Raw genomic sequence first — 72089 nt, forward strand, 5'->3', positions numbered from 1 at the left:
GCTATAAATAAAGGAGTTAAATTAAAAACAATATTAATTAGAGAAGCTAATATCTCGTATATAAATAGAATGATATGGTATAATTGATAATGTAATTATTGAATTTAAAAATTCTATAATTATTAAAGATTCTATAATTAAATGTAATTGTGTTTTAATTTTATTTGAAGAAGATGATGTCATCAATCTAATCTAATGGTGGAAAACATATGATTGAAATGCAATTAAGGGTCCTGATTGCTTCATTGGTGAATTAAAGTGTGACAACCGTCAATTTTTGGTCAAGTCAAAGTCAACTAAAGTCAACAAGTCAAACTGGTCAACTCAATTTACCGTGAGTATTAGAGTTTACGTTATGTAATTTCTAAACAACTCTCTATTCTAATGAGAAATCATAAATTGAAAAGTGCGTACGTCTAGATCTCCTTAACCTAAAACTGTGGTACGTGGCGAGCCAAACCGATAAAACAATGTTGCATACTCATCGGGAGTATGCAAGATCCTTAAACAAGGCTTAACGAGGCTTACGAACCCTACATTGCGAAGCCGAACACTAAAAAAGGTCACCAATGAAACCTCTCTCAATCGTGTTCACTCCATCTCTTCTTATCAGAAATCTCTCCCAAATCTCTCTAAGTATGTGAAATCTCTCCCAAATCTCTCTTTGTATGAGAAATCTCTCCAAGAATGTCAAATCTCTCCCAAATTTCTCTAAGTATGTGAAATCTCTCCCAAATCTCTCTTTGTATGAGAAATCTCTCCAAGAATGTCAAATCTCTCCCAAATCTCTCTAAGTATGTGAAATCTCTCCCAAATCTCTCTTTGTATGAGAAATCTCTCCAAGAATGTCAAATCTCTCTGAAATCTCTCTAAGTATGTGAAATCGCTCCCAAATCTCTCTCTGAATGAGAAATCTCTCCAAGAATGTCAAATCTCTCCCAAATCTCTCTAAGTATGTGAAATCTCTCCCAAATCTCTCCTTGTATGAGAAATCTCTCCAAAAATGTCAAATCTCTCCCAAATCTCTCTAAGTATGTGAAATCTCTCCCAAATCTCTCTCTGAATGAGAAATCTCTCCAAGAATATCAAATCTCTCCCAAATCTCTCTAAGAATGTGAAATCTCTCCCAAATATCTCTTTGTACGTGAAATCTCCCCAAGTATGTCAAATCTCTCCCAAATCTCTCTGAGTATGTGGAATCTCTCTCAAATCTCTCTCGAAATCTCTCCCAACTCTCTATAATCACTCGGGGCATCCCGACCCTCGAATTTGGCGAGAACAGCCCAAAAACGGAAGTCTACGCGAAAAACGGGCATGAGGAACCGAAACCCTTCTTAGGACCCGAAAGTCCTCTTAGGAACCGAAAGTCCCCTTAGGAACCGAACCCTCCTGATGAAGAAGGCTGCTGAACCGAACCGAACCTCACTCTAAGAACCGAACCCTTCTGAGCCGAAGGCTGCTCAACCGAACCCGAACGTTCGGCACCTTTCGGTTCTGACCATTTCCTCTTCTGATGACTAACCGAACCCTCCCTTCTGGTGGCTTGCCGAACCTTCCCTTCTGAGGACCGAGGACCGAGCCCTCGCTTCTGACTTCGGACCGAGCTCCCCGCCCCTTCGTTTCCCTCTGTTCGTTTCCGGCTACAATCCTCAACATGGACCGAGCCTCGGCCTAGGGACCGAACCTCGGCCTAGGACCGAGAGGTCTCGCTGGGAACTCATTTTCTCCCGGTTTTCGCGTAGTTTTGCGTTTAAGGCCCGTTTTTAATTATTTTAACGCGGGTTTTTCACCCAAAATCATATTTTAACATAATAAACCCTAAATATTCACAATTTAATCATATTTTCATAAAAATCTTTATTTAAATAATAAAAGCAAGTGGGTAAAGTACAAAGAGGTGGAGTGTTGAATTTGCTTTACCTTATGACACAAGCAACCACTCCCACACCCACTCTATGACCAGCCACACCTCCCCACCTTACCTAGGTCACATCAATGTCATTTCCACTCAATCATCACTCTTTCCCACGTTTTTGAGAGCTGAATATTCATCCTATCTCCTCACTTCTCTCATTTGCTCTCATTTCACAAGAAGATCAAACTCTTTTCTCTCTCACTTTCTCTCTCTAGAAATTCTAGATTTCCAGGGCTGATCTTGAGTTTTTCCTCCACATTTGGTAAGCATAATCCATTCTCTTTATGATTATCTCAATTATTTCCACTCAAATCATGGATATCTTACACAAACTCCATTATATTTGTGTTAGAGCTTCGAATCTTCAAGGGATTCTTCAAGTGTTCTTGGGTTGAACACTTCTCTTCTTCAACACTTATCTACTGAAATCACTCAAGGTGAGTTCATACCCCTACATTTTCATTTTTTCTCAAGTTTTTAGGGGGGGAATACAAGTTAAAACACCAAGAACATAACTAAACTTTTCTAACAGCCTTCATCAGAAAAGTTCAACTTCATTCACGGACTGTTTTGGACAACTTAAACATTTTAGTTTTCAAAACTGTTTTAGGTGCATGTAGTTCCACTTCTTAGCTTTAAAATGACTACTTGCACATCTCCATACGATTTTTCTAAAATTTATGGTGATTTTTACAAAACTGCCTATCATTTCAAACATCAATCCGGACCAGTCTGTGATTATGGACTTTTTCACACAAGTAAGAGGTCATTAAAAATTATAATAAAAATTATGAACAAACTAGACTCATTCTTCAAACTCTCAGAAGTTACAGAACTTGATTTGGACCTTTTATGATTTTTCTACAAATTTACCAATAACAGTTACAGAAAATGTTATTAACAGAAAAACACTATAAATTTCATTTCACCTTGTAACATGTTGAGCAAGGTATACATCATTATGTGATTATGTGTTGTTGCAATATATGACAATTTTGTATTCTTATATAGACATACATCAGAAAACAAATGGATTTATACCTCCACAAGTATGGTAAATATATAAATGATATTACAAGGCTATATCCATTAAAATATAAACATTGGTAAATTATGACAAGTAAGGCTTATGCTCACTACCCACACAAATAATTAATAAACTATAATAGGTATAGTTTAGGGTTATTTTACATAACAAACACATGATTAAAGGTTTTACACATACAAAAGAGTTATTACCACTATGGATAATTATGATAAACTATAATAAGTATAGTTAAGCCATTATACCCCCACAAACGAACACGCTAGTTATAATCGGTATAGTTATGGCATATATATATTACAAACAAAGTGATAAACTATAATAGGTATAGTTTATGTTTCATCTACCCTATGAACTTAATTACAAGAAAGGAATTCACCATCACCACCACTTTTGGTAAACTATAATATGCATAGTTCATGTTCACGAGTCACTATCACTATTTGATGAACTATGATATGTATAGGTTATATTCACCATCACCACCACTTTTGGTAAACTATAATATGCATAGTTCATGTTCACTAGTCACTATCACTATCCGATGAACTATGATATGTATAGTTTATGTTCACAGTCACTACTACTATTTCATACACTACACTAGGGTTTGGCTTCGGTTTTTGGATTTAAGTCCACATTAAATTTTCGCATTGTTAGACTTCAACTATAATCGTTGAGCGTATATGCTTGAGTCATACAAGAATTTAGTCTGGATTGGCTTAGAATTGGTGGTGCCCGCCTCATCTCCTGTTCCTCGTTGGGTTGTGGACCTAGGGCAGACCCGCTATATTCAACGTTTTATCTAACTTAAATCTTCTATAACTTATATACGCTGGACGATTATAGGGGAAATCTACGGGTCAATCTAGGGTTCATTAATACATCATATAGGAATATGCTGTTTACACTTAACTAAGAAAATATTGGATTTTCTGGAAATCAACTCTATCGATTTTATAAGGAAAACGGTTTCTACTCCAAACAAAACTCTTATGAACTCACCAACTTAATTGTTGACACTCTTTCAAAACTACTTGTATTCTCAGGAAATCAGTGAAACAGGAAAACTTCAGCGCTTTGAGGATGGGACGTTAAACCGTCAACAATTTATTTTTGTCATCATAATGTAATTGATTTTGAAACATGTAAACATATACTTTGGTGTAACCTTTTCAATTATATTTATGATGGTTGTATTTACTTTGAGCACTATTATACACGTTGTTGTGATACTGTACATGAAGTCCTCCACCCCCTGACGTTTCCGCCATCCTTGGTTTGGGGGTGTGACATAAAGGTTCTCTTTTAATAATATTTAGAGATATGTTTCATTATTTCTATGTTTTCCGTATCCTAAATTGGTAGATTAATTATAGGATTTTTCCATCAATTTAAATTTCCAAAACTTCAATAATATAGGATTAATTATAGGAGTTTTCCGTATCCTAAATTGGTGAATTAAAGGTTCTCTTTTAATAATATAGGATTTTACGACTCTATATAAAGGGATTTGCAAGTTGAAAGATAGGCAAATATATATATATATATATATATATATATATATATATATATATATATACACACACACACACACATACACACACACACATATATATATATATATATATATATATATATATATATATATATAACAATTCAGACCAGGTTATACAAACTACTGCATATACATATCGTGCATATACAATCAAAACACTCATTTATCTTTTACTCAAACATTTAGAAGTTGATTTCTTCATAAATCAGTTATCAGAGTAAAATCCCAAAATCACAAAGTTGCGGAATAACATGGGTGTATGCGTTGCGATCAAGCCGGGCTCTTCCTTTTTAAACAGGAAGTACCTAAAACCATAAACAATAAACCGTAAGCACAAAGCTTAATGAGTTCCCCACAATATCACATACCATACATACAATAGAGAATGGTATGTGCCAACCATAATCTTGCCATTATGCAACGTGTCGTATCATGGTCTTCCCTTGCCAGGATGGGGGCCAATACCCAGTGTCTTACAAACAAGTGCCAAGATCCACCTCCTAGTCTTCCATTCAAGCGTCACAAAGACAACAAACATGCAATCTACAACTAACAACCTACTTAACTGCCAGGGTCTGAACCCTGGTCTTGCATACAAATTTTGCCAAGAGCCACTTCCGGGTCTTTCCTACAATGCCAAGGACCACTCCTTTGTCTTCCAACAATACATAAGCCAATGGGCCGACATTGGTGCCTTCGACCCATAGTACAGTGAGGAGACTCATCTTAGACAACTAAAACCCACATATAATTCTTTGGCTGCAAATCTGCTAAAATCTCTATGCTATCAATCACAAAACAACACCTAATTAATAATTGGATCCCGACTCACAATAAGTGTCAAATTTAGGGTAAAAGACCTTTTTACCCTTTCCCAACTTGGCGCAAGGCCAATGCCCAATCCAATTGTCTAAAAAGCCCAAAATCTAAAATAATCACCCAAAGCACATATATGGCCCAATTTTCCAAATTGGGCCCAATCCCTTTCATGGTTCTTCACCCAAGAAAGTTAAATAAAATCTCAACAGCCCAACAAAATAATTTTGATGGCCCAACAAGGACAAAGACAACCAAGGACCATGGCTCAAAATTGAGAGCCCAATTAGACCGAAGCCCAAACTGCTGAGTATGCGGGGTGTACTCAGCTTGTACGCTCAACATACATACTTGAGGATTTGTATGTGCATCGTACCTGCTTGTACGCCAAGCATACTCCACCAATTTGTCCAACTTCCATTTTTTAGCTCTAAATCAATTAAGACTTCAACCCAAACTAATATCTGACTTCCTTAAGGTGATTTATCACGTAAAGTTGATAATGTTATGTGCATGCATGGCTTAATGGGGATTTAGAGCTCAAAAGAGCTTAATAAATGACTTAACACATGCATGAGACCAAAACCACCATAAAGTTTGCACCTTTATGCTCAAGAAACCCTTAATGTGTCCAGATCTACAAGGATAAGCTCCAAATGCCTTTTAGCTCACAAAACTAACCAAAAAGGGACGAAAATCACTATAAACAAGCTAAAGAGTAGATCTATGAAATGAGATGGCAAGCTTTGAACTTTATACCTCAAAAGCCATGAAATGAAGGTGCTAAAGTTGGATCTCAAGGCTCTCCACCAAAGAATGAGTTTTGAAGATTCTTCTTCTACCACTTCAAGATGCACAACACCCACCAAAAACTTCTCAAGAGCTCAAAAGCACCACACAAAGGCTAGGAACAAATTAGGGTTTTCAAGGGTATGGAGGCTGGTTAAACAAGGCCAAAAGATGCTAATTTATGGTTTATATAGGGTACAAACTCTAAAACTAGGATTTCTAAACTGCTCATGTATGCTAAGTGTACTCAACGTACGCCATCGTATGTGGATGAGCTCCGCGACCAACCTGAACTAACAACAACGTCATTCATATATTTAAAAAACATATATTTGTAAAGATTTCAAATATATTGTTGTATTTCGCGCAACGCGCGGGGATTCGCCTAATATACACACACACACACACTAATCAATTGATAATATTAGTACCATTAACTATCATAAGCTGGAAAAAATCTTGAGTGGTATTGTTAAGTAGGTGAAACTGAAGAGTCATGTCGGTTTCAAATTATTATGATGCAAGAATATGACATATCTTGAAGCACATTCATTTGAATGACCTCGTTTTAAGATTTACTAGACGTAATTTCGCGCGTTGCTCAGGTTTACAACTATAAAGTTAAAATAATCGTTGTAAAATTGTTTAAATATGTTCAAAATTACTTTTTGAAACATATTTTTTGGTCATTATATATATATATATATATATATATATATATATATATATATATATATATATATATATATAATCCTCGTTTACAAAAAACAAAAAATACTATACATTTGTATAGTAAACCTAATTTAGAAAACAATAAAAAAAATATTAATTTATTGGTTTTTTTTCTGAGTATTTAATATAATCCAAACTCAGTTTAAGCTTTGTTTTTATAATAATTATTATACATTATAATTTTTTAGAACATCAAATTTACTTGAAGTATTTGAAAAATATTGTTTTTACCAAATAAATTGTACAAATTGTCCCGGTGGTTTGCTAACTTTTTTCTTTGTTTGTCGTCTAGTTGGTTTCAAAGTTTTCGTTTTGATATTTTGGCATATTTTGGTTTCTGTATTTTAGTTACCAAAACATTCATTATTTATTTACTTTTTTATTAATAGTTGTTGTCATCATATAAAGAAAAATGAGGCTTTAATAAATAAAAAAAAATACAACCTAATTCTTTTCTTTTGTCTCTAAATATACAACCACACATCAATATCTACTTGTTTCTCGCATTACATAACAAACAATATTAAAAGATATTAGCAATTATTCATTACTATTTGAATTTGTTAGTTAACAATTACAATTCATAGATAAGACTAACAATTTATAATATATAGAATTAATAATAACTTATGCAAACTCATGAAGAAATTATGGAACATAACAGTTATAAATAAAAATATCAACTACAAAATTTTTGGACAAACATATATTACATTAATTGAATTTGCACTTTCATAATAGAAGAACATATGAATAACAAGAAAAATATCAATAAATGTGATAGCTTATACAAATTAATATCTTTGAAAATTATGATTACCTCTTTCTCGTTTTTATAAAAAAACATGTATCTCAAAATGGAGGTTTATATGTTTTTAGTCATCTTTCTCTCCATATTATTTTACAAACTCATTCATTGGTATTCGTAGTTGTTAGTTAACAACTACAATTCGTAAATAAGACTAATATATATATATATATATATATATATATATATATATATATATATATATATATATATATATATATATATATATATATATAACTTATGCAAACTCATGAAGGAATTATAGAACATAATGGTTATAAATAAAAATCTGGACTATACAAATTTGGACCAACATATATTACATTTATTAAACTTATAATTCTTTAATGGAAGACCATATGAATAATAAGAAAAAATATCAATAAATGTGTTAGCTTATACAAATTAACATCTTTGGAAACCAAAATTACCTCTTTCTCTTCCATAAGAAATCGTGCATCCCAAAATTTGTATATTTTTAGTTATTTTTCTCTCCATATTATTCTACAAACTCTAGCAATATAATCCACATATATGAACTATATATAATAAGTACAATTAAATACTATAAATGAAAAAACTCTTGATTTGTAATAACTAATTAATTGAAAATTAATATATAAGTTAAAAAATCTTTAATAATAGTGATTAATTAGCTAAAAGTTAAAAAAGTTGTTTGTGTTTCCAATAATATGATTCAAGAAAAATGACTATTTTGAACCACATTGGCCACTTTTATAAAATGTATAAGATGGGTAAAGACCTATTAGATACTGATATAAGATTATAACTTAATTTTTGGATATGCAGATCTTTAACATGATTAGACTATCTCCAACTCATTTCTATTTTTTCTCCATAAATGAAATAAAAAATGAAGTAAATAGTGTTTCATATCCAACCCTACTTTATTTTCTAATTTATTTTTTACCCCAAAAAGTATATTCCTAGAATATTTCACTTTTATAACTTATATATATATTGTCAAATACACTTTTTACTAATTAAACTCTATATTTATAATTAATTAATATAAATTAGTATTTAACATGATATTATAGATATTAAATATTGCATTTAATTTATAATTAATAGAAAATAAACTAGAAATGTATAAAATAAAAATAAGAGAGACTAAAATTGGCAATCAAACTTCACTTTCATTTTTGGAGATATGAATAGTATTCCTCAATATATGGGGGAATACTATTCATATATAGGTGAATATTATTCATATCTCCAAAAATGGAGGTGAAAATGAGATAGGACTGGAGAAGAATATGAGAAAAAATGGAGTTTGAAGGTAGGTTGGAGATGCCCTTAATGACATCGTATACGTCAGAAAAATCCACATTTATTAAACTCTAGTTACGATATGAATTTAAATCCATTAAATAGCCATATGTAATTTATAATTAAATATATAATCATACTTAATAAAATATTATCCAAAAGGCTTTTAGTCTGGTGGTGTCAGGTGGTGCTTTTCCGTGTTGAGGTTGAGAATTAAAATCCTGTCGTAGACATATATAAAATTAAGTATTAATTTAGGAGCAAATTATATATTTATATTTGTCGGTTCAAAAAACAACTTAATAAAATATTAATGGTATATAATTGTCAATTACTTATGTTTTTTAAATGGGAGATGAAATGTACACAATAATTTTTCTCCATATATAATAATTGATGTTTTAAAATATTGTATTGTACAACTCTATAATCCATACATTGTTGTGTATCGTAAAAAACTGTTATATATAAATCAATTTCTTTTTAAATACGTATGACAACCCACGAACCCTTCAACATAGCTAATATATCAATACGTCTATTTTTTGCTACCTTGTAAATACACTTTTGTTTAATATTAAGAAAACATTGATCTGCTTTTACATTTAAATTGTACGGCTTTGTGGACCAGGATGACGACGTCGACATAATGGTGATGAAAACGATGATCAAATTTTGCCACATAAATACATTGATAAGTTAATATGCAATAACATGTGAAATATATTGTCATGTTTGTTTACATATTAATGTGGGTTGGCTAATGTAGGTGATAATCAGTCCACTAGCCTACAAGTCGTGTGGCATACAACCTCAACAAAAACAAGTATAACATAAAATATCAGGATTAAATATACCCGTTCTAGTTGCTATTGATTACACCTATTAGAATTTTTATTAATGATACCGGTTATAGTTTGCTTCATCTTACTTTGTCTACAAACAATCATGACGACGTATCGTGTTATATTTCTTTTTCGAACAACGAAGATAAGTGTATTAACACAAAACCAAGCAAAGTGGCTTAGCCGCGGGAAACAATACGATGGTGAGCATAGGGCTGTTCACTATTCGGATAAAACCGAATTATCCAATTGAACAATTTGGATTAAACTATTTGGTTCAGATATTTAGATTTTTGGATTGGTTTTCAACAAAACCGAATTATTCGGATTGGTTTTGTTAATAAAATAAGAACCGAATAGTCCAAAAAAACCGAATAAACATTTATTATTTATCTATTTATAATATATTAATATATATCTATAATTATTTATTAATTTTGTAATTTATTTTTTCAAATAGGTTCAAAACGTTTCACCCGATATAAAAACATTAATATGCATTTTCTCTCGAAAGTTTTGTATATATAAAATATTTAACTATAATATATCTTCTTATTAGCTGTTTATAAATTTCAAATCACAACTATATTATTTGTTTTTGCTTCTTGTGTAAAGTTGGTAATATTATAATTACATGTCGTTTTAAAAAGTTTCGGTTTTTGAAAACCGAATTATAAAAACGATCCAATCGAATTTTAATTGGATCGGATCGGATCGGATTTGAATTTAGTTTAGACAATTCGGATCCATGTTTTGAAAACCGAAATCAATTTAGATATACTTGATTGGATCGGATCAAACCGATCCATCCAAACGAACACCCCTAGATAAGCACATAGAAAATGTGATGAAAACATATATGGAGATATATGACAATGGCAAACGGGCCAAAAGTGGCCTATTTTAATCCATACGGAATTTAAAAGGCTTTATTATATCCTCGGAATTCGGAAAGCTCTTTTCGTGGCAGGAAAACATCTGTTTATCCCTCCCAATTTCAGCATATTTATTAATTCTAGTTTTAATTTTATTTTGTTTATATCAATTTATAACTCGTAAAAACTACGGTTACAAAATTAATTAAACTATTATAGTAAAAATTCAAAATTATTAAATAATTATTTTAAATAAATTATTAATTAAGAAATATTCTTTAGTTTAAATAAATACTAGTATGTGATCTTATAATTTATATTAATTTTATTTTAATATTTTTAATTTAATTTATTAAAGTGGAAAATTTAAATTTGAAATTTAAAATGAAGAATTAATAAGTTAGACAAATAATATAACATTAATTAGGATATACATAGTATGTTGATACGTGTCAAACAACAAATTAAACCTATTATTTTATTATAATAGAGATATATGTTTAATTTTCGTTTTTTTCCATCCTTTTTATTAAGTTAATTTGAAAAAATCCAGTCAATTTTTATTTTTAGAAACTTAGCAATATTTGCCAACTTTATCTCCCTCTGTATAGATTTGTAAGTTATAATATAAGCAATTAAATTTGTTTCTTATCACCATTCAGACCATTTTATACAAAATAGAACATGTATATATTGGCAAAACAGCTAATACTTCAATAAATACGATGACTCTGTAGAATGTATTGAAAGTTTGAAACAAATCATTCATAGTTTTAAAAACTGAACATATTATTGAATTATTAACAAAACATACCTTAATATGTAGGTTATTTGTGTCATCTTCTTGATGCGAAAATACAACAAACTAGAATTAGTTTGAGATATTCTTTCTCAACAAATATTCTTAGAAGTATAAAAATGTTTGATTAAGATTGTATAGAAAATATTTGCTTGTGTTATTGGTATGTTGGGGATTATCTACAATTTATACGAAGAGGTTTAGGCGGTCCATATTAAACACTAGTTATGACATTAATTTAATCCCACTAAATTATATAATCTCCGTTTAATAAACTATATATTTTTGATGAGTCGAAGCAACTTTTTTAAGGAGGTTATTGGTGTTGTCACAAGAGTTGAACGTCTGTTAAAGGATCTTATGTAACTATTTTTAGGTGGTTGTACGTGTTGTTGGAGGAGTTGATGCAACTTATATTCAGGTGGTTGTTAGGATTGTTGAAGTACCTTATGTTTTTTTTTCAAGTGGTTGTCGGGGTTGGAGAGTTTTGACTGTTATAATTTCGGCTAAAGAAGATGTTACATCTCCTATTTGTGAGGGAAAAAAGGTTGTTGTCCCTACTATAGAAATTGAGATAAAGGTGTTGGTAACCTAGGGGAAACACATTCACACTCCTCAAGTTTTACTTCTACCCTAACCCTCTCAAATGGATTAATCTCAGGTTCAATGGCCTAAATTTAAAGGCAAGAAACTTATACTTAAAACAAGGTTTCTTTTAACAATGGAACTAGCAATAAGCTTCCGGGTTGGTCCACTCTTCTTCCTCTCGGCTCACACGTAAAAGTATATTCATGATTGAGGATTTTTAGTGAATCATTGGTATATGTAGAGATATTGGATACTAGATGAAGGGTTGTGAATGATACATGAAACTACTAATTAATGGAATATGAGGGATGAAAGTTCTTAAGTGAATTATCTAGCAATCAATATTAAAGGAGGTGAAAATGTGGATAAAGGTAAGGACGTGTTCGAAAAAATTAGCTGGTAATGGGTAGCTTGTAGCTTGTAATGTTTTGTTAAACGCTACATGAAGTAGAATTTGAATTTAGAGCGTTTTGTTTAAACTAAACGCTAAAAGCTTGTAGTGATAAATAAGGCTTTCTGTTCAAAATGGAGCGTTTTGTCAAATGATAGAAGCTGGAAGCTCTCAAACCATCCGTGTCGAACACACCATAAATGGATAAGGAGGTTGTATCAACATAACACAATCAATTTCTTAAGAATTTGAGAAATAAAGACGTCTAGTACTGAGCTTTCCACGATTAGAATTTATTGGGGCAATCTATTTTTCGATTATGTTTTCTTGAATGCTAGAGGTAACTCGACGATAGCCTTTTTTTTGTGGGATCCATCAAAGTGTGTAAAAAATGGATAGTTTGTTATGAAAATTTTGTTGTTGTTGAAGGGGAAATGGAGAAATGAAGGGCTCACAATCTAGGTGTGCTGATTAATACTTTGTATGCTCCACCATCATTAGATACATTAAGGACTTTGTGGTCCAATTTAGTAGCCTTATTCCATTGGCATAATGGTGAAGTTGTCATCTGTGGGGATGTGAAGTTTGTGATACTTGTGAAATAAAGGCCTATTTGTTTGCAAATTCATGAATAGCATTTCAATCTAATTATTTTCTATGTCAATCTTGTCAATGTTCCCTTACAAGGATAATTGTTTATTTGTAAAAGCTAATGGTTTCTAAAATGAGCAAGCTAAACCATTTCTATCTCCGATGGAATTGTTAACACTTGTCCTAATAATACAATGATTATGATGGAAAAAAGTGGTTGAACCATCACTCGTTTCTCCTTAAAGAGTTAGATTTTTATTAAGACCATATTTCATTTCGTTTGTTTTATTCTTGGTTTTCTATTCACATGTGGGTTAAAAAAGTGGTAAGGGCTTCCTGCCATTGACATGGGAAAGTTTTGTAAAGCCAGATGTTTAATTATTTGAAGAAGCTTCAAACTCTTCAAAGTAACGTAAGGGTTTGGTATGGTAAATTTAAAAAGGGATAATGTCATAAAAAACCTTAAGTTTGACAGAAAATGTCGGTTTTACCCTTCGGTAGATTTTTGGTTCGTTTATACCGCAAACTTGTCATTTTTTTGTCGGTTTTGCCCTTGTTACCTGCAATAGCAGGTTTCCAGGTTATTCTGACTTATTTTTTGCGAAAAAACCCTTAAGTTTACAAATATTTTGCAAAAATACCCTTAAGATTATAAACATATAAAATATAAATATATATTCAAAATTTTATAAAACTATATAGTTTTCTACTGAAACATATTTTAAGCTTTATGTACGGTAACTTTTATATTTGTTCAATATAAAGTTTTTATATTTAAATTTTAAAAAAGTTACCTAGTTTTATCAAAATGTAAATATTTATTAATTAATACTTCAACTTTTCAAAGCAACATTAAAAAACGTCTGTTAGCTAATAATAATATGACATTAGTTATATTAAATTAATTTTTTTAAAAAAAATAAAAATATTTTATATGTTTAAAAGATTTGTATTTCAGAAATAATAAACTATCATATTTTTTTATAAAAATAAATATATTTATATAACAAATTAGACAAATATATTTATATTTTATATGTTTAAAATGTTTATATTTATTTTTGATGTTTAAAATGTTTATGGTATTTTTATAAAAAAAGTGATAATATTATTATGTATTTAAACATATAAAAAAATATGATATGTTAGTATTTCTGAAATACAAACCTTTTAAACATATAAAATATTTTTATTTACCTTTAAAAAAAATTAATTGAATACTTGATACCATATTATTCATATTAACTATTTTAGCATAATTAATTATTAACTAACAAATGTTTTTTAATTTTGTTTTGAAAAGTTGAAGTATTAATTAAGAAATATATTTAAATTTTGTTAAAACTAGGTAACTTTTTTTAAAATTTAAATATAAAAAGTTTATATCAAACAAATATAAAATAATTCATAATTAAGAAATATATTCAAAAAAAATTTATAATCTTAAGGGTTTTTTTGCAAAATATTTATAAACTTAAGGGTTTTTTCGCAAAAAAATAATTCATAATAACCTGGAAACCTGCTATTGCAGGTAACAAGGGCAAAACCAACAAAAAAATGACAAATTTGCGGTATAAACGAACCAAAAATCTGCCGAAGAGTAAAACCGACATTTTTTTGCCAAACTTAAGGCTTTTCATCTTCAAAAAAATGGATCAAATATATTGATAACCAGATGGATAAAGGTTTGTTGATGTGTTGTTTATATAAAAAATATTTATCGAAGTTGTAAATTTATTGAACCGGATTATTCTTAACTGCACTACAATACACAATACGCAGTGTACCTAACCATGTAGTAATATAGATGTGAAAATACCAAATATGAAATGGATATGATTTATTTCAGATAACAAATCAAATAATTAGTTAGAAACATAAAAGTAAAGGGGTGTTTAAAATAAGTTAAACATGATTTACTAACACTACAAGAAAAACGTGATTTTGCTAGGGAAGGTCACTATGGAACGTATTTTCGTTGTTAATCTGCAATGGAACGTGCTATGGAATGTCGTTCCATAGCAAGGTTGCTACCGCATTGTCTACATAATTTTTTTTTCCGGTAGTGAGAATGGGACTTGCTAAGGAAAATGCTATCGACTCCATATCCATTGGTATTATGTTATTGATATTTTATGGAACAAAAATTCGTAGCAATTTTCCAACGAAGTTGTTACGAAATCACTTTCCGTTGTACTACTGCTATGGAATTAATTATTGTGGTTACTATGCAACGAACTTTGTGACGGAAACCAATTCCATAGTTGATTTGCTATGGAAGTACCATTCGTAGGTATTTGCTAGGGAATTCTGCTATGGAATTTGATTTCGTTTGCTTGTTTTGCTATGCAACAAAAAGCCTAGCTAATTTGTGGCGGCATTTCTTACGAAATTATATTCCATAGCAACGTTGATAAGGAGTATATAACAACGTAAATTTCAAAACAATTTTTCACTTATTAATAATGTAATTTCATTCATAAAGACTCTCAATTCTCAATGTCTCATATAAAAAATCCATAAAATCACATCCCAAGATCAAATGTATGAAACTCCAATAGTCTGTACTGATCATGCCGGCGCCTTCCCGCGATCCTCACTGGTACCTGAAACACATAACACAAACACTGTAAGCACGAGGCTTAGTGAGTTCCCAAAAATACCACATACAACACATACGCCACTCGAGGCTATAGTACGACCCTCCGGTCGATGTGTCTCAGCGGGATCCTCCAGTCCCGTAGCTTGTTGGAGCCTCTGGTCCGGTCATAGCTTGTTGGACCCTTCGGTCCGGTCTGTATCGTTGCACCCTTTGGTCCGGTCTATATCGTTGCACCCTCCGGTCCGGTTTATAAAACATATGGCATACATACAACAAAATGCACATAATATCATACATACATAATACACAAGACCCTTCGGTCTACACATAAATACCACTCTAGGTAATGTATAGTGAGAATACTCACCTCGGGTATCTCGGATAATCTCGCACACAAACATACTGATCTAGCCCCCGCCTAATCACATAAACAACATTCTCAAAAATTAATGGCTCTTAAAGGCTAGGTTAAATCCACTCCTACAATCCCATAGAAGGGTAAAAGACCATTTTACCCCTCCCTGACCTAAAAGTCCAATGGTTGACCAAAACCCTAAAAGTCAACGAAATTCAACAGGAGGCAGTACGCGGCGCGTACCTTCTCTGTATGCGGGGCGTATGCCGACGAACGATAATCGGGGTTTCAACTCCTTACGATGCGCGTACTGAGAGTTACGCCCAACGTAAGTCTCAGTTTTATCCTTTCCTTGGATTTTGGTCTTAAACGGTTAAGACACCCATTCAACTTTCAGATCTGACTTTCCCTAAGCCTCTTATTCCATAAAGTCAGAACCTTTAAGCCTTTGCATGGCTGTAAAGGTCCCTAAACACTCTAACACCTTTCCTCCTTCCTCAAAAGGTCTAGATCTCATGCATGGCTCAATATTCACGTCCAAGATTGTATTTTTATGAACATACAACTCTTATAATCCTGAAATATGGTAGATCTAGGCCAATGGAGACCATTTGCTCATAAAGTCTCCACCTTGGGACCAAAAACCCTAGAAATTGGTCCAAAAAGCACACACCACAATGACAAGGAAAGTTTTGAGCGTTTTTACCTCAGAAAGAAGCTCCAACCTCTGAAAAACTCGAATCTACTCTTGTCCACCAACTTCTAGCTCCCAAAATGGCCTCCTTTTCTCTTTCACCACCTTGAAATGGAACTTTGAGGCTTAGAACTCAACACACAAGCTAGAAACGAAGGATGGCTCTCTATTAGGGTTTCACTCTCTGAAATGGTGGCTGAGGATAAGGCCTTAGCATTCCTTTTATAGTGCACAAGACATAAATTAGGGTTTACATCTGGGCCCGCTATGCCTAGCGTAACCCTGGGTACGCCCAGAGTACCCAGGCGAGTCCGCGTCCAACTTAAGCGTGCGAGTACGCACCGCGTACTCTTCAGTACGCCCAACGTACTCACTTGCCTTAACATTTAATTTTAGGGGCTTAACTTGACAACTTGGGAAAATGAGAAGGGTTTAAGAGACACACCTGAATTCAGGATGTTATAGAGTAGTTCAATTTCATAGATATTTAGCTATGAAAATTTGTTCCGGCAATAAAACTCGTGGAATCATCAAGTTCATTAATGTGGTAGCCCATGACCCATATGTCATCCAAGGGTATTATCATGACACTATAAGCAACCCATAATATAAACACTAAAGTAACATACACTAAATTAACATATATGTTAAAATTTGATAATTATAACACAACCATTTAATTTTACTAACATAATATAAAGTCTAATATGTATATATATTATAACTTGACCAAGTTAGGAATAGTAAGGTTTTTTTGACTTTCATTTTGCCACACGAATTTTCAAAATTTTACATTTTAGTCCCTTAATAACAACACGACATATTTACTAATCAAGTAAAAAAATCAACTAACTACTTATCAAGTAAATTACTATATATTCATATATCAAGTAACAACATCAAGTAACTACTTACCAAGTAAATTACTATTTATTAATATATCAACAAACTACTCATAAATGATCCCAAACTCCATAGAAAACCTAATTTAACAAGCATCCCACAAACAAATTTCATACCTAAACACCCATTTTTATCCTGCAATAAAAGCGTTTGAAACCCTAATCACAGACCTATGCATTACACAAGTTCTATGGAATCCATGGAAGTGTACATGTTTTCTCACGTCCCTATCTAAGTGGAAATGAACCTTAGAACAGGTTGCTCTAAGATTCCAAGTACCTTTTGTTTTTCGGTAAGCATTGTTCAACATGTCCAAAGCTTCCTGCTTCCTCTATCTACCTTCTGCCATCAGCATCATTCCCAGGACAAATGTTGAATCCAGATGTCCTAATGCAGACGCTTCTTCAAGCATCATTTTCCCTTCATGATCAGCTTCCAAGAAAAATAAATTACTCTAAAAAAACATTAAACACATAATTTCTAGTTAAAGTAATGCAAAACAAGAAACAAATTAATACTATGCATATATATAACAACGTACCAATCCATCCATGAACAAAATATTTGGGTTTCTCATATCTTTGCATTTGTTGACAACTGCATATTTCTCTTCAGTCCAACGACGAAATCGTAAACCCTCTACCTCCATATGTTTGTATATTTCTTCCGTTTTTACTGCCTCATTCAAGATTCTACAGCTGCAAAACAAAACAAAAATGTTGGCCCCTAACTGTAAGCACAAAAGAAATAAACACATGTAATAGAAGGAACGAAGACAAAACTTACACAATCTTCATCTTGAAAGTGTCGACTGCTGAAAAATTTCCCACCTCCACTATTATCTTCTCAATTACATACAATGGCATGTCAGTTAGCGATTTGCTTTGCTTTCTCGATTGAATCTTCGAACAAGTAGTTGCTTCCATAATATTATTGGCCGACTTAGTTAGCGATTATGTAAAATCGATTTTAGGGTATTTTGACTGTTGGAATTTTGAAATTGTGGTTGATTGCAAGCGACTGAAATAAGACTAAAGAATTGAAACAACGTGATTCGTTGGAAAATATTATGGCGCCTACAAGATGTTGACTATAAAAGGACCAAATTTCCCTCATACATACAATGGCTCATATGTGATTAGTAAGGGTAGTTTTGTCAAAAATCAGAATTTAAAAAAAATCAATATATTTTAAAACTCAACCGGCACAACCATGATTCATATGGAATCCATGGGTGTTACCATGACCCATATGTCATCCATGGGTGTTATCATGACCCGTATGTCATCCATGGGTGTTATCATGACCCATATGGAATCCATGGGTGTTACCACGACCCATATGTCATCTATGGGTGTTACCACGACCCATATGTCATCCATGGGTGTTACCACGAGCCATATGTCATCCATGGGTGTTATCATGACCCGTATGTCATCCATGGGTGTTATCATGTGTCACACCCCGGCCGTCGGCGGAAACACCGGGTAGTGTAACGTCATTTTTCGTATCACAGTTATATAACATACATTGAACAATACTTAAAGAAATACATACCTTTATTGATGATTTGAAAGTTACATTATTGTTTTTTCTAGTATTTATTACATAATATCCAACTATGACATACTTATTAAAGAACAGAAAGATACTAGTAAAACTTCTCCTATTCGAATACATACCTGTTTTTCAAGTTCCTGAAAACACATGCATTTTAAAATACGTCAACATAAAGTTGGTGAGTCCACAGGTTTTGACTCCATAAAATAATACATTTTTACACATTCAAAAGTATAGTTTTGAAAGTATCATTTTGACTCTCCAACATTAGGTATAATTGTATACTTATCAATTAAGTGTTATACCTAAACATTTCTTAATCTTAAGGTATAAGTAGGGGAAAACTTATACTTAACATTAATACTTGTATACGACAAGGTATAATGTTTCTAACAATTTGCTACCATGAGCCTGTAACCGCTGCTATGACATAATACCTCTGATAGAACAATACACTCATGATTTACCATGAGAACAAATACACTCATGATTTAACATGAGAAACAACACCGTACGCTTCATCGACGCCGGAATAATAACAAATAAAAGGATAGTTCATCACTTGTTTTTGGTTGACTGTAGCTAACAGTCACAAGTGGGGTGGTCAGCCCGTAATTATACACGACTTCCTCGCTCACACGGGATTAACGGTTACAGTTCAGAGGATTTCCGATAAGATCCCCAATCTTAGTTGATGAATACAATTACTCATGTAGACTTTGATGGCTTCCTATAATTCTAACAACAAAAGCATCTTCAAGTCTAAAACCTTAAGTTACTATACTTTGCTTTTAAACATTACTCCTAACTTCATAATATTTAGGCAGTATAACAGCTATATCTTGAAGTTAAAAACTAGGTTTTCTCTTGACCTAAAACCAATAATAACAACATATAACGTTTCTAGTTTTATCTCGACATAAAAATAACAATAACAACATATCCAGTTTTATCTTGACATAAAACTAATAATAACAACATATAACATATCTAGTTTTATCTTGACATAAAACTATTAATTGCAACATACTATATAACTTAACATATAAAACTTCCGAATATAACTTCAGAACTATATCGCACACAAAATATATATATAGAATCCTAAGTATAACTCAAGATCTACATTAATATACTACTATAACAATAACATGTTTACAACGTTACGATAGTTGTATATTTTCAGATACGAAATAACTATATCCCGATTATTATAACTATCTATGTTGATACTAATATACTATCATATAGACATAATAATAACATATATACAATGACTAGCATGCGTTTTCCCCCGAAACATTAGAAAGTGGGGCCGTGAAACTCACCTTAGTAACGTGATTCTATGTAATCTAAGCAGAAACGGTCAGCGTACGAGGTCGTCGGGGCTCGGGATGCAAGAGGGCTTCAGCAAATGAGAGAGGAGAAAGGAGATCAGGTGTAAGAATGGCTGGGGTCGATCTTGCTATTTATAGTAAGATTTTATGACACTCACATCGTGAGTGTCATAAGACTCACGTCGTGAGTCTGCCTGATTCACTCCGTAGACTTGCCATTTGCGTACCTAGCTTCGGAAGGTGGCCATGTGACTCCTCACGTCGTGAGTGTCATAAAGTTCACGTCATGAATTTTGGATCCTATCCTCTCGCAGCTTCTAGATTCCGAATTATGACAGAATGACTACTCACGTCGTGAGTGTCATAAAACTCACGTCGTGAATTAGCTAGTTTAGGGTTTTTAAAAACTAAATCTTCGGAAGGCCATAACTTTTGCATACGAACTCCGTTTTTGACGTTCTTTATATGCACGCGTAGGTATTTAGTAGTACTACAACTCTATTTTAGACTTAAATAGCTAATTATAAGTCTATTTTAAATTTCTCTTATTATAGAGATTTATAGTGTTCGGTTATCATAACTTCTTCATGCGAAGTCAGATTCAGACGTTCTCTATATTTTTGGAATCGTATGGACGTATACTTTGAGTTGTATCATAAAGAATGTTCATATTTGTATTAGACTTTATCATGAACTACATAACATTCTTACCACATTACTAGGTTAACATAATCATATTACATGATTGGCATAATCACATGTGATTGTCTATTGACCTATTTTGACTAGTGTTACATTCTCCCCCCGTTAGAACAATTTCGTCCCAAAATTTATCTTGTGGTTAGGGTTTTGTCAAGCAGTTGGGGGTATTCTTCTTTCATCTGATCTTCACGTTCCCAAGTAAATTTAGGTCCTCGCAAAGAGTTCCATCGACCTTTCACTATGGGAATACGACTTTGCTTTAATCTTTTGACTTCTCGATTCATGATCTTGACAGGTTCTTCTACAAAGTTGAGTTTGGTATTGACTTGTATCTCGTAGAGAGGTACCACAAGAGTGTCATCGGATATACATATTTTGAGATTTGATACATGAAAAACATCGTGTACATTACTTAGCTCTTGAGGCAACTTGAGTTGGTATGCGACATAATCAATTCTAGCTAGAATTTCAAAAGGTCTTATATACCGTGGGTTTAGTTTGCCTCGCTTACCGAATCGAATTACACCTTTCCAAGGAGAGACCTTCAACATTACTTTATCTCCAACTTGGAATTCTAAAGGCTTACGTCTTACGTCAGCATAACTCTTTTGACGATCACGTGCAGCCTTTAATCGATCCTTAATTTGCACAATCTTTTCAGTTGTCTCATGGATTATTTCTGGTCCAGTATGTAAGATATCGCTTGTATGCTCTCTGGCCATCTGCGTATCTCCAACTTCTGCCCAACATACTGGGGAACGACATTTTCGTCCATAAAGAGCCTCAAGCGGTGGAACCTTGATGCTGGTGTGATGACTATTGCTGTAGGAAAACTCAATTAATGGTAAATGAGTATCCCACACATTTCCAAAGTCTATTACACAGGCTCAGAGCATATCTTCTAAAGTCTGAATGGTTCTCTCACTCTGACCATTAGTCTGTGGATGGTAAGTTGTACTCATGTCTAGACGTGTTCCTAAGGATTTTTGTAGAGATTGCCAAAATCGTGAAGTGAATCTACTATCTCAGTCAGAAATAATAGAACTTGGAACTCCATGCAATCTAACAATTTCCTTAAGATAAACTCTAGTCAACTTCTCCATCTTGTCATTCTCCTTAATTGGTAAGAAATGGGCAGACTTAGTCAACCTATCGACTATTACCCAAATAGTGTCGAACCCGCTAGGAGTTTTGGGTAACTTAGTGATGAAGTCCATTAAAATCTGCTCCCATTTCCATTCAGGTATTTCCGATTGTTGAAGTAAACCTGAAGGCTTTTGATGTTCTGCCTTTACTGTAGAAAAAGTCAAACATTTGCTCACATAAGTAGCAATTTATGCCTTCATGTTTGGCCACCAATAATGTACTTTTATGTCTAAGTACATTCTGTCAGAGCCTAGATGTATGGAATATCTGGACTTGTGGGCCTCTTCTAAGACCAAGTCCCTGACTCCACCGAACTTAGGCGTCCAAATTCGGTTCATAAAGTGTCGCATTCCATCATCTTTTTGTATAAGTTGCTTTTTCCATTCCTTGCAAGGCTTCGTTCTTGATGTTATCTTCTTTTAGAGCCTCAAGTTGAGCTTCTCTAATTTGTGCGGAAAGGTTAGAATGGATAGTTATGGTTAATGCTCATACCCGTCGGGGTTTAATATATTCTTTCCGGCTCAAGGCATCTGCTACCACGTTTGCCTTTCCGGGATGATAACGAATCTCACATTCGTAATCATTCAACAATTCGACCCATCTTCGCTGTCTCATATTAAGATCTTTTTGGTCGAAAATGTGCTCGAGACTCTTGTGGTCGGTAACAATAGTAAAATTAGTACCGTATAGGTAATGTCTCCAGATTTTTAGTGCAAAAACTACAACTCCCAATTCAAGATCATGGGTAGTGTAATTATTCTCATGCACCTTAATTTGTCGTGATGCGTAGGCGATAACTTTTCCTCTTTGCATCAACACACATCCCAATCCTTGATTTGATGTGTCGCAGTATACAACGAAATCTTATGTCCCCCCTGGAAGGGATATGATTGGTGCACTACACAACATTTGCTTTAGTTTCTGAAAAGCAACTTCTTGTTTGTCTTCCCAGTTGAACTTCGTATCCTTCTGGGTTAGTGTTGTAAGCGGCTTGGCTATTTTGGAGAAATTCTCTATGAATCTATGGTAATAGCCAGCAAGTCCTAGGAATTGACGCACCTCTGTTGGCGTCTTTGGTGCTTCCCAATTCCTGATTGCTTCAACTTTGGATGGGTCAACATGAATTCCTTCATTGCTAACTACATGACCTAAAAATTGTACTTCTCTAATCCAAAACTCACATTTGGAGAATTTAGCGTACAACTTTTCGTTTCTTAGTAGTTCTAAGATTATTTGCAGGTGTTGACCATGTTTTTCCTTGGTTCGTGAATATATCAATATATCATCGATAAATACGATCACAAATTTATCCAAGTATGGTTTGCAAACGCGATTCATGAGATCCATGAATACTGCTGGGGCGTTGGTTAATCCAAAAGACATAACTAAGAACTCATAATGACCATAACGAGTTCTAAATGCTGTTTTTGGAATGCCGTCCTCTTGTACCCTAAGTTGATGGTATCCTGATCTAAGATCTATCTTTGAGTAGTAGCTAGATCCTTGCAGTTGATCGAATAAATCATCAATTCTTGGAAGCGGATAACGATTTTTGATTGTTAGCTTGTTCAACTCCCGATAATCAATACACATTCGAAAGGATCCGTCCTTCTTCTTGACAAACAAGATTGGTTCTCCCCAAGGTGAAAAACTTGGTTTGATAGCCTTTGTCAAGAAGTTCTTGTAGTTGGCTAGATAATTCTTGCATTTCGGATGGAGGCAACCGATAAGGAGATTTCGCTACTGGTGCTACTCCTGGAATTAAGTCGATTCGAAACTCAACTTGTCGGATGGGAGGTATTCCAGGTAGATCTTCAGGAAACACATCAGGGAAATCACATACTTGAGGTATGTCCTTGATTTCGTTTATCTTTCTTCTCTTATCTACAATGTGGGCTAAGAATGCGCTAGATTTCTTATGTAGATATTTCTGGGTCTTTGTATAAGAAATGACTTTGAGGTTCTTCCCAAATTTATCACCATAGATAATCAGGGCTTCGCCGTTTGGTAAGGGTAGTCGTATGGCTTTCTCGTGACATAAAATTTTGGCGTGGTGTGAAGATAACCAATCCATGCCAATTATGACATCAAAACTACCGATAGGCATTGGCATGAGGTTGACGTGAAAAAAGTAGTTATTAAGAGTTAACAGACAATTTTGTAGGATTTTATATGTTTTCTCAAATTTCCCATTAGCGATTTCTACTTCGTAGATTTCTTTTAATTTGCTAGACTTATGACTTAACAATTTTCTAAATGTCGGAGTTATAAAACTTCGATATGCTCTAGAGTCGACGAGTATGCTAGCGTATAAATTATTTATGAGAAACGTACCAGATACAACTGAAGGGTCCTAGATAGCATCTCCGCTTTTGATGACAAACACCCTACCACGTCCTATGCCTCCTTAACTCCTTAACTTTGGACATTCTTTCTTGATATGTGCACCTTCTCCACATCATAACACTTTCTTTCTTCACCACGACCTGTTCCAGTATTTGTTTGTTGATTGACTGTTGCAGGTGTTGTGCTCCTGCAATAACTAGCAGTGTGCCCCTTCTTTTTGCATTTCGTGAAAACAAAACAGTCACCTAGGTGATGACGGTTGCAGTGGTTGAACCATGCATACTTTGGTTGAGTAGGTACTGCTGTTGTGGCTGCGTAGTTGGTTGCCACTTCTTGTCTTTTCTCAGATGATTGTTTGGGATTCTTCTTATTAAACTTGTGCTTGTGTGTTCTAGCTTTGGGAGACTCAGCCTTTGATACCACTTCTATTCCTTGGATCTCTGTGAGGGTTAGCTGATGAGCTATCCTCTTGGTGCTGTCATAAGTCGTAGGCTTTGATGCGATCACCATGCCTTTGAAAGTCCAACATATTATCAACCATTTATATTTGTAAGAAATATACAAAACAGAATACATTTATGTATTGATATTAAACCAAATTACCAAATCCAAAATAGAATACATTTATGTATTGATATTAAACCAAATTACAAATTAATATATATTAATATTTAATCAAATTACAAGTATGTATTCACATTACACCAAAATACATATATAATATGCATCACTAATTTTATAAATCAAACAACCATCATATAACTACTCTAAACTAATGTCAAACATCTTAGCAAACTCAACCAAACATGCATCCTACAAACAAATATCACAATGAAACAACCAAATGTATTGATGCATAAAAGCTTTTCCATAACTGCTCACAAAAGGATGCTTTGCACAACTTTTATGTAAGCCATAGAATTGTATATGCTTTGATCTCCTTCCCCTTACCAAGTGGCTTCGAACCTTGTAACAAGTTTGTCTCAGATTCCAACATCTTCTTGTATTAATGTAAGCATTATTCAACATGATTAGAGCTTCTTGCTTCCTTTCACTGCCTTCGGCCATCAATAACATTCCCAGAACGAAGATAGCATCCAACTGTCCCTTATCGGTTGCATATTGAAGCAACTGTTTCCCTGCGTCATCTTCTCCTAACTAAAAATACTTTTCTTGACATACAACAAGTAATCATACAACTTTAATAATAAAAATATAGAAAACAAATTGCATTCGTAATTATCCGTGTGCATAAAAAAGAGTACCATTCCATAGTTGAAGAGTATGTATGGGTTGTTCAACTTTCTGCATCTGCGTAAGACTTCATACATATCAGCACTAAATGGACGAAACCTTAATCTCTTTTTATCCATGGTTTGATATATTGTGTCTAATGTTGCAGAATCTCTAAAGAGTTTGCAACTATAATTCACAAATCAACAAAATTCATCTATTAAACACTAAATTAACTATGTATACAAATATAATAGAAGTATTGTACACTATACTTACACTAACTGGCACTTAAAAGCATCGATTGGTGATTTTCCCCCAACCATAGTTACTATTTTTTCGATCATTTACGATGGCAAAATAGTGATCCTTGTTCCTTGTTGTCTTGTTCGCATTCTTTCTGATGAACAACTCGCTGCCATTATGTTTAACTGCTTCGAGTGTAATTCAAATTATGTAACAACAATGATTTTAGGGTTTATTGATCAACGTGCCAAAAGTTTGATGGTTGGGAATGGATTGTAGTTGATCTATCGCCGATAAACTGAAATGATGAGATGACACTGACTCCAATTTATGGCGCCTAAGTGTTTAGACTATGTATTGTCATAATTTCCATTAAACGTACAACGGTTAATACATAAATGGTTAGGGTATTTTTGTCAATACCTACAGGCATTTTTGTAAAAATAAATTATTCAAAAAATATAGTAACTTTTTATGGGTATATGTGGAACTTTGGCAATTTAAATGAAAAACCAAATTTAAATAAAATTATTGACGGAAGTAGGATTCGAACCTACGACTTCGGGAATGAAGTAAGACGCGTCTTCCAGCTAAACTAAAGTAACTTCCGATTCTTCAAATTGAATAACCTTATTTTCATTAATATGGCAGCCCATATGTCATCCATGTTGGATTAGTGCCTAAGTCCATAACTATATTTGGTATGTACTTGACCCGATTGTAGCATGGTCCTTTTGGTTGCCTTCACACTGGTGACTAGACAAGATGACTATTGAGGAGAGAGGCTGATTTATTGTTAAGAATAATCAATTGGGTTATAAATATGATTTGTTAATATATTATATGAATAATATATTAATTTGGAATCATATATTAATTGGTATTTAATCATAAATTAATTTGGAATTAATTTTGGAATTAAAGGAACTAATTAAAAGTGTAGGGGTTGTTTTGTAAATATTTGATAGTTGAGATTTTGGGCCAATGGATCACCTTATTAGGCAAGGGGCGAAAATCCTAGAAGGCTCTAGGAGTTTTCGTCCAAGGCTAAAGGATAAGAGGTCCATGGACTTGCTTAGGCCCTAAGCTAAGGGATTAGGGTTTCCATCCTAAAACCCTAGTTGGCCTCAAGTATAAATAGACCCCTAAGGCACTAGAATTCGGCACCCCTTGGAGAAACCCTAGTAGAGCCGAATTTTGGAGCTTGTTACCCTTCATCCTCTCTCTCATACTCATCCTCTCACTCAAGTGTGTTTGTGAGCCATTAGAGGTACTACACTTGTGGTACTTGATCTCAAGAGCTAAGGGAATTCAGGGGACTAGTTGTTATTACTATATAGCAACAAAAGGTATGTAGTCTATTCTTTTTGTGAATTTTGAAAATAATAGATGCATGCTAGGTTTCTTTTTGTGTTCATAAAGTTGTATGTCTAATAGTGAAAACATAGATCCAATTAGGGTTGCATGCACACATAGGATTGTTTGTATAAAACTCATCAGTGGTATTAGAGCCTTTGGTTTTTATTTTTAATTGGATTTGATACAAGAGTATGAACATGAAAAATTAGGGTTTATGGCTAATAAACCCTTCGAAATTAGGGTTCCAAAACCCTAGTTTTCGATTTTGTTAGGGTTTCTTAAACCCTTTTTCCTTTGGCATCAAAATTTCGAAATTAGGGTTGTCTAAACCTAGGGTTTTCAAAAATGCCTTATCCCCAAGATAAGATTCCCAAATTTTAGGGATTAGGATAATGCCATCTTTTGTAATTATCCCTTTAATTGTTTAAGTAGATAATTAAAGATCTTTGAATTATCCCATCCTAATTTTTCTAATTTTAGGGATAAAGGGATTAGGTTAAATTAATTGTTTAATTTAATGGATAATCCTCCAAGATTTAATAATTTAAATTAATTGTTTAATTTTGGATAATTATTAAATCAAAGTTTTAATATTTAAGATTTTAAAACTAAAAGGTTTTAATTTTTGAAAAATTTTAAATTTGATTAAAACCCTATTATTTTGAAATGTTTAACATACACCCTTATACTATTATAATATTATAAGATTAATAATTATATATATATATATATATATATATATATATATATATATATATATATGTATGTATAAGATTAAGCTAGTCTTATCGTTAGTAGGCCTCATTCACGAAGCCGATCAATAAGGGGGGTATAAGGTTGCTGTGTATAAAATGAGAGTTTAATGGGTGTCCACTCTCACCCACCTCTTCCTTGATTGGTGGAGGGTCGTTAGCCAAACGGGTATGATAGGGCAACTAATTCCTTATTAAAAGTATTATGATTGATAAAGTAACTAAATGTTTTTTTATAAAATTCCCAATTTTAGTTACTTCAGGAAAAATATGAAAATGATGCTATTCCATGAAATTACACTTTGTACCCTTGTCAAGTAGTTAGTGGAGCGTGCATGGATAACCGGCACACTAATATGGACTAGAAAATGTGGCAAAGGGTGACTCGATGTTTGTCATAGATCAATGGAGTGCGTGTGGCTAACCGACACATTGATTAGGTGGCTATAACATTGAGGGCGTACATTTGCATGATTATTCACACCTTGTTTGTGATCCTCGGTATCCCAGTCACAAACTTGAAGAGCATATCGAGATTTAAACATGCCGTTGAAACGTTCAATGAGTCTCAAGAGATATAGGAGTTTTCAATACATTTAAAACTTAATTTCCTTTTCGTTTTTCATGGTGGAAATTAGTGAATCGTCATTCACTTACCTTCAAATTATTTGCTTTTTAGATTATGGCATCCCGCTTCTGAATTGCAAATAATGTTATTGGATCCTAGCCGTAGTTTCTCATTTGGGTGTTTAATTGGGGATTCTTATCTAATCAAATTTTATCTGTTTTCTTTTTCAGACGTCTAACTCAAACAACGCTTCTGGCTTGAAGTCTTCCGGCTCATTCTCACTCATGAATTTGTGAAGGGTAATTTTCAATGGGTCTAATTTCAATGATTGGACCCACAACATTCGAATGGTTACCCGCTATGAGGACAAGGAGTATGTCCTCAACAAGGAGCTGAAAGACGTAAATGTCAACACTGCTACTCCCAAGGAGATTGTTGCCTTTGAGGCTCATGAGCGCAATGCTATGAAAGTCCATTGCATCATGCTCGCGACTATGACTGCCGAACTCCAAAAGTCCTACGAGGACTACTACCCTACGAGATGCATCAGGATTTACTAGACAGGTACTACCAAAGTGCCAATAGGAAAGGTACGAGATCATCACTTCAATGATCACTACTAAGATGTGGGACGGAGAGTCCGTCACGACCCACCTACAGAAACTGCAGAGATATGTCGACCGCCTGCTGAAGTTAAATGTTAACTTCAATGAGGAGCTGGTGATTGATATCATTCTTCACTCCTTAACTCCTTGTTACAACCAGCTCCACATGACCTACCATATGAACAAGGATGAGGTCACTTTGAGCAAGTTTCAAGGCCTGGTGAGGATTGTTGAGAGCAACCTCAAAGACAAATCAGTTGCATCAACTCCTACTGTTGCTTCCCCTGTCTTGTCTATTAGGAAAGGGAAGGGTAAGAAGAGGAAGACTCCTTCTAAGATCCACCACAAGGGAAAGTCCCAAGATGGAACCTCTTCTAGTGGAACCAACGCTGGTCCCGATGCACCCTCCTCCAACCCGAAGGATGCAGAGTGCTACTGTTGCCACGAGAAAGGGCATTGGAAACGAAGTTGCCAAAAGTACTTGCAAGATATCAAGCATGGAAAGATCAAGCCATCCTTCGCAGGTACTTATACTATTCAATCTAATAACTCATCACATGCTATTTCTTGGGTTCTTGATACAGGATGTGGTTTTCACATTTGTTCTAATTTGCAGGGCCTAAGAAGAAGTAAGGATGTGGAGCATGGGAAGATAAACTTGATCATGGGGAACAGAATAGCGTCACCTGTCACCAAGATTGGAGTTTACTCTTTAGTGCTTAGTAGTGGGTTAGGACTAGATTTGAATAATTGTTGATATTCATCAGAAATGGCAAGAAACATCATTTATTTTCATTGTTTATATAAACAAGGTTTTAGATTTTCGTTTGATAATGAAAAGGGTTCTATTAATGCTTTCTTTAATGGTGTTTTCTATTTTGAAGCATTATCTTGTAATGGAATATATGAAACTATGATGTTTTACACAATTTAGGAAATGATGTGTTGCATATCGACTCTTCCACTAGTTTGGACAAAGCATGCTTGTGGCATTGTCGTCTTGGACATGTCAACAAGAAGCGCATAGCCCAACTCAAAAAGGATGGAGTGTTGGAGTCATTCGACCTTAGGGACGATGACGTGTGCGAGTCTTTTTTACATGGAAAGATGACCTAGTCACCCTTCACTGGTACTTGTGAAAGGGGTGAGGGTTTATTGGATCTCATACACACCGATGTGTGTGGGCCCTTTAGATCCACCACAAGGGGTGCGATCTGCTTCTATGTGACTTTCACCGATGATTATAGCAAATATGGGTATATCTACTTAATCAAGCACAAGTCAGAAAACTTTAAAAAGTTCAAAGAGTTTAAGCAAGAAGTGGAGAATCAGCTGGGCAGGAAAATTAAGATGCTCCGATTTGATCGAGGTGGTGAGTGCCTTAGTCTTGAATTCCACGACTAACTCAAGGAATTCAGAATTTTTTCACAATTAACGCCACCTAGGACACCGCGGTTGAATGATGTGACTGAGAGGCATAATTGAACCTTGTTGGACATGGTTTGTTCCATGATGAGTCATGCTTCGTTACCTATCTCATTTTGGGGGTATGCCTTAGAGACTGCCACCCATATCCTTAACTTAGTCCCTACAAAGAAGGTTGCCAAAACACCTCACGGGATATGGACAGGGAAAGCTCCCTTGTTGGAACATATCAAGGTTTGGGGTTGCGAGGCTTTCATAAGATGAGAGACTCACGACAAACTTGAACCTCGTAGTGAGCGGTGTATTTTCATCGGCTATCCATAGAAATCCTTTGGATATCTCTTCTATAGACCGAGTGAAAATGTTGTCTTTGTTGCGAGGAGAGGGGTTTTCCGAGAGCGAGAACTCATAAGCCAAGGGGATAGTGGGAGGCAAATTGATCTTGAAGAGCTTCAAGAATCAAGCGATGAAGGAACCTCTAACACTAGCGCTTAACCGGAGGAGGAAACTCCGGTTGAACCAATTAACGAGTCCTTACCTCTTAGACGTTCCAGTAGAGTTAGTGTTTCACTTGTGTTGTATGGTTTTCATATAACAAGTGAGGGTGATACGTTTATTAGTGATAGTGCACTAGTAAATTTGGATGAACCTAACAGCTACAAGGAATCCATGGCAGGCCCAAAGTCTGTGAAGTGGAAAGAGGTTATGGACAGCGAGATTCAGTCCATGTATGAAAACCATGTTTGAAATTTGGTTGACAATGTACCGGGTCGTAAGACGGTCGAGTGCAAATGGATCTTCAAGAAAAAGACCGACATGGATGGGAAAGTACACACTTATAAGGTGCGATTGGTTGCGAATGGATTTACTCAAACTCTCGGAGTTGACTATGATGAGACCTTCTCGCCAGTTGCGAAGATAAAGTCTATTAGGGTTATGCTAGCCATAGTTGCGTTTCATGATTATGAAATATGGCTGATGGATGTTAAAACCACTTTCCTTAATGGGAAGTTGGCTGAGGATGTTTACATAAGTCATCCAGAGCGTTTTGTTAATGCAAAGCATCCTAATAGAGTGTTTAAGCTTGAGAAATCCATTTATGGATTGAAACAAGCATCTTGCAGATGGAATCTTTGTTTCGACGAGAAAGTCAAAGAGTTTGGTTTCTTGCGAAGCGAGGACGAGTCCTGCGTATATGTCAAAGCTAGTGGGAGTATAGTTAGCTTTCTTGTTTTGTATGTCGATGACATACTACTCATAGGAAATGACGTTCCAACCTTGCAGGAGGTTAAGTCTTGGCTTGGGAAGTGCTTTGCTATGAAGGACCTCGGAGAAGCTGCCTATATTCTTGGGTTAAGGATTGTGAGAAACAGGAGTAAAAGACTAATAGGACTTACTCAAAGTACTTACTTGGATAAAGTACTAAAGCTTTTTAGTATGGAGAATTCCATGAAAAGGGAGTTACTGATCCAAAGTAATGCAAAGTTGAGTAAGACTCAAAGCTCGAGTACCGAAGCCGAGATAGCAGAGATGAGCCGAGTACCTTATGCTTACACAATTGTATGCTATGACTTGTACTCGCCCTGATGTGGCCTTTGCTTTGAACATGGTCAGTAGATATCAAGGGAACCCTGGCAGAGAACATTGGACCGCATTCAAGAATATTCTTAAGTACCTTCGGAGGACCAAGGAATGGTTTCTTATCCTCGGTGGGAGTGATGACTTAATGGTGTGAGGGTATAATGACGCCAGTTTTTAGACCGACCGAGACAACTTCTGCTCTCATTCGGGCTGGGACATTACCCTTAAAGGAGGAGAAGTGACTTGGAAAAGTTCCAAGAAGGAGACCGTTGCTGATTCAACATGCGAATCAGAGTACATAGCAGTGAGTGAAGCGTCAAAGGAGGCGATATGGTTGAAGAACTTCATCGGAGACCTTGGAGTTGTGCCAGCCATAAAGGAGCCTATGGATATTTTCTCCAATAATGAAGGAGCAATTACCTTGACCAAGGGATCGAGGGATCATGGCAGATTCAGACATATCGACAGGTAATATCACTTTATTAGACATCGGGTAGAAGAGGGACTCCTCATAGTGAATAGGGTATCGTCAGAGGATAACCCAACATATCCCCTTACGAAGGGACTGAGTAGGGTTAAGCACTTGCAGCACGCTAGGAGCATTGTGCAGAAGGACGATATAAGTTTTAGTGATTAGATAGTTTTTGAAATATGTAATAGATAAATAGTAATTAACATTTGATGATTAAATAAAGGAGTATTATTTATGAGTAAAGTTACTATCTTGTGTTAATTATTTACCTATTGTTTCACTTTGCATTTTTGATTTCCTGAATAATAAGATTATTCGAACAGTCCACAGTCGCTAATACTTTGGAAGTAGGTATGAAAGAAGACTATAATGAATTGGCTTGTAGATTGTCTAAAGTGTATTAGACATAGCAAAAAGTTTGCTACAACGTTCATGAGTACTTATGAAATAAGATTTGAGTATTGGATTAAACCCGCGCTCACTTGAATCACTTCATGGAATAAATCACGAGTAATAGTGAGACGATAATTTCATATAGTCTTTAAACCTAGATATATGGTTTATTGTTTGCAAGTTGGTTGTGCATTGACAATGCATAAACGCATCAACAACTTGATGTTATAAAACAGATTGTTGTGTATGATTTGATGAGTAAATAGTAAATGCATATAAGACGAAGTTTATCTATTCCTTTTATCCTACGAGGTTAAAAGCGATATCTTGGGCCCCTCGATGATTTGGTTTGACTTATTTGTCGGGACCAGAAAGGACTAAGTTTGTAACGACCAAAAATTTCAACCAATTTAAAACATTTTATTTCATTCAAAAACCATTAAGTTCATACATCTTGTTTTCAAAATAGTTCAACCATCAGAGTATTTCCCAGAACCATATCATAAGAGCATAAAACATGAGGAGCGGTATGATCATGCCTACGTCTTGCCACGATCTCCTGAAGCACCTGAAACAATAAACCACAACTGTAAGCCCGAAAGCTTAGTGAGTTCCCCCAAAGTACCCATACACATATAAACATACACATACAACAAAGAAGAACATACTATGGGTCCAATCAACCTTCCGGTTGGAATACCCCTGGCCCTCAACCATCGGGTTGGAATGCCTACATACTACGAGCCCAATCATCCTACCAGGATTGAATACTCTCGGCCTACAACCATCGGGTTGGAATGCCCATACACCTATACGTACAACAATAACTACTATGGGTCCAATCATCTCGCAAGATGGAATACCCAAGGCCCCTCAACCAGCGGGTTGGAATGCCAACATACTATGAGTCCAATCATCCTACCGGGATGGAATACTCATGGCCCACCACCATCGGGTTGGAATGCCCCACCTTCTATACATACAACAACAACTACTACTATGGGTCCAATATTCCCTCAGGATGGAATACCCCAGGCCCCTCAACCATTGGGTTGGAATGCCCATACACCTATACGTACAACAATAACTACTATGGGTCCAATCATCTCGCAAGATGGAATACCCCAGGCCCCTCAACCATAGGGTTGGAATGCCAACATACTATGAGTCCAATCATCCTACCGGGATGGAATACTCCTGGCCCACCACCATCGGGTTGGAATGCCCCACCTTCTATACATACAACAACAACTACTACTATGGGTCCAATATTCCCTCAGGATGGAATACCCCAGGCCCCTCAACCATCGGGTTGGAATGCCAACCTACTATGAGTCCAATCATCCTACCGAGATGGAGTACTCCTGGCCCACAACCATCGGGTTGGGAATGCCCCACACTAGCAAACATGCACACATAACAGGCAACCACATAATACTCTACAGAACCAACATACTAGGGACCTATCATCCTACTGGGATGGAATACCCTCTGCTACAGCTCCACATCCATAACCCGCAGGCAACCTCCTACTAGCATACATAAGGCATGACCAACTACAAGTCTATAAATAACCACTACCCAACTACCAGGGCGTTGATCCAACAGAGCTAGCCATCACTTAACTATCTATTCCTCTAGGATACTAAGCTAACAAGGCATATCCTCATATCATTATCCTATTTACATGGATACTAGCAAGCATATCATCACATAACATAACAAGCTCTAAACAACAATTCAAAGGACCGGCCTTGGTGCCTTAGACCCTTGAGTACAATTAGGATAACTCACCTGAAATGAAGAACCGAACCACGGAAGCACACACCCGAAGCACTGCTCCAAACTCCAACACCTATTGTCATTAATGGACATTTAACATAAATAACCAAATACCATAACACCCTTGAAGGTCAAAGTCAAAGTCCAGGCCAAAGTCAACTTCCTGACTAACTCTACTCACCGAGTCAACCCGTTGACTCGTCGAGTCCTTATACTCTTAAACTCTTAGAACACAACTCAGCTCGCCGAGTCACCCCAAGACTCCTCGAGTCTAACGATCTCCAAGTCCCATCCTGCTCAACTCACAGAGTCACCCCTCGACTCACTGATTCGAGGCTTTAACCAGAAGAGGTTAGGGTTCCACGACCAGACTCGCCGAGTCCAAGAACAGACTCGCCAAGTCCAAGGCAATCTTCAACAGACTCGCCGAGTTATTGTTCCAACTCGTCGAGTCCATGCTCATGTTCATACAACTCGTCGAGTACACCCATGCGACTCGCCAAGTCTTTCTAGTTCTTAATCCATACAGTGGCTTTTCGAGCCATGCAGGGGCTCCAATCCATAGATACACTCTTCTACAGTCTAACCCTCACATAAAGTGGCAAACTTTAAGTGAACCCAAGGAGATATAAGCCCAAAGCACTCTAGGGATAGGGTTTATGACAAAGGGGCTTCACCAACAACTCTTAGATAGAAGCTTTATGACATTTTGGACCATGAAAAGCCTAGATCTGAATTAGCAACCTCAGATCTAAGCCTCTAACTCGAAATAGGTCTCAATCATACCAAAAATGCCCCAAATCTCAATTGATAATAGATCTAGATGAAAAGAGACCAAGCAACAAATTATTACCTCCAATATAAGCTCCAACTGAAGTAGATCCCGGATCTACACCACTCCTTTGCAGCAAGCCTCTTGATCCTCAAGCCCCTTTCCACCAAAATCACTTATCTAGGCTCCAAATTGCTTCCAAAGGCTCTCACTCATGATTTAGGGTTTTTGGATCTCAAAAGGGTAGGAAAGAGGCTGAGGGTGGGTTATAATGTGCTTTATATAGGGTACAACCCTCGGAATTAGGGTTTTCTCTCTTCAGCACCAACTCGTCGAGTCCAAGCCGAAGACTCGGTGAGTTGGCCACTTAAAGCCGCGACAAATCCCGCTCCGACTGGGCGAGTAAGCATGCCTACTCGTCGAGTCCCTTTCCTTAATTTACACTTTAAGTCCTTCAATAGAACCTCCGTAATTTGGGGTGTTACAACTCTCCTCCACTTAAATTAGGCTTCGTCCTTGAAGCCTACTGTAGTATACGCTTCAGAACAAACCGCTTGCACCGTAGATTCCGATTTCTCAAACAACTCATGCTCTTACAAACCCTACTTCTGCATTTCTTTTAGAATGGCTTATTCTCACGTGGCATCCTTGCCACTACTCCAAGCCAACCATCGGCCTTTCAACTCCATAGCACCACATATTAACCACGTATCACCCGATGATACCATCCCTTCAAATCAGGAACACCTTCGCGCCCTACGAACTCTAGATACCACAAACACCCACTGAGCTCTGTTAAGACACTAATCCATTTTCCTTCGCCCAAGAGTGGCGATAACCATGATTTCCCCTCTAATTCTATACCTTTCGCGCTGACAGGATGCTGCATCCTTCAGCTCCCATAACCCATCAACCAAACATATCGCGAACCACTCGTACCTGGCCTAATCAGCCTCGGGTTGGAATACCAGGAACGCCTATAACGGGTCCAGTCATCCCTAGGATGGTATACCCTCTCACCCTCATGTATGTTTGGTCCAATCAACCCTCGGGTTGGAATACTAAACACACCAAGTCCAATCAATCATAGGGTCCAGTCATCCTCATGATGGAATACCCCAGATTGGAATACCTCCACATACATAACTCAACCTACAACCATACTCGGGACCAAGGACCTTGTCCTTGTGTCACCCTCGAACCCTTCAGTTTGCCACAACTAAGTGTAACCCACTCATACCTCCCTATCACGATCTCTAGGTCATTGACCTCCGACTGTAACATCCTTATACAGTCCTCATCACTGGTCCAGACTGCTCCCGAGTCTGTTAACCTGCTATCTCACTTTCCTCTGTCCAAATCTCCCATCTGGAACCACTATTCCCTTCCTCTTCCAAGGAGACTGAAAACATGCCTACGTATCATCCAACATTGCCATAGTGACCGAACCTCACTATACATCACCCCTTAACGGTGCTCACCGCTATCTCATAACATGCATACATACTCAGAGATTGGTCGCATAACCAGCAACCCATACATAGCGTGCTGCATTTCCTCGACATCTCCACCATTCGGGGACAACCCCACTGGCCGCTATCACATAACAACATCCTCCCTACTGGTTTAAAGATTCACGACACATGCAAAGCCCTTACTATAACTGAACCGCCTCATTGCACCACTCCAATAACCAACATTCAAAGTGCGTCAGGCAACCTTCTACAACCAGCGGCTCATTTGAGAATTTCCAATTCTCCCCCACTTAGGGCACTAACCACCATCCACTAGCGGCGAAGCTAACACGCTGCTCAATCTAATCAAACCAGCACACCGAATTTCGAGGAACCTGAGTTCCTGCTGAAAGTTCCCGAATTCCCGAATCATGACCTTCCTTTCTTATGAATTCCACACCGGATACTAACGCTCTAAAAACCCTCAATACTAACACTTCACTAACACATACAACACTTTAATATCTCATGCAAGAAACAACATCTCATAATCACAACATAAACAAGAGAAGGTAGAAAACATACCGGCTGACACCTCTGGCGCTGACCTGATCTCTTCGGTCACAAGCTGATAAGCACACCCTGGTGCCTTCGGAGGCTCTGCTCGACCCTGACCTCTGTCAGTAAGTCTCAAAGTAGCTGGCACTGGGCCTGCCTTGACCTAGCAGCCAGCAGAGGACACTGGGCCTTCATATGGCTCACATGATCACAATGATAACAAGGATGGACTCCTGCCGCTGGAGTCGACTGCCTGCAATCCCTGGCTATGTCTCCCTCCTTGCCACACTTGTGGCACCCTGAAGAGGAACGACAACTACCCTCGTGCACCTTGTCGCACTTCCCGCAAGTGCGACTTATAGGACCTCTCTGCCTATAATCAGCGGCCCTCATCTGCTTTGGTGCAGGCTGCGACTGCACCGGGTCCTGCCTCTGCTCTCTCAACTAGATCTCAATCTCTAACTCGCGCCGCCTAGTGGCCTCCCGCAAATCCAACAAGGTACTACACCTCTACGTGGACACAAATTACTTGATGTCCTTCTTGAGCATACTCAGATATCGAGACATCTGAGCTTGCTCCAAAGCAAACTCCGGGCAAAACATCGCCCTCTCAGTTAACATACTGGTTGTCTCCGTCACCGACTCTAAACCCTGCTTCAGTTCCAGGAACTCCTGAGCCAACCTTTCTCTCTCAACCTGCGAAACATAACGAGTACTAAACATTTCCCGAAAATGATCCCACGAAACCGCAGCCTGCTGCGCATCAGAATAAGATCCCGTAGTCAACCTCCACCAATCCTTCGCCCCGAGCCTCAAAAGGTTCAGAGCACACCTCACCCTCTGATCCGTAGGGCATGAACACGTGAAGAAACAACCCTTCATGTCTGACAACCATCTCATAGCAACGATCGGATCATGAACTCCATCAAAAGTAGGGGGCTTCGTATTGTCGAAATCCCGATACTGAAAGCCCCGACTGGCTCCTCCCCCTGCCGTTTCCACAGCCGCTGCGGCTGCCGCGGCCGTTGTCTCTGCAAGAGCTGCATAGCGCTCATCAAAATACTCAACCATGGCGGTCTTGATCGACCCAAACATCTCGGGCAACTCAGCATGGAACATAGCAGCAACCTCATCATGCAGGATCTCACGAATCCTGGCATCCAACTCATCCGAACTCATCTGACCAATGACTTCGGGTGGTACTGGTCCATCCTGACCACCCTCTCCTGATCCCGATCCTGAACCAGATCCTGCCTCGAAACTTCTCGCATCCGCCATACTAAAATGAACCATAAGAACCTAGATACCTCGCATAACCGTCGAGAACTATCCTCTAACCAACAACCTAGGGGTTTTGACTTCCTTGACACGTGTATGGGTCCTGTGCTTTTAGTAGTACGGGCCCATACTACCTTCCACACCTACCTATATTTGTCTCAAGTATCTCCACAATGCCCTAAGCACAAACATACATAACAAGCACTCAATCCTCACCCTTAGAGGAATACCGAATGTCCCATATCAAGAAAACCCTAGGCTAGCAGGCATCATAAATCAGGCAATTCTATCATGCAATTCCTGAGGATCCCTAGCCTAGTACTAGCATGTTGTTCTTAAATATCACATAAACAACAACTTGTATGGTATTTTGGGGTAACTTACTGGCTCCGGCTGATCATACCCTCTGCGTCCTCCTTTACTTATTTTGAAAACCTTTTGAAAACTATTTTGAAAATCTCTCCTTGATTTGAGACTGGATTCACACGAATGTTCCTCCAATTCACTCAAACCAAGGCTCTGATACCAACTTGTAACGACCAAAATTTTCAACCAATTTAAAACATTTTATTTCATTCAAAAACCATTAAGTTCATACATCTTGTTTTCAAAATAGTTCAACCATCAGGGTATTTCCCAGAACAATATCATAAGAGCATAAAACATGAGGAGCGGTATGATCATGCCTACGTCTTGCCACGATCTCCTGAAGCACCTGAAACAATAAACCACAACTGTAAGCCCGAAAGCTTAGTGAGTTCCCCCAAAGTACCCATACACATATAAACATACACATACAACAAAGAAGAACATACTATGGGTCCAATCAACCTTCCGGTTGGAATACCCCTGGCCCTCAACCATCGGGTTGGAATGCCTACATACTACGAGCCCAATCATCCTACCAGGATTGAATACTCTCGGCCTACAACCATCGGGTTGGAATGCCCACACACCTATACGTACAACAATAACTACTATGGGTCCAATCATCTCGCAAGATGGAATACCCCAGGCCCCTCAACCATCGGGTTGGAATGCCAACATACTATGAGTCCAATCATCCTACCAGGATTGAATACTCCTGGCCCACCACCATCGGGTTGGAATGCCCCACCTTCTATACATACAACAACAACTACTACTATGGGTCCAATATTCCCTCAGGATGGAATACCCCAGGCCCCTCAACCATCGGGTTGGAATGCCAACCTACTATGAGTCCAATCATCCTACCGAGATGGAGTACTCCTGGCCCACAACCATCGGGTTGGGAATGCCCCACACTAGCAAACATGCACACATAACAGGCAACCACATAATACTCTACAGAACCAACATACTAGGGACCTATCATCCTACTGGGATGGAATACCCTCTGCTACAGCTCCACATACATAACCCGCAGGCAACCTCCTACTAGCATACATAAGGCATGACCAACTACAAGTCTATAAATAACCACTACCCAACTACCAGGGCGCTGATCCAACAGAGCTAGCCATCACTTAACTATCCATTCCTCTAGGATACTAAGCTAACACGGCATATCCTCATATCATTATCCTATTTACCAGGATACTAGCAAGCATATCATCACATAGCATAACAAGATCTAAAAAACAATTCAAAGGGTCGGCCTGGGTGCCTTAGACCCTTGAGTATAGTGAGGATAACTCACCTAAAATGAAGAACCGAACCACGTAAGCACACACCCGAAGCACTGCTCCAAACTCCAACACCTACTGCCCTTAATGGACCATTGACATAAATAACCAAATACCATAATTCCCTTGAAGGTCAAAGTCAAAGTCCAGGCCAAAGTCAACTTCCTGACTGACTCTACTCACCGAGTCAACCCGTTGACTCATCGAGTCCTTATACACTTAAACTCTTAGAACACAACTCAACTCGCCGAGTCACCTCAAGACTCGTCAAGTCCAACGATCTCCAAGTCCCATCCTTCTCAACTCACAGATTCACCCCTCGACTCACTGATTTGAGGCTTTAACCAGAAGAGGTTAGGGTTCCGCGACCAGATTCGCCGAGTCCAAGAAAGACTCGCCGAGTCCAAGGCAATCTTCAACAGACTCGCCAAGTCCATGCTCATGTTCATACAACTCGTCGAGTACACCCATGTGACTCGCCGAGTCTCTCTAGTTCTCAATCCATATAATGTGTAACAGCCCGAAATCTCAGGTATTATTTAATTATGTTTTTGGGGTGAGTGAGAGGGGACTCGGCGAGTTGGAGCCTAGACTCGCCGAGTAGGATCGCAGACTTGGTCGCGGGTCCGCGACTGGACTCGACGAGTCCAGATATGGACTCGGCGAGTCGACGCTGTTCAGCAGAAACCCTAACCGTTCAGTTTTGGATCGTATTTAATACTCTTATAGGCCGTCATTGTCTGTCTTTAGTCGATTGAGAGGAACCCTAAACGGCTGTGGGCATCTAGAGCAAGATTGGAGGATATTAGGGCTTGAAGGAAATTGTGGGGCAAGGAAGAGAAGGGTTTAGACTAAAGGAACAGCAAGGGATTCGAGTTCTGCGGTTTTGAGACACAGAGAGGACATATTCCAGGTAATATTTCGGATTCCCTTCTGTTGTTTGATGTGTTTATGAATTTAGGGTTTATAGAACCCATTTGGTGATTAAATGAATTAGTGCCTCGTTACCCAACGACTATAATCTTGTAGTAGGACCTTTAGAGGTCCAGAAGGTCCCATGCATGTGTATTTCGGGACGAGACCTATCTCAGGAAGCAGTTTGATCGACTGCATGGCGTGGACTCGCCGAGTCCGATGAACAGACTCGGCGAGTAGCTTGAAGATTCACTGGGACTCGCCGAGTTGTTCTTCAGACTCGGCGAGTGGAGTCGGGGTGGCCCCGCGATTCTTCCAGGAGTAACTCGTCGGGTCGAGGAGGGTACTCGACGAGTAGATAAGGAATCTCAGAAGGTTGGAGGACGTCTAGACTCGCCGAGTCGCCAAGGTACTCGCCGAGTCCGGTCGAGTTGACCGTTGACCAGAGTTGACCTAAGTCTGACTTCTTAGGGATAGTCACACTTAGAAGATATGAGTGCTAATGAGATATGTGATGTTATAGGAGGGTTGTAGCTCGTTGGATTGTGCACGAGTGATTTCAGGAGTTGCTAGCTTTCAGCATTTACGAAGTGAGTCTTCTCACTATACTGTACCCGGAAGGGTTGACTGTGTGACCGGAAGGTCGGATATGATATGTGATATGTATGCTATATGTGTTAAGTTAATTGTTATATGTGCTATGTATGTTATGGGCCGGAAGGCGATTATATTATGGGCCGGAAGGCAATATGTTATGGGCCGGAAGGCGATATGATTGTGTGATGGACCGGAAGGTCGGCGTGGGTAAGGCCGGAAGGTTTACCCAGCAGGGACGGAAGTCCCCTGAGACACATGGACCGGAAGGTCGGGCCTGGAAAGGCGTATGTGCGTAAGTTGTATATTGGGGAACTCACTAAGCATTTATGCTTACAGTTGTTGTGCATGTATTTCAGGTACCAGCGAGGACCGTGGGAAGGCGCCGGCATGATCGATACACACTGAAGATTGTCTTTATGATCTTGGGATTTTGAATATATGTATTTGACAGAATACTTGAACTATTTATGCCTTGTTTTAAATGGAATTAATTATGTTTTAAAAATGAAAAATTCGTTTGAAAAATTTGAGTTGTTACAATTGGTATCAGAGCCTTGGTTTGAGAGATTCGGGTGCACCTTCGGGGGTAACTGAACTCAAACCGAGGATTTGAGGAAACTTTTCAAATAAAGGCATAAACGTTTGTAAATGGTTTTGTGGTAAGCAAGAAAGAAGCAGTGTGTACGATCAGTCAGCGCCCGAACGGTAAAGATCCCCAAAATACCTTACAATATTATATGATGTGAATTGTTATGCATGCTAGAAGACTAGGTATTCATGATAGGACTAGAGTGGCCTGATTTGTGATGCCTTAGTCTAGGGAAGTTTGCTTATATGAGATGCCTTGCTAGTATGCGGGTAGATAGTGCATATCAGAAGTAGAGTACTCACTATCCGAAGTTTGGGGAGGAGGACTTGGGATGAACACTGATGCGGTGTGGTCGGTAGTATTGGGCCCGTACTACCGAGGACACCGGGTCAGTGGGAAACCCAAGTAAGAATCCCTGGATATCGGGGACGGGGTAGGGTCGCGTTATCGAGTGCAATTACACTTGATGGAGTCTCTGATAGTTTTATGTTGTATTTCAGAGACATCATGGTTAGACCACGCCACGGAGCGAGTACGAGCGGTGTGAGTGACGAGGATATTCGTCAGATGATTCACGAGGAGGTGGCGGCGGCGATCCGGGCTGAAATCCCGGAGATGTTTGGGTCTATTAAGACCACCCTGATGGAGACATTTGATGAGCGGTACGCCGCGTTGACTGAGGCTGCAACCGCTGCAGCTACCGCAGCCGTGGCCGCTGCTAGGCCACAGGGACGTGACTCGTTGCTGTTCCGAGAGTTCAGCAACACGAAGCCACCGGAGTTCGATGGGACGCAGGATCCGATTGCTGCGATGAGGTGGATCGCGGATATAGAGGGGTGCTTCTATACTTGTTCATGCCCGGAGCACCTGAGAGTACGGTTCGCTTTGAACCAGCTCCGCCTGGGAGCGAAGGACTGGTGGAAGTTCGTGACAGCGAATTTCACCTTGGCAGAGACTACAGCGGTGACATGGGAGGGGTTTACTGCCATGTTCAGGGATGAGTACGTTCCCCCGGTGGAGAGGGAACGATTGGTGCAGGAGTTCTTAACCCTCAAGCAGGGTACCGATTCTGTTGCGGTGATTACACGGAAGTTTCATGAGAGGGCGATGTTTTGCCCTGAGCTGGTGTCCTCAGAGCAGGCTCGGATGAGCCGGTACTTGGGAGTGTTGAGGAGGGATATCCGGGAGTTTGTATCGAACTCCACCTACCATACTTTTGCTGAGCTTCAGGCGAATGCCAGGAAGCGCGAGATCGAGTTGGAGACCCAGGCTCGGGAGGAGGCTGAGTCTCAGCGGGTGGACCGGCGACCGGCTCAGTTCCAGCCGGCAGCCAAGCGGACCAAGTCCGCTGATTCGAGGACAGGAGGTTCGAAGGGTCGCACTTGCGGGAAGTGCGGCAAGAGTCATGATGGAGTATGTCGATCTGGTGCTTGCTACAAGTGTGGCAAGGAGGGGCACATTGCTAGGGAGTGTCCCAAAGGGTTTACGGTTTGCTTTCATTGCAACCAGACTGGCCATAGGAAGGCCGAGTGCCCTCAGCTTCTTCAGGGATCTGCACCTGCTGCCGGAGTTACTGCGACTCGACCGGTGAAGGCCGAGGCCCCGAGGGCTCGGGGAAGAGCCTTTCAGCTGACTGCGGAGGAGGTCCGCGCTGCGCCCGATGTTGTGGCAGGTATGTTGTAATTCATGTAATTATTTTAATGTCGATATGTTATGCTTATGTTATTATGCGCGTAGGTACTTTCATTGTGAACTCTGTGCCTGCCTTAGTGTTATTTGACTCGGGTGCGAGTAGGTCCTTTGTGTCCTTAGCCTTTAGTCAGCATATCGGCGTTAGTGGTGAGTCGTTGAGTCGACCTTTGAGAGTTTCTATAGCTGACGAGAAGGTGATTTGTGCTACGGAGGTTCTTCGGGGATGTGTACTAGAGATTTTCGGGGTTGGATTCCCGATTGATCTGATTCCTATCGCGATGGGGGATGTCTGTGTCATCGTGGGCATGGACTGGCTGAGCCGATTCGGCGCTGTCATCGACTGTGAGCGTCAGTTGGTGACTATACGAGACCCTAAAGGGGGAGTTCTTTCGGTGTACGGTGAGGGTACCCGTTCAGGATCAGCTTTTTGTTCGGCCGCAAGGGCGAGGCAGTGTCTACGGCAGGGCTGTAAGGGTTTTGTGGCGTATGTGATGGATACGCGGGAGGTTTCCGAGAAACCGAAGTCAGTTGAGGAAGTTCCGGTGGTGTGCGAGTTTTCAGATGTTTTTCCCGAGGAGTTGCCGGGAGTACCTCCTGTGAGGCAAGTAGAGTTTGGTATCGATCTGGTTCCGGGGGCCGCGCCTATTGCCAAAGTGCCCTATCGTCTTGCACCTCCAGAGATGCAAGAATTGTCCTCGTAACTCCAGGAGTTGCTGGGGAAGGGATTCATTCGGCCGAGCAGCTCGCCATGGGGAGCACCCATTCTGTTCGTCAAGAAGAAGGATGGTTCACACCGGATGTGCATTGATTACCGGGAGTTGAACAAGCTAACGGTCAAGAACCGTTACCCGTTGCCGAGGATCGATGATTTATTCGATCAGTTGCAGGGAGCATCTTGGTTTTCCAAGATCGATCTGAGGTCAGGATACCATCAGGTGAGGGTACGGAATGAGGACGTCCAGAAGACAGCGTTTAGGACGCGATATGGGCATTATGAGTTTGTGGTGATGCCTTTTGGACTCACCAATGCCCCGGCTGTGTTCATGGATCTCATGAACAGGGTATGCAGGCCGATGTTGGATCGGTCAGTGATCGTATTTATCGACGACATTCTGGTGTATTCGAGATCTAGGGAGCAGCATGAGGAGCATTTGAGGGAGGTCCTGGAGGTATTGAGGTCGGAGAAGCTTTATGCAAAGTTCTCCAAATGTGACTTCTGGTTGCGGGAGGTCCAGTTTCTAGGACATGTGGTTAATCAGAAAGGGATATTGGTCGATCCGACCAAGGTTGAGGCGGTGATGAGTTGGGAGGTGCCGAAGTCACCCTCTGAGATCAGAAGTTTCCTTGGGTTGGCAGGGTATTATCGGAGGTTTATCAAAGATTTCTCCAAGATCGCAGTGCCACTCACCAGATTGACCCGGAAGGGTGTTACATTCTCATGGGGGCCCGAGCAGCAGACCTCCTTTGAGACACTTCGCCAGAGATTGTGCGAAGCCCCGGTATATTGGACCCTTTCGTGTGATCGCGAGGATAGGCCGGGTAGCCTATCGGTTGGAGTTACCAGCGGAGTTGGGTCAGATCCATGACACTTTTCACGTGTCGCAGTTAAGGAAGTGCATAGCCGATGAGTCGGCAGTGATTCCATTGGAGGATATCCAGGTGGATGCGAGCCTGAATTATGCGGAGAGACCAGTGGCTATCAGAGATCGGAAGATCAAGGTTCTGAGGAACAAGGAGGTACCTCTGGTGTTGGTTCAATGGCAACACCGTAAGGGATCAGAAATGACTTGGGAACCGGAGCGCGAAATGCGGGAGCAGCATCCGGAACTATTTGCAGAGTGAGACTTCGAGGGCGAAGTCTAATCCAAGTGGGGGAGAGTTGTAACAGCCCGAAATCCCAGGTATTATTTAATTATGTTTTTGGGGTGAGTGAGAGGGGACTCGGCGAGTTGGAGCCTAGACTCGCCGAGTAGGATCGCAGACTTGGTCGCGGGTCCGCGACTGGACTCGACGAGTCCAGATATGGACTCGGCGAGTCGACGCTGTTCAGCAGAAACCCTAACCGTTCAGTTTTGGATCGTATTTAATACTCTTATAGGCCGTCATTGTCTGTCTTTAGTCGATTGAGAGGAACCCTAAACGGCTGTGGGCATCTAGAGCAAGATTGGAGGATATTAGGGCTTGAAGGAAATTGTGGGGCAAGGAAGAGAAGGGTTTAGACTAAAGGAACAGCAAGGGATTCGAGTTCTGCGGTTTTGAGACACAGAGAGGACATATTCCAGGTAATATTTCGGATTCCCTTCTGTTGTTTGATGTGTTTATGAATTTAGGGTTTATAGAACCCATTTGGTGATTAAATGAATTAGTGCCTCGTTACCCAACGACTATAATCTTGTAGTAGGACCTTTAGAGGTCCAGAAGGTCCCATGCATGTGTATTTCGGGACGAGACCTATCTCAGGAAGCAGTTTGATCGACTGCATGGCGTGGACTCGCCGAGTCCGATGAACAGACTCGGCGAGTAGCTTGAAGATTCACTGGGACTCGCCGAGTTGTTCTTCAGACTCGGCGAGTGGAGTCGGGGTGGCCCCGCGATTCTTCCAGGAGTAACTCGTCGGGTCGAGGAGGGTACTCGACGAGTAGATAAGGAATCTCAGAAGGTTGGAGGACGTCTAGACTCGCCGAGTCGCCAAGGTACTCGCCGAGTCCGGTCGAGTTGACCGTTGACCGTTGACCAGAGTTGACCTAAGTCTGACTTCTTAGGGATAGTCACACTTAGAAGATATGAGTGCTAATGAGATATGTGATGTTATAGGAGGGTTGTAGCTCGTTGGATTGTGCACGAGTGATTTCAGGAGTTGCTAGCTTTCAGCATTTACGAAGTGAGTCTTCTCACTATACTGTACCCGGAAGGGTTGACTGTGTAACCGGAAGGTCGGATATGATATGTGATATGTATGCTATATGTGTTAAGTTAATTGTTATATGTGCTATGTATGTTATGGGCCGGAAGGCGATTATATTATGGGCCGGAAGGCAATATGTTATGGGCCGGAAGGCGATATGATTGTGTGATGGACCGGAAGGTCGGCGTGGGTAAGGCCGGAAGGTTTACCCAGCAGGGACGGAAGTCCCCTGAGACACATGGACCGGAAGGTCGGGCCTGGAAAGGCGTATGTGCGTAAGTTGTATATTGGGGAACTCACTAAGCATTTATGCTTACAGTTGTTGTGCATGTATTTCAGGTACCAGCGAGGACCGTGGGAAGGCGCCGGCATGATCGATACACACTGAAGATTGTCTTTATGATCTTGGGATTTTGAATATATGTATTTGACAGAATACTTGAACTATTTATGCCTTGTTTTAAATGGAATTAATTATGTTTTAAAAATGAAAAATTCGTTTGAAAAATTTGAGTTGTTACATAATGGCTTTTCGACCATGCAGGGGCTCCAATCCATAGATCCACTCTTCTACAGTCTAATCCTCACATAAAGTGGGAAACTTTACATGAATCCAAAGAGATATAAGCCCAAAACACTCTAGGGCTAGGGTTTATGACAAAGGGGCTTCACCAACAACTCTTAGACAGAAGCTTTATGACATTTTGGACCATCACAAGCCTAGATCTGAAGCAGCAACCTCAGATCTAAGCATCTAACTCGAAATAGCTCTCAATCATACCAAAAATTCCCCAAATCTCAAATGATAATAGATCTAGATGTAAAAGAGACCAAGCAACAAATTATTACCTCCAATATATGCTCCAACCGAAGTAGTTCCAGATCTGCACCAGTCCTTTGCAGCAAGCCTCTTCATCCTCAAGCCCCTTTCCACCAAAATCACTTATCTAGGATCCAAATTGCTTCCAAAGGCTCTCACTCACGATTTAGGGTTTCTGGATCTCAAAAGGGTAGCAAAGAGGCTGAGGGTGGGTTATAATGTGCTTTATATATAGTACAACCCTCGGAATTAGGGTTTTCTCTCTTCAGTACCAACTCGTCGAGTCCAAGCCGCTGACTCAGTGAGTTGGCCACTTAAACCCGCGACAAATCCCGCTCCGACTCGGCGAGTAAGAATGCCTACTCGTTGAGTCCCTTTCCTTAATTTACACTTTAAGTCCTTCAATAGCACCTCTGGAATTTGGGGTGTTACAAAGTTGATGTGTTAAATTAAGTTCTATCTCAGACTGATCAGAGATCGAGAAACAAACTGTTGGACAATAAGTATGACTATGTTCCATATAATTGTCCGCACGATATCTTGAGAATGGACGACTATACGTTCCAATATCTAAAGGACAAGTTAGAGTTCGACAACGGATTTTGAGAATTACGATTGCTAATCGGATTTTGAAGTCGTACTTGCATCTATAGTTATTAGACTTATCCAAGTGGGAGACTATTAGATTAGTGTCTAAGTCCATAACTATATTTGGTATGTATTTGACCCGGTTGTAGCATGGTCCTTTTGGGTAGCCTTCACACTGGTGACAAGACAAGATGACTATTGAGGAGAGAGGTTGATTTATTGTTAAGAATAATAAATTAGGGTATAATATGATTCGTTAATATATTTTATGACTAATATATTAATTTGGAATCATATAATTAATTGGTATTTAATCAGAAATTAATTTGGCATTAATTTTGGGATTAAATGAACTGATTAAAAGTGCAGGGGTTGTTTTGTAAATATTTGATAGTTGAGGCTTTGGGCCAATGGATCGCCTTACTAGGCAAGGACCAAAAATCCTAGAAGACTCTAGTATTTTCCGTCCAAAGCTAAAGGATAAGAGGTCGATGCACTTGCTTAGGCCCTAAGCTAAGGGATTAGGGTTTCCACCCTGAAACCCTAGTTGGCCTCAAGTATTAATAGACCCCCGAGGCACTAGAATTCGGCACCCCTTGGAGAAACCCTAGTAGAGCCAAATTTTGAAGCTTGTTACCCTCCCTCCTCTCTCTCATCTTCATCCTCTCACTCAAGTATGTTTGTGAGCCATTAGAGGTACTACACTAGTGGTACTTGATCTCAAGAACTAAGGGAATTCAAGGAACTAGTTGTTATTACTATTTAGCAACAAAAGGTATGTATTCTATTCTTGTTTGTAAATTTCGAAAATAATAGATGCATGCTAGGTTTCTTTTTGTGTTCGTAAAGTTGTACGTGTAATAGTGAAAACATAGATCCAACTAGGGTTGCATGCACACATAGGATTGTTGGTATAAAACCCATCAATCCATGGGTACGTGTTACCATGACAGTATAAGCATCCACCATGTTGACCAATGTCATCCATGGGTGTTACCATGACACTATAAGCAACTACCATGGTGACCAATGACCCGTATGTCATCAATGGGTGTTACCATGACACTATAAGCGACTACCATGCTGCCCAATGACCCGTATGTCATCCATGGGTGTTACCATGACAATAATAGCAACTACCATGTTGACCAACGACCCGTATGTCATCCATAGGTATTTCCACGAAACTATAAGCAACTACCACGCTGAAAAATGACGTGTATGTCATCCATGGGTGTTAACAGGACACTATAAGCAACTACCATGTTGACCAGTGACCTGTATGTCATCCACGGGTATACCATGACACTATAGGCAACTACCATGTTGACCATTGACCAGTATGTCATCCATGGGAATACTATGACACTATAAGCAACTACGATGTTGACAATGACTTGTATGTCATCCATGGGTGTTACCATGAAACTATAAGCAACTACCATATTAACCAATGATCCGTATGTCATTCATGGGTGTTACCATGACACTATAAGTAACTACCATGTTGATCAATGACCCATTAGTCATCCATGGTTGTTACCATGAAACTATAAGCAACTACCATGTTGACCAATGACCCGTATGTCATCCATGGATGTTACCATGACATTATAAGAAACTACCATGTTGACCAATGACACGTATGTCATCCATGGGTATACCATGACACTATAAGCAACTACCATTTTGACCAATGACCCTTATGTCATCCATGGCTGTTACCATGACACCATAAGCAACTACCATGTTGACCAATGACCTGTATATTGTCCATGGGTATACCATGACACTATAAGCAACTACCATGTTAACCAATGACCCGTATGTCATCCATGGGTATACCTTGACACTTTAAGCGACTACCATGTTGACCAATGACCCGTATGTCATCCATGGGTATACCATGACAATATAAGCAACTACCATGTTGACGAATGACCCGTATGTAATCCATGGGTGTTACCATGACACTATAAGCAACTACCATGTTGAACAATGACCCATATGTCGTCCTTGGGTGTTACCATGACAATATAACCAACTACCATGTTGACCAATGACCAGTACGTCATCCATGGGTATACCATGACACTATAAACAACTACCATGTTGACCAATGACTTGTATGTCATCCATGGGTATACATTGACACTATAAGCAAATAACATGTTGACCAATGACCCGTATGTCATCCATGGGTGTACAATGACACTATAAGCAACTACCATGTTGTCCATTGACCCATATGTCATCCATGGGTATACCATTACACTATAAGCAACTACCATGTTAACCAATGACCGGTATGTCATACATGGGTATACCTTGACACTATAAGCAACTAGCATGTTGACCAATGACCCGTGTGTCATACATGGGTATACCATGACACTATAAGCAACTACCATGTTGACCAATGAACCGTATGTCTTCCATGGGTATACCATGACAATATAAGCAACTACCATGTTGACCAATGACTCGTATGTAATCCATGGGTATACCTTGACACTATAAGCAACGACCATGTTGACCAATGACACGTATGTTATCCATGGGTATAGCATGACACTATAAGCAACTATCATGTTGACCAATGAACCGTATGTCTTCCATGGGTGTTACCACGAAACTATAAGCAACTACCATGTTAACCAATGACCTATATGTCATCCATGGGTTTTACCATCACACTATAAGCAACTACCATGTTGACCAATGACCCGTATGTCATTCATGGTTATACCATGACATTATAATCAACTACCATGTTAACCAATGACCCGTATGTCATCCATGGGTGTTACCGTGACACTATAAGAAACTACCATGTTGACCAATGACCCGTATGTCATCCATGGGTGTTACCATGAAACTATAAGCATCTACCATGTTGACCAATGACCCGTATGTCATCCATGCATGGGTATACCATGACACCTCGTTAGTCTATATTTCCTGACATTATATATATATATATATATATATATATATATATATATATATATATATATATATGGAAATACTTTAATAAATTTGAATTAATAAATATTTAGCTCTAATTAGCACAGTTCGAATTTTTCATGAGCGGAGCTTCAAAATATTTCGCAATTCCTTTCCCTCCAATCTACACACGTTTAGGCTGCATATTAGGGTAAGTTTACTTATTTGAAAATAGGGTTTAAATTTTCTATAATCATCATATCTGGTAGCTAATTGATCAAGTCTTTGTTCGTGACATTTGTGCACTGACTTTGGCGATATAGGTCGTCACTCATCTAAAATTTATTTTTATTTAATGTACTATTGTCGTGATCATCGTTTCTCGTTCTCTAATAATCTTGATGTATATTATCATCTTAAATTACAAGTAAATTGGTTTTGATTGTATTCAATAGTTTGCATGCATAGTAATGCCTTAATCTATAGATTTTTGTTTATTTTTTAGCAAGAAAGATGTCGAACTTGAAAGCAAAAGGAGCATCCGCTGTGAAGCCAACTAAATTCATTACACAACATGTTTTGAACCACAACTGGACTTCAACTGCAAAATTCATAAGCAGACAATTACAAGATGAAGAAATCGACTTCCCAATACCAACAAACACATCCAATGCACCGATAAAATCTACCACCAAAACCCCTAAACCTAAATCATTAACACTAACCATGACTACCACTTCCTCAGCATCACTTACAACATCCACACCATCCTCATCAAATGCATCTAAAAGTTCAAAAACTGGAACAATACCATCCTCAACACCTGCATCAATAACCAAAACTTCATGATGTGTGTAAAATGCACTGGTTTTAATCCTACTTTTAAATTATAAATTTAGCATACAAAGGCAGTGAACCTATCTTTTAGTGGTATAGTTGGATAAGTAGAGCGTCAAACTCAGGGAACAGAAATTAAACTAATAACTAAATTTAACTAAGCAAGTAATAAAAGTAAAGGTTTTTCTCTAGTTTTACAAGACTAGAAACTTAAACACACCACCTAACAAGTGATCAACTAACAACTAAAAAAAACAAGTAAAAATTCACCAAATTTGATAAAGAGTTTTTGTTTAAGTCCAACCAATTCACTCCTATGGTTATTTGTATAATAATATGATAAATTAATTGTTACTGGTTACCAACTAAAGTGGTTAGATTCATGTTGACTATTACTAACCCTTAGACAATTAATCAATTCAAGAAGTGGCCAATTGTTTAAACTAATTAATTACCTAGTTCAATTATTTGGATTAAATAAGATTTGTAATTAGTTAATCAAGTTGGTGTTTCAATTAACATCTTGTTTGTTGGTTTCTCAAACAAGCTCACACATTAATTTACCCATTCTCTAGTTAATCCTAGTTTCATGTTCATTATTCCTAGGCATATGATAAAGTGTTCACATAAACATATGAGGTTAACAACTAAGAGATGTTCATCCAGCTTAATTGTCTTCCAATTAACAGAAAATAGTTGTGGTTAATGCATAAGGTTCTTTAACAAGCTTAATTTAATAAAATCAACAATAAACAATCAATAAAAGTAACAATTAAACCATAGGAGTATTTTGGTTCTTCCTAAACAGAAACAATACGAATTTAGCTCATGATTACAGTGGAAACAAGCTCAAAAACGAAGTTAACTAGGCTAGACATGATTCAATCCTAAGATTAAGTGGAAAATATAACCTAATTCGCCTTGAGTCTTCAAAAGATCAAAGGTTAGGGTTCTTCAGGTCTCCAAAGGGTTCTTCAATCGTAGGTGTAACTCCAAGAAGCCAGAAAAGTTCCCAATTCGGATTAAGATCCAATATTTATAGTTATCACAAAACAGGGGCAACTCGGCGAGTAGGTCCCCCAACTCGCCGAGTAGGTGTGTAAAATCCGTGTACGACAAGGATTCTTGACTTTTCTTCGGGAACATTCTCATGAACTCGCCGAGTAGGTGCTTGTACTCGTCGATTTGGTGTGGGTGTTTTCCTCTTTCTTCATTCTTTGGTCTTTAATTTCTTCTCCTTATTCCTTTTTACCTCCAAGCATGTATTTTGGACTGAAAACACAATTTAAGCATTATTAAGTACCTTTTGTCCACATTATGCACATAATTAGCTAAAAATGAATAAAAATATATACTAAACATATGGCTAATTATGCAAATATCACTTCAGCACCTACATCATCTAAACCATCCTCAACACCGACATCCACTACCACATTATCAACACCAATATCTACTACCACAACCTGAAAACCTGCATCTACACTACTATCCTCCACAACTATAGTAATTACTCCATCCTCCTTAAGTAAAGGAACTACCACATCCTTAACATATACATCTATCCCAACATCTACCCCATCAACAACACTTATCCCAAAATCTACCCCATCACCAACACTACCAACCATGAATGGATCTGAAGTGGAAAATGTAGAAGGTGAAAACAATTCCTTTGAAGATTGTGGACCAGATCGACATTTAACTATTCATGTTTGGGAAAAAAACGTGAGTTACCAACCATACCTTACAACTTTTTCTATCCTTTTGGTTTACACATACATATCAATTCAAAACTTAAGCCATCACATGATTACTTACAGGCTCATGCCACCAGGCCCTTATGGACACTTTATTAGTCAGTCCTTTTTACAAAGAGTAGATCCACAAGGGTACACTTAGGGAAAAGTAACCAAAGAAATGCGCGAATTATATTGGGAGGAGTTTCAGGTAATTAACTATATGTGATAAATTATTGTTTGGTAAACACTGACATTTAAATTTATGTTTATATTGTTAATGTGTAGAAAAATGTTGTTGGGATGAAACAACAGACTCGCTGATGAGGCAAGCTTGGGCTAGGAAAGCGGCACAAAGTTATGGACAATATCGCTTCAATATGGGGAGCCCAAAAAGAAACAAACATGGCTTTAAACCAGCTCATTTTCCACAGGAATTCTGGAACTCTTAGCAATTAAAATGGAATACAAATGAATACAAGCTAATATTCGAGCAGAATAAGAAAAATATGAGTAACAATGTGGCTGATGGAGTAGCAAAACCTACACATAACGCTCGATCCGCAACTCATTTGAAAATAGCTTCTGATTTGGTAATTTTTTTAATGGTACATCAATGTTTATATATGTTTATATGTATATTTGACATTTTATAGTATTTATGCAGAAGAGGAAATTAGGACACGATCCACCCCATAGTGAATTGTTCATGTATACACACACGAAGAATCACGGTGGAGTCACTTTCACAAATGAAAAAGATAGACAAATTCATGTAATATTCATTTCAGTGTTAAACTTTTATAATGTAGCTAGTCCATAATATCATTCATAATTTGATATCTTTTAACTTATATTATTTTTATTTTGAAGGCGGACTATACCAAAAAACGAGAAGAGTTGGAAGCTGAAGGTGTTGAATTTGAGGAGGACAAACTATTTTATGATGTTGGTGGTGGTCATGACAAAAAAAAAGACTTTATGGATTAGGCTCTTTTGCAAATGCGGTTCCCAATAGGAACGGTAAAACGGATGTATCCTACATTCTAGAAAAAAATGATAAAATAGAACAAATGAGGGAGCTTCTTGCTAAACAAAATGAGAAAAACAAAGAGCTTAAAGAAATGATGAAGGCCCACCAAGAAGAAAACAAAGCAAAGGTCGGTCATCTTGAAAAACAACTCCAAACGGCATTGGATCTTATTAATGTCTTTACAAAACAACAACACTAGCAGCTCATAAAGTGTTGATATATGTTTATTGCATAGTATTTATTTAAGATTAGCAACTTTCTTTTTACCATGTAATAAATAATTATTGTATTATCTTATGATATAATGGTTTTGATTGTTTTTAGTTATTTTTCTTTTTCATATATTACTACAAAATAATTTTGATCTAATTTACAAATCAATTATTCATCGCTCCATATGAAATCTGATATATATAATATACACCATGAAAATTGTTAGGGATTCATGATCACATAATTTGCTAGGAAGTCATCAAACGGAATTTTCTAGGGATTTATCACGATGGAATTTTCTAGGGAATCACCACCATGAAATTTACAAGGGAATGACCACCACGAATTTTACTAGGGATTCACCACCATGGAATTTGCTAGGGAATCATCACAATGGATTTTTCTAGGGATTAACTACAACGGAATTTGTGAAGGAATAACTACCACGGATTCTGTGATGGAATCCTACTACGAAATACACAACGGAATACAATCTACCACAGATTTCATTTTGTTGTCACAATTGCAACGGGATGATTGTTTCCCAAGAAAACGCTCGCTACGAAGTTTTTTGAGATCAAATTTGGTCGTCTGAAATTCCGTTGCTATTCGTCCTTTGCAACGGAATTTCAGCTTTTCGCAACAAAATCCTTCCCTAGCAAAATCACATTTTTCTTGTAGTGTAAGCAGAGAAAACAAAATTAAAGAATTTTATTTAAACAGTAGTTTTAAAGTTCTTATACTTGGATTCCGAATCCCCTTATTTTCCTATGGTTTATTTATTAGTAGTGCAATGGATTTAAGCAAGTTAATTACCAATTTTTACATCAATAAGTGATTTTGGTTCAATTAACTAATATAAATAATTATAAAGAAATTAACACAATGATCATGTAATTAGATAGCTAAATAATCAACTAAATAATTATGAAATAACTGATCTAGTGATTGATCTCAATTGTCATGAAAATCAATCAAAGCATATCATTGATATCTAATACTCTCTTACACATTTAAGTTCACAATTATCTCACCTAATCTTAGGATTTGGTCCATCTCTAGTCCAAATAGTTTATCGTCATAAACTAATTAAGTAACAAGTTAATATAATCAGATTGGTCATTTAAACTATATAAAACTCAGTTGTAGTAAATAAAAATTAAAACTTTAATACATAAGGTAAAGAGAACAATCAAACATAATAAATAATCAAACTTTATAAATCTGTGTTACAAATCAAACCATAGTAAATAGGGTACATCTACATCTAAGCAGAAGAAAAAGGGTATTAACCCATTATCATAGCTAGAAAAATAGAAAATAATCATTGAAGTGTTTCTAAACATGATGTCTAAGAATGATTAAACGATGTTTACAAGTTTTATTCTTCAAAATGATACTCAAATCATGTTCTTCGTGCTTGAATCCCTTCTAAACTTCTAAATTTTCGTAATAAACTTGTCTCTCAAGTTGGCATTGAATGCATTATTATTTGAGAATTAGAGGTCATTTATTTATAAGAGTATGGGAAACGTAAAAGTCGCTCCTTTAATAGGGAGTTGTCACATCGTAGTTTTTGATGTTTCTGATTGTGTTCGGATTAAGCAACTTGGTCGTGGCACAAATATGTCAATGTCACGTCATGATTTCTTGTTTTATTGCAAGTTTTGATCTTCATCCATTTCATCTTCATTCTTATCCCAATCCCTTCCTTTTGCTAATCAGCTTCGAGATTATCTGCATTTATCCAATTCAAAGCATCTTAAGTATCAATTATCTTTAAATATAAAAATTAAGATTAATTTATTAAGATAATTTCCCAAAATATATAAATAATTTTGGCAACATCAAAATACATTACACTTATTATTTTCTTAGCCTCAAGCAAACTAGAGTCATTCATGTCATAACTATAATTCATTTTTGATATCATATCATCAATACTTTGTTACTAACATTACACAAGATAACTCAATTCAAACCCACCAATTATACCTATCATCAATGTATATAACTGTGTCTAAATCATAATTACTTCTCAAGTTGTAAGTACTTTCAATCCCTAAAAATATTCACCACTTAATTTGAACAATATTTAATTCTGCATCCCTTCCCATTTACCCTTTAAAAATAGGCTAACCTCAAGGTGTTTTTGATAAATTCCCAAGCATACATAGACTTAACATAAAAATAACAATACAAAAGAAATAAAAATTACAACTTTCATGCAACTTTGAAGGCTTTGGCGTTTATAACTCTCGGATCTTGCAATTTTTATTTTCGCATTTCTTCATGATTGCTAGATCTTCATACTTGAAATCTTTTATTTATTCAATAACTTTTGACAACTGTTTTTCACTTTTTTGTTTCATTCTCACTTTTTACATTCTTCTAAAAATTAAAAATGTATGTTTAGGCTCAGAAACTTAAGTCCAACCTTTATTAGCTAACAACATAGTGTAAATTTAATGGCAAATATAAATTTTCGAGGGTGTGCTTCATTAAACAATGCAAAACTTTTTTGTATCCTTTAAACTACACACATTCACATTTTTTTCATGATTTCACTAAATCTAAAAAACAACAGATATACCATAACATATCAACTAAATAAAACTTTCAGATTTTTTTCAAATTACCCTACACAATACTAACGAACACAATTTCAATGCAATTTTATCAAAGATTTGTTTTAAAATTTTGACTCCCCAAAATATCATCTAGCATGTATAATCTGACTTTCAATCCCCATACCTTACACTTAAGATATACAATGTCCTCATTGTATAAATAATCAAATAAGTACAAAATAAAAGAGTATGAGAGAGAGAGAGAGAGAAAGAACAGACTCCCCTTGGGTATGTAGTGGCGAGATTGAATAATTGTTGTGGGTTGCTCACATATACAAAGCTTGAATCTTTTAGTTGAACTAGATTGGTACTGGAATTCAAAACATCATCGCCATTAATATCAGAGACTTTGCTCATAACTTTGGTTTACATTACTCTTGACAAACGAAATATGATGGAACACTGCAGCATAATCATGATGTGGAGAACATGTAACATCCCAAAAATCGAGTCCAAAATTTTTTGTTTTAATTATATTACTTATAATATTTGTTTGAGGAAACATTACTGATATCATATGAATTCATAAACCATAGCTACATGTCTCAAAACCATATCATCAAATAGTAATAATGTCAGAGTATAATCCCAGAAATTATAAATGCGGAATCATGTGTGTGCGATGCGCTGCTACCCTGCCGGCTCCTTCCCTTTCAACGAAGAGGTACCTGAAACCAAAACTGAAAATCGTAAGCACAAATCTTAGTGAGTTCCCCCATCATACCACATACCATACAAATATACATACTGCCGGGCAATTCTGGGGTGCCCAACCTACCCATGTCAAGCCATTCTGGGATGCTAACCTACCCATGTCAAGCCATTTTGGGGTGCTGACCTACCCATGTCAAGCCATTCTGAGGTGCCTGCCTACCCACCGGTCTATCTCAACCGGCCACGAGGACTATTTTACCCCTACCACTATCACATAATAACATATCATAATCAAGCTGCCAGACATATTTGGAGTGTCCGACCTACTCTTCAGTCCTAACAACCGAATCGGGGGACTATTCCCCTCCTACTACCACTATCGCATATAACATATCATACTGGAACATAAGACACATAATGTAGTAGCAAACCTAGACAATTATCACAATGAAAATCATCTAAAGACAACTCCTGCTGGTGGGCCAACATTGTGGCCGTAGACCCACCTCAACTAGAAGGTAACTCACCTCGATGTCGTGTAGTGTCTGCACTGTCCTCGGTGTGAAAACCAACTCTTCTTGACTCCTCAATCCCTACACAACATCCTTTCTACATTACCATTTCATACTCATAACCCTTACAAGGGTCACTAAATTCTAGTCAAAGTCAAGGTCAAAACCCTGGTCAAAGTCAACTTTGGTCAAATTCAACCTCTAGTTGACTAGACTCGCCGAGTTGGTTCACCAACTTGTCGAGTCCCCTCATCCATGAAAAGCTATAACTTCGTCCCTACTCGTCGAGTCTAGCAAGATCTCGACGAGTTCGCCTTCAACAACACATCGTACCTTCTTCCACCGACTCGCCAAGTTCATCCTTGAACTCGTCGAGTTCATCTTCATCCATATGAAGGAGTTCAATCTATGACTCTCCAAGTTCCCTTGAACTCGTCGAGTCCGTCTTCATGTGTTTCCTTGAACTCGCCGAGTCCGCTCATACACTCGTCGAGTTCCATGATTTCCAGGTCCCTAATGAGCCTAGAAAAATTGAGTGTTCTCTCTATCTTGGCATCTGGTCCATCAACAGAAGGATTTGATGGGAAATACGACCCGGCTCGCCGATTCCCATGAACAACTCGCCGATTTCCTCTTTCTCCAAAACTATACAGTCGATTTCAGTAGGTCTCTGATGAGTTCAAAAACTCTTTGATCGATTAGATCTTTGTAATAGGTAAATTAATAAAACAGAAACAGTAATGTAAAAACACAAGTATGGATCTGAATGTGTCGAATGATTTGATTAACTCAATCCTCTGCAGAGCTCGATGAAGAACTTCCGCTGTAGAGGATTCTAGGATTACAAAAGATAAGAACTTGTACGCTATCAAATCTCTATTAATCTTTTGTTAAGAATGCATGCAAGCATCTATATATAATAAACCCTAATCAAAACTCACGGATGGACAGGCCCATACTGGAGAAAAAACTTGGACTAGCTAACAAGCCCAAAAGACGCAACACTAAACTGGACCTAACAATCTCCCCCTTTGCGTCAATTTGGAGCGAGACTATCATTTCTTCTTGCTTGGACCAGCTGCTGGAACCTTCTTGGTTGTATCAAACAGACGCGGGATAAGGGCGAGGATTGTCTGTCTGAAGCGAATGTACCATTGAATCATATCATCAAAGTATTTCTTGTCATCCGCCAAATTTTGCTTGCACCGATGAATGATCCCTAAGACATGTTCCAGACATGCAGTGGTATAGAGATGTTTGTCTGCCAAAGCGAACAGGCATTTTTGGCCTTCGTTTCTGGTAAACATAACGGAGTTTCTCTTCAGGTCAATCTTTCCCATCTGCATCATGTTTAGGTCACTCGCTGAGCCAACAGGAGATATGGTAGGCTTTTTCTTGAATACGCTCGCTATCTCCTGATCCATCTTGGCAACTTCCATGATATAGCAGACAAGCATCCTCTTGAAGTGGTCAATGATCGGACCATATTCTGCTTCGTTTGTAAGAAGGATGTTGTGCAAGATGATCCAGTCGTGTGGATTCAGGTTGGGAAGATCAGCAAGCGAGATGGTATGTTCGGTCTTGGCAGATCCTCTCAGCACCTTAAACCGAACGTTGGTGAAGTTTCCTTCCCTGTACGGCTTTAGAACCCGAACATTGATAATCTTCTGAGCGCTCCATGTTTGGTACTGTGGTTGAGCAGCCCTCAGATAGAAATCGACTAAGTCCCTATCAACCTTTGGATGAGGATGAGGGAACTCAACAATGTTTTCAAAGGCATGGAATACGAACGTCTTTCGGGTCTGTGGCATGTCGAACTGAGAATCGACAGTATTAGAACGATCTAGAGAGATCACCGGTTCTAGCCACAAGATGCTTGGAGTATCGATAGCTTCTTTCAGCAACTTCTCAAGAGTCCAAGGAGGAAAAAGAGTTTTCCTGCTCTCGAGAAGGTCGTGAGCTTCTTTCTGTCTTCTTTCGGCTTCTTCAGCCTCTCTAGCTACACGAGCACTGATGTCAGCATCTTTATCTCGACCTTGCTTCTTCAGAAGGTCGGCAATGGTCTCCTTATCTTCATCGCTCTCCTCAGCAATTTTCTTGCCCTTGTCTTTTACACCCGAACCTAAGGCTTGGCCTGTAGGAGGAGGTTCGGTTGTGTGTGTTGCTGTTGAAGTAGGAGGCGGTTGAGACACATTTTCTTTTTCTCCCTCTTGTTTCGGAATGGACACGAAATCAAGGAGCCCTTCAATCTTGCTCAGGAGAGAGAGGGCAGGAGCAAGTTTTTCTGCAAGATCACGCCTCACAGAATAGTTGAGTATTGGGTCATGTGCTTCCAGGATGTTTGAAATTGATGCGTGGACATCCGAAACACACGATGAAATCACCTCTCTTTTAGATCGAAGAGACTCAATCTCCTCTTGAGAATTGGAGAGTTGAAGACTCTTGACCTTCAGAGCGGTGGTCTTTCTGACAAGAGCGTCCATGAGTGAGTTTTCAGCAGCAAGGTCCTCATGGAGCTTAGTCAATCATTCCTCAATCGTCGCCTTAAACGATGAGTTCTCGTCTGAAAGAGTCTGACGAAAGCAAAAGACTTCAGTTCTGATGCAACTGAGGTAGCCAGCTGGTTGACAATGGGTTCCAGCTTTGTTTTGGTGGCTTCAACATTTTCCTGTAATGACTGTAACAAAGAAGAAGCATCAGTGAATAGTTTATCGACTTTTTCGGTCGCTGCCTCACAGGCTTTGGTTGAGGCATCAATGGGTGCAGTGGCGGAGTCTAGAGAGAGTTGATGAGCTTTGTAAAAAGCATCAACAATCTTCTGAATGGTAGCTTCAGAGATGGTAGACTGGGATGAAGAAGAGGAGGCAATGAGCGAATCTATTTTATCATGAAGCTCCTTGAGATGCATTTATCTTTGTGACAGGAGCATCATCATCGTCATCACTCTGAACTTGATACGGACTATAATAGACCGAATCAAAGGTCATGTCCTACCCACCGAGGAATGGTTCTTCACTCTCTGCTGCATGAGCAGGAGATGAGGGGGGTGGTGAGGGTGGAGGCTCGGTAGTTGTAGTAGGTTCGGGTTGGGTTGTATGTTCGGTAGTTGGTGGGGGTTTGGGTGCGTCAGTAGGAACCCCTGTATCAGATACATTGGTTCTTACTTCTGCGGTGGTGGTGGTTGCTTCGATAAAGATGGGAGGGGGTACTGGGATGGAGGTGGATGGTATTTGAGTGGTGGAGGTTATGGGGGGAATGGAAATAGGAATGGTAATTGGTGGAGAAGTGGAAAAGTGAACTTCTAGAGTAGGCGATCGTGGTGGAGTGTTACCACGAGGAGATCCGTCAGAGGCAGAACTCTCTTCCTCAGATTCGCTTGAGGAGGTAGCGATAATCAGCTTTCGCCTTGGTTGGGTTTTTCTCTTCTTCAGCGGAGGGGATTGGACAGCCTTGGTGGTTTTTCATTTCTTGGGAGATGGGCCTTTCGCTCCTTTACCAACTTGCTTGTCTTTGCCTTTGTCAGTTTTCTTTCCCCATGGCACAGGCTTGTCAGCTTCATGGATGGACTTGAGCATTTCAGGAGTAAGCTCTCTCGGACCAGAGCGTCGAAACTCCTTGTATGTTTTAATAATCTGGCTGTCGGCAGGAACGTATCCATACATCGACTCAGGGATTGAGCCAATGAATTGAAATTTTGAGGCATCGGAGACAATGATCTTCGGGGTATGAAAAGTACCAATCGAAGACATTGGAGAACCAGCAACAATGGGGACGTGGTACTTGTCCATCACCCATTTTGTAATGAGAGTCCAAAATCGAGCATAGGAAATCTCGGAATGTCGAGATGTAGAAGACAGACTCTAAATGAGTTGTTGCCATAGGACCGACCCGTAGTCCAAGTTGATACCGTTGTAGATCCCGTACAGAATCGAGATGAACAGACGACTTGCTCCGTCTGATCCAGCACTGCGTTCAGACAGCCCCTTGAACAGCACTGTAAACAACCCATTCCACTGAGGAGGCAGGCACAATTTCTTGAACTTCATGACTATTTTCAGCACCTCAGAATACCCCATGTTGTAAAACATAGAGAACATGTGACCCACCGGAATCGATTCAGGGTTAACCCTAGTTGAATCAGGTTCAAACCCTAAAATTGAGCAGAAACGTTGCTTGGAGATTGACGCCTTGTGATCAAGCACGTCGAAGAAGATCCTGTCGACTGCCTTGTCGTAATGAGCAGTGGCGAAAATCTGAGATAAGAACTCCATAGGAACTGCTTCAACTTTGGTAAGAGCAGGAGCAATCGGCGAGTACTTGAGGCATTCGATTATCGGCAATATGAAAGCATCATAGACCTGAGGAGTAAGATCGATGATCAAACTCTGTTGGGGACGAATCAGGAGGATGTGGGAAGTGGCATGAACTGATGATGAATCCGCCATTGTTGTGAAGAAGATGGGAGAGATGATGAACAGTAGAATGCTTGAAGGTTTTCTTGCTCTCTGAAATATAGGTGCAGTAAAGAGGTAAACAATGGTTTACATTACCTTTTATACTGTGGGTAGAGGAGAGAGAAGAATCTGTCCCAAATCTTCGAGGGAAATACGAAGGGTTTTTCGGAAGTGATGGATGCGTGACAGTTGGTATCACCGATGATTACGCATGAGAGAGAGTGTCAGTCCCGATTCACACGCCTTCCCATCAGGCGCCGTTTTTAAGCGAAACGGTTCCACTTCACATGCCTGGCTTTCAAGCACCGTTTGAAAATCAAATCGATTGGACTCCCGCCTGAGTCAGCATCTTATCATCTTATCCTTTTAGAGTTAACGTCATCTTAAAGCAAAATTGCCCACGTGGATCAATATTAACCACAACCCTTTTATAACTTCACATCCCATTAAAAAAAATATGCCTTGTAACTGAAGAAACCAGAATGTTGGAAAATCAAAAAGATTTTCGTGCTTAGTGTAAAAGAAAAAGAAATAAAGCAACACATATGAGGGATTTTGTGATGTCAATAAAGACATGAAACAATGGATCCCGGGCACGAATCTCTTCCTTCAAAGTCAAGAGAGACTTTAAAGTGTTTGTGTGGTTTCTCGTAAAATAACGATCAGACACTTATTGAGAAGTGTTGAAAGGCTTCTTTTAATTAGGCTTATTTGGGTGGCTTTCGCTTCAATTCAGAATTCCTGATCTTGATATAAGACAGAAATCCAACGAAGTACTTGTGAGACCAATATAGTCTGTTGAACAAGTAGGTTTGAAATAATTTAAGTGACAATGTAAAATAGTTGATGTAAAATCTCAAAAAAAAATAAAACTAAATTCCAAGGGAAGAAATGTTATGGGATTTAACAATTTCATAGGAATCACTCAAAAGAAAATTAGAGATTTTACTTTCCATCCCCATGGATAAGTCCGTCAATTCGTTATTGATAGCTAGAGCAAAGATGATTGTTCACTGTCAATGCATAGTAGGTATTGAATTGTGGGTTTCACTTAGTTCATAGTGGCAAGAAGCTAAGATCATAAACACAGAAATTGTGTAACCATAAACCTCAGTGGTAATTTCTGAGAGTCTCAAGGGTTACGTTTGTGAAGCGAATGAGATGGAGAAAAGTAGTGTAGATGGTGTAAAGAAACCAAAGTACCTCTGCTGTTAAAATAGGGACCAAGCAGAAAACTCTTATCTCATGTGAGAAGAGAGTTAGGTAGCTCATGATTAGAATAAATATGAAAGCCTTATTGGGAAGACAAGGTTTGTTTATACCAAGTCAGTAAGGCTATTATTCAGAATCAGGTGAGGCTTTGGACACATACAACAGCATGCTTCTACGGACACTTAACTAGTGAAATGATTTCCCCACAAATAGACACACAAGAAGATAAGACACAAAACAAAACAAAATAATAGAAAAAAATAATAAAAAATATTTTTGGAGTTTTTTGAATTCACGAAAAGAAAATAAGAAAAAGAGTAAAAAAAAATATTTTTGGAATTTTTGATTTATAGAAAATAATAAATAAAAAAAATGAGACACAGAAAAAAAAATGGGACACAGAAAAAAAAAATTTGGAACCGAACCCGAGCGTTCGGTCTATTTCGGTTGCCAAGAAAAAATAAGTTTGAAAAAGAAAAGAACTTTGAAAATAAGAGAAATGAATTTGAGAAAATAATACAAAAGGTTTACAACCAAAGAAACTACCTTTGAGTGATAAGCGACGATCAGATAATACGACTGAACCCGAGCGTTCGGTTCATTTCGGTATACCAGAACAAGACCCGAACCCGAGCGCTCGGTTCATTTCGGCACACATGAGACCCGAACCCGAACGTTCGGTCTATTTCGCTTCCAACTTTTAATTTTGAGAAGTAGTCTTTGGTACTGACTCCGATTCCATCATTCCTAGCCCTTGTAGAATTTTGTTGAAAGATGCTTCAGGAAGAGCTTTGGTGAAGATGTCAGCCAGTTGATCAGTGGTTCGAACAAAGTGAATTTCGACGTTCCCATCTTCCACATGATCCTTAATAAAGTGATACCTCAGTGCTATATGCTTGGTCTTGGAACGTTGCACTGGGTTATGACATATCCTAATTGCACTTTCTGAATCGCAATATAGTGGGATCTTTTTCATATTGAGTCCATAGTCTCGGAGCTGGCTTTGGATCCAAATTACTTGAGATGTACAGGAGGCAGTTGTGATGTACTTTGCTTCGGCTGTAGACAGAGATACACATGTCTGTTTCTTTGATTGCCAGCTAACCAACTTCCCGTCTAGGAATTGGCAGCCTCCAGTGGTGCTTTTCCTGTCTAAACCACAACCTCCAAGGTCTGCATCTGAGTAGGCTTGAACGAAGAAACCTGAGTTTGATGGATACCATAAACTGAGAGAGGTGGTTCGTTTTAGATACCGGAGTATGTTTTTCACTGCAAGCATATGGGGTTCACGAGGATTCTGTAGTGGTGTTGATTATGATGGCATGTGCGGAATTAGAAAGATCTAGTGATTCATCATACAAATCAAGAACACAAGGAGTAAATAAATCTTTGTAAGCTCTTATTAGATCTAGAAAGATTATACAAATGGGTCTTGTATACAAATTCTCTCTCTAGTCTAACACTCCAAAATGGACTCTTACATAATGGGAGTCACTCACTTCCTATTTATAGGAAAGACTCAACCCATTTACACATATAAAGAGGTACGCCTAAAACATTACATCCAAGCATGACTTTCCACCCTAACATTCTCCCCCTCAAAGTTAGGATTGGATGTCCGGCTTTAATCTCCAACGAGCTAGCGCGATCAAGACCAAACTCCCCCTCGAAGTAACATCGGTCTTCAAATCCGCAAATGAATATTCGACAAACCCGAGAAGCTTCGAATACCCATCATTTCTCCCCCTTTTTATAATCAAAAAATGATTATAAAACCCACTAAGGATGAGAAGCGCCTGAGGAATAGACAATACAATACTCCCCCTTGATGTGTACCAAAAATGAATCACCAAAAATATTGCACGGAAAAACAATCACGAAAAAGCCACAAAAATTTTTCCAATTTATGAAATTTTTTGACTTTTTGAGTGAAAGTTACAAGATTTTTCAAAAACCGGGTAGAAGTTGTCACTTTCTGAAACTTGCAGGGACCCGTTGCGCCAAAAACAGCCAAATATGCGAAACTTTAGCCCATTTTCGAAACCGGGCATAAAGCGTAAATTCGCACAAACTGCAGGGACCAGAACCGAAAATTCTGCAATTTCTCAGCTCTATATCCCCATTTTCGAATTTGGGTATAAATTGCCAACGTTTCAAAACTATGGGTGCTACTTTCGAAAATTTGTCCACTTGTCTTCAAAAATGTCGACATTTGACCAGTTATGCCATTTCTTCGAACCTACATGGACCAATTTCGAAAGATATTTGTTTTCTTCTCCAATTCATTACACAGAGATTACACAGAGACTAACGTTTCATATACTTTGACTTCCAAATCAAATGATATAGTGAACATAGTTAAGAACCCAATTTTGACCTTTGTTATTTTGACTTTTCGTTCATTTGATGACAAACAACAATTTTTCCACTTACGATTCCTTTTCAGATCAAAGTACGCACTTTCAACAAAAATTGTCATGTTCTTCATTTCATTCATCCTATTCTTCACTATCAATCGACGAAACATAGCCACTTCCCAAAATCGACTATTAAAATCAGTCGACAGTAAGATCATTCCCAAATCGATTCATCAACAAACACCAATTCTTCATCCTTCATTCCAAAATCACCGATCACACTTTGCTTTTTATGAACAACGACTAAAATCGATCTTCAAAATACGTCACCAACCAATTCCAGATCAACATACCAATAGCAACTAAAATCGATCTCAACGACTTTAAAGTTGATTTCAATTCCTAAACTGATTTTGATTTTGACTTATCAGAAATTCGTTTGACTTTCAACACCGAGACTTGTGATACAAACGAACAACAAAGATCAACTAAATCACCATCGATTGAGAATTAATCAACAAATCTTATCAGAATCGAGTTCGATTTTAAGCTTTAATGACTCAAGCCAAGTTCAATTTCAGTAAAAATTGATTCCAGACAAGTTAAAATCGAAGAAACTTCACTGATTTCAATCATTAACTCAATCGATTTCAAACACGTAAGTTCAAGCCAAAATACTTTGATTAACGAGTGACAAGATTTTTGATTCCAGTAACAATTAGACTTCGATCGATTGAAGGAATAGATATTCACGAATGAAGAATCGAAAAAAAATTATTTCGATGAGGCTTTATCAAGATGAACAGTAATAGATCGACTTTTTGGGATTAAAATGATGAACAATGAACAGATTCATTGTCATGGAATGGGCTTGTATTCGAAATCAAATGCACAGGAAACAAATTTGTATATTGGGCTAAAAAAATTTTATATGAACAGTAACAAACAAAGGAAATTGGACTTCAGTTTGGATCAAGAACAACAAACGAACTTTAATTTTGGGTTCAATTTTTGATCTAAACAAAAATAAATGGATCAATCAATGAGGTTGAAACGGATTTGATCCAATGAAGCAAATCGATCAAAAATGAAAAACGTAAAGTATGAATCGAAATCATGGACGTTTTGGAATCCATTTGAGAATTTGAGTTACCTTTTTCACGAATCTAGATCCATTTTCAACGAACGAATCAAATTTGGAAGATCTTGGTTCTTTTGTCGGAATGAGAAAATCTCCAAATCGAACATTTTACCACCCACCATGCGAGATGTACAACTCGTTCTTCGTGTTCTTCAACGATCCAAGAACATCTTCAAAAGAACCACCAACACATTTGGGTTTTGACTTCAAATTCAATGCAACCTTTGGAGATTGTTGCTTTGGAACCCAAATTTGTTTCACGGATTTCGGCTTCATAACACTTGACGATTTTTGTGAGTAAACCCGCTTGTTCTTCCGATTCATCTTCTTCTTCTTTTTCTTTCTCATCTTTTTGCATCTTGAAGACTTGACTTCATGAACAAACCCACTTTCAACAACATGAACATTTTGAGTTTGAATCAAATCTTTTGGAGTTTGATATTTGTGAATTTCTTGAACCACCGGCTTCCGATAAGGAATCATTCCTTCAAACGAATCACAAGAACACAAAATATCATCGGTTTGAACTCCAATCGAGCAAAAAACTTTTTCATCTTGAAAATCAACTTGAACTCCTTTTTCTTGAACATCAAGAACATCACATTGAACTCCATTGTCAAGAACTTCAACAAATTTAAGAGCACGAAGATCATTTGGGTCTTGAATAAGAGAAACATATTTTTTAATGAACAAATCTCTTTCTTCTCCTTCCTTTTGATTTCTACTACAAACTAATATGGACAAGGCAATTTTATTCAACCATGCAATCTTACAAATTGGTTGAAATACCAAGCTTCCATGATCATCCTTCAAACCTCCATAAGAAACCATATTACCCCATGAAATCAATTTGCTTAACACCAACCCATAAAATTGATCTTCATTGACTTTGTATTTCACATCTTTAACAATCACAATCCAAGAATCATATGGCAAACCCACCATGATCACAAAAACTTGATGAATTCTAGAGAGAGAAAGTGATTTTGAATGGGTTTTTTAGAGAGATAAAGTGATACAAACAAGTATTCTAGAGAGAGAAAGTCGAATTATGGATCAAATCAAAGAAAAATTCGACTTCTAGAACACAAAAACACTCTTTAAACATGAAGATCAATGAACAATAAGAATCACCAAAACAAGAAAACCATCAAGGATCAATTCTTGATCAAATCAAGAACACCCGCTCTGATACCAATTGTAGTGGTGTTGATTATGATGGCATATGCAGAATTAGAAAGATCTAGTGAATCATCATGTAAAATCAAGAACACAAGGAGTAAATAAGTCTTTGTAAGCTCTTATTAGATCTAGAAAGAATATACAAATGGGTTTGTACAAAGTTTCTCTCTCTTGTCTAACACTCCAAATGGATTCACTTACATAATGGGAGTCACTCACTTCCTATTTATAGGAAAGACTCAACCCATTTACACATACAAAAAGGAAAGCCTAAAACATTACATCCAAGCATGACTTTGCACCCTAACAGATTCGCTTGAAATCTAGCACAGTAACAGACAGAAAACATTATATCAGGCCTGCTAGCAGTAAGGTACATTAAAGAACCAATCATCTGGCGATATAACGTAATATCGACTGCCGGTTTTTCCAAGGATGGTGTGATCTTGGTGCCGAATGCCATTGGAACTTTAACCTTTTAGTCTCCCATCATGCCAAATTTAGCAAGAAGAGTCTTGGTGTAAGCTTCCTGGTTGATAAAGATGCCTTCGGGTCCCTGTCTAATATTTAAACCAAGGAAAAAGTTAATCGGACCCATTGAGCTCATTTCAAATTTAGTCTCCATCAGCTTTCTGAATTCAGCTGTTAAGCTAGGATTCTTTGAGCCAAAGATGATATCATCGACATAGATTTGAACAATCATAAGGTGGTTACCTTCCTTCTTACGAAAGAAGGTTGGGTCAACCGAACCTTGTTTGAATTTTGACATCTTTAAAAACTTGGTTAGCGTTTCATACCATGCCCTAGGTGCTTGTTTCAGACCGTAAACCGCCTTGTCCAGAATATAACAGTGATTGGGGTACTTTTCATTAACAAATCCAGGAGGTTGCGCCACGTAAACTGTTTCTTCAAGTTCTCCATTCAGAAAGGCGCATTTCACGTCCATTTGGTAGACCTCAAAGTTCTTGTGTGCAGCATAGGTCAGAAATATTCGAACAAATTCCAGCCTCGCTACCGGAGCAAAAGTTTCCTCATAATCAATTCCTTCCTCCTGGCAGTATCCTTTCACCACAAGACGAGCTTTGTTTCGAATCACATTGCCTTCCTTGTCCATTTTATTTCTGAATACCCATTTGAGACCAACAACTGAGGCGTCTTTAGGAGTTGGAATGAGGCGCCATAATTTGTTTCTTTTGAACTCGTTGAGTTCATCTTTCATAGCTTGAACCCAGTCAGAATGATCAAGAGCCGTATTTACTGTCTTCAGTTCAACTTTTGATACGAAAGAATTATACATGCAGAACTCTACTTTGGAGAATAGAGATGTTTGCTTTGCCTTCAGTTGAGATCGGGTGAGGACCTTTTCAGAGACATTACCCACTATCTGAGATACAGGATGATCTCTGGTCCATTTAACAAGAGGATGGTAATTTGGATCATAGGATGGATCCAATTCAGCGTTGACCATTTCTTCCAATTCAGATTGACTATCGTCGTCGTAGAACATATCGGAGTTCTCCCCCTCGACTGATGAGCTTTCCGGTGTAGCTGGACTTTCTGGTGCTACAGGACTTTCGGGTATTGATGAGCTTTCGGGTGCTGTAGAGCTTTCGGGTGCTGGAATGGAATTCTCCCCCTCAACTTGTGAGCTCGGTTGTTTTGATGAAGGTGGATTCTCCCCCCCCCCCCCCCCCCAACTGAAGCACCTTGCTCAGGAGGTTCGTTTAGAACTTGTTCTCCTTCACCCATTCGTTTGGCGGCATCTTCGACAATTTGCTTCAGATGGTCGACTTTGTTGTCTGCTGCCTTGGCTTCCGAGAGAGTAGCTTTCTCAGGTTCATCGAATAATTCTACAAACTGATCGAACAGATTAGCAATTGAGGCCGTGACTTGACCTGTTTGAGTGAAAATCTCTCCAATTGTTTCTTCAGTAGCTTTTAGCTTTTTGATGTAGTTATCATCGAAAGTCACATAATATGTTTCTTCGATCTTCCTAGAGCGCTTATTTAAGACCCAGTAAGCTTTTGAAGTAAGAGAATATCCCAGAAAAATTCCTTCATCAGCTTTAACGTCAAACTTGTTACGATGTTCTTTGGAGTTGAAGATGAAGTATCGTGAACCGAACACATGGAAGAATTTTACGTTCGGCTTCCTATTATTGATGATCTCATAAGGAGTAAGAGAGAAACACTTGTTGAGATAAGACCTGTTCTGTGTGAAACATGTTGCAGCAATAGC

General features: G+C 38.2%; 2 protein-coding genes across 2 annotated transcripts; both read right to left on the bottom strand.

Moving 5' to 3' along the window:
* Positions 1-17930: 17930 nt before the first annotated feature.
* On the bottom strand, positions 17931-18525 carry LOC145089066 (putative F-box protein At1g67623). Its single transcript, XM_079027562.1, has 3 exons — positions 18386-18525; positions 18141-18297; positions 17931-18053 (listed from the first exon to the last, which is right to left on the bottom strand). Exons 1-3 carry the CDS (start codon positions 18523-18525, stop codon positions 17931-17933), a joined length of 420 nt encoding a protein of 139 aa, XP_078883688.1.
* Positions 18526-25452: 6927 nt separating this feature from the next.
* LOC145089067 (putative F-box protein At1g67623) lies at positions 25453-26249 on the bottom strand. The gene is made up of 4 exons (XM_079027563.1): positions 26203-26249; positions 25956-26112; positions 25642-25848; positions 25453-25503 (listed from the first exon to the last, which is right to left on the bottom strand). Exons 1-4 carry the CDS (start codon positions 26247-26249, stop codon positions 25453-25455), a joined length of 462 nt encoding a protein of 153 aa, XP_078883689.1.
* Between the last annotated feature and the right edge of the window lie 45840 nt (positions 26250-72089).

The sequence above is a fragment of the Lactuca serriola genome, chromosome 2 (assembly GCF_051521515.1).
Source record: "Lactuca serriola cultivar US96UC23 chromosome 2, Lser_US96UC23_V15, whole genome shotgun sequence".
Lineage (NCBI taxonomy): Eukaryota > Viridiplantae > Streptophyta > Magnoliopsida > Asterales > Asteraceae > Lactuca > Lactuca serriola.

Bases quoted from the DNA above. Each gene is read 5' to 3' on its own strand.
- LOC145089066 (XM_079027562.1), bottom strand. From the start codon at position 18,525: ATGGAAGCAACTACTTGTTCGAAGATTCAATCGAGAAAGCAAAGCAAA. The intron at 18,298-18,385 runs GTAAGTTTTGTC...TTTGTTTTGCAG, and splicing joins ACTTTCAAGATGAAGATTGT to CTGTAGAATCTTGAATGAGG. The intron at 18,054-18,140 runs GTACGTTGTTAT...ATGTTTTTTTAG, and splicing joins TTTTGTTCATGGATGGATTG to AGTAATTTATTTTTCTTGGA.
- LOC145089067 (XM_079027563.1), bottom strand. From the start codon at position 26,249: ATGGTTGGGGGAAAATCACCAATCGATGCTTTTAAGTGCCAGTTAGT. The intron at 26,113-26,202 runs GTAAGTATAGTG...TGTGAATTATAG, and splicing joins GCTTTTAAGTGCCAGTTAGT to TTGCAAACTCTTTAGAGATT. The intron at 25,504-25,641 runs GTAAGGGGAAGG...ATTTGTTTGTAG, and splicing joins ACAAGGTTCGAAGCCACTTG to GATGCATGTTTGGTTGAGTT.